Consider the following 69,357-nt stretch of genomic DNA (forward strand, 5'->3'; position numbering starts at 1 on the left):
AATGATCCGGGATATCATTGTACACAACCTGTAATGTACATAGTCAGTCCAATGATCCGGGATATCATTGTACACAACCTGTAATGTACATAGTCAGTCCAATGATCCGGGATATCATTGTACACAACCTGTAATGTACATAGTCAGTCAAATGATTCGGATATTATTGTACACAATCTGTAATGTACATGGTCAGTCCAATGATCCGGGATATCATTGTACACACAACCTGTAATGTACATAGTCAGTCCAATGATCCGGGATATCATTGTACACAACCTGTAATGTACATAGTTGGTCCAATGATCCGGGATATCATTGTACACAACCTGTAATGTACATAGTCAGTCCAATGATCCGGGATATCATTGTACACAACCTGTAATGTACATAGTCAGTCCAATGATCCGGGATATCATTGTACACAACCTGTAATGTACATAGTCAGTCCAATGATCCGGGATATCATTGTACACAACCTGTAATGTGTACATATCCGGTCAGTACCAATGATCCGGGATATCATTGTACACAACCTGTAATGTACATAGTCAGTCCAATGATCCGGGATATCATTGTACACAACCTGTAATGTACATAGTCAGTCCAATGATCCGGGATATCATTGTACACAACCTGTAATGTACATAGTCAGTCCAATGATCCGGGATATCATTGTACACAACCTGTAATGTACATAGTCAGTCCAATGATCCGGGATATCATTGTACACAATAATGTCCAATGATCCGGGATATCATTGTAACAACCTGTAATGTACATAGTCAGTCCAATGATCCGGGATATCATTGTACACACAACCTGTAATGTACATAGTCAGTCCAATGATCCGGGATATTCATTGTACACAATGTACATAGTCAGTCCGGGATATCATTGTACACAACCTGTAATGTACATAGTCAGTCCAATGATCCGGGATATCATTGTACACAACCTGTAATGTACATAGTCAGTCCAATGATCCGGGATTGTACACAACCTGTAATGTACACAACCTGTAATGTACATGTAGTCAGTCCAATGATCCGGGATATCATTGTACACAACCTGTAATGTACATAGTCAGTCCAATGATCCGGGATATCATTGTACACAACCTGTAATGTACATAGTCAGTCCAATGATCTGGGATATCATTGTACACAACCTGTAATGTACATAGTCAGTCCAATGATCCGGGATATCATTGTACACAACCTGTAATGTACATAGTCAGTCCAATGATCGGGATATCATTGTACACAACCTGTAATGTACATAGTCAGTCCAATCAAGGTGTACAACTTAGATTTATAGTTTGTCTGGTGTTCTAACCTTTTACGTCAACTTGTGTCATGTGTCAGGTGTCTTAGTTGTATGTTTCAACTTTAGCATCGTGTGTCTGGTGCCTAACTTGTACGTACAACTTAGTATCGTGTTGTGTCAGGTGTCTAAACTTGTATTGTACAACTTAGTATCGTGTGTCTGGTGTTCTAACTTTGTACGTATACAACTTAGTATCGTGTGTCAGGTGTCTTAACTTTGTACGTACAACCTTAGTATCGTGTGTCAGGTGTCTCACTGTACGTATTATTTATCGTTGTGTTCAGGTGTCTACTTGTACGTACATTAGTTTCGTGTGTCAGGTGCCTAACTTGTACGTACAACTTAGTACTCGTGTGTCAGGTGCCTTACTTGTACGTACAACTTAGTATCGTGTGTCAGGTGTCTCTAACTTGTACGTACAGTACTTAGTATCGTGTGTACTTCAGGTGTCTAACTTGTACGTACAACTTAGTATCGTGTGTCAGGTGCCTAACTTGTACGTACAACTTTGTAGTATTCGTGTGTCAGGTGTCCTAACTTGTTACAGTACAACTTAGTATTGTGTGTGTGTCATGTGTACATATTAACTTGTACGTACAACTTAGTATTGTGTGTCAGGTGCCTAACTTGTACGTACAACTTAGTATCGTGTGTCAGGTGTCTAACTTGTACGTACAACTTAGTATCGTGTGTCAGGTGCCTAACTTGTACGTACAACTTAGTATTGTGTGTCAGGTGTCTAACTTGTACGTACAACTTAGTATTGTGTGTCAGGTGCCTAACTTGTCCGTATAACTTAGTATCGTGTGTCAGGTGTCTAACTTGTATGTACAACTTAGTATCGTGTGTGTGTAAGGTGTACAATTAGTAACTTTGTTACTGGTACAACTTAGTATTGTGTGTCAGGTGTCTAATACTTCTATTAACTTGTACGTACAACTTAGTATCGTGTGTCAGGTGCCTAACTTGTACGTACAACTTAGTATTGTTTGTCAGGTGCCTAACTTGTCCGTACAACTTAGTATCGTGTGTCAGGTGTCTATAACTTGTACGTACAACTTAGTATTGTGTTGTTCATGGTGTCTAATTGTCCTAAACTTAGTATAGTGTGTCAGGTGTCGTTAAACTTGTCCGTTATAACATAGTATGTGTGTCAGGTGTCATAACTTGTACGTACAACTTAGTTTCGTGTGTCAGGTGCCCTAACTTGTACGTACAACTTAGTATCGTGTGTCAGGTGTCTAACTTGTACGTACAACTTAGTATCGTGTGTCAGGTGCCTAACTTGTACGTATAACTTAGTATCGTGTGTCAGGTGTCTAACTTGTACGTACAAACTTAGTATCGTGTGTCAGGTGTCTAAACTTGTACGTACAACTTAGTATCGTGTGTCAGGTGTCTAACTTGTACGTATAACTTAGTATGTTGTGTGTACCAGGTGCCTAACTTGTACGTACAACTTAGTATCGTGTGTCAGGTGTCTAACTTGTACGTACAACTTAGTATCGTGTGTCAGGTGTCTAACTTGTACGTACAACTTAGTATCGTGTGTCAGGTGCCTAACTTGTACGTACAACTTAGTATCGTGTGTCAGGTGTCTAACTTGTACGTACAACTTAGTATCGTCGTGTGTGTCAGGTGTCTAACTTGTACGTACAACTTGTTTAGTATCGTTCGTATGTGTGTCAGGTGCCTTACTTGTACGTTACAACTTAGTATCGTGTGTGTCAGGTGCCTCTAACTTGTACGTACAACTTAGTATCGTGTGTCAGGTGCCCTAAAACTTGTACGTACAACTTAGTATCGTGTGTCACGGTGTCTAACTTGTACGTATAACTTAGTTTAGTGTGTCAGGTGCACTAACTTGTACGTACAAATTAGTATGTGTGGTCAGGTGTCTAAACTTGTACCGTACAACTTTAGTATCGGTGTGTACAGGTGCCTAACTTGTTCGTACAACTTAGTATCGTGTGTCAGGTGATCTAACTTGTACGTACAACTTAGTATCGTGTGTGTCAGGGGTGCCTAACTTGTTCGTACAACTTAGTATCGTGTTTTCTCGGTGTCTAAACTTGTAACGTACAAGCTTAGGTATCGTGTGTAAAAGGTGCCGCACTTGTACGTACAACTTAGTATCGTGTGTCAGGTGTCTTAACTTGTACGTACAACTTAGTATTGTGTGTCAGGTGATCTAACTTGTACGTACAATTAGTATAGTGTGTGAGGTCTCGGTGCCCTAACTTGTACGTACAACTTAGTATTGTGTGTCAGGTGCCTACTTGTTACGTACAACTTTAGTATTGTGTGTTCAGGTGTCTAACTTGTACGATTACAACTTAGTATTGTGTGTCAGGTGTCTAACTTGTATCGTATAACTTAGTACTCGTGTGTCAGGTGTCTTAACTTGTACGTATACAACTTAGTATCGTGTGTCAGGTGCCTAACTTGTGTACGTACAACTTAGTATTGGTGTGTCAGGTGTCTAACTTGTCCGTACAACTTAGTATCGTGTGTCAGGTGTCTAACTTGTACGTACAACTTAGTATCGTGTGTCAGGTGTCTAACTTGTACGTACAACTTAGTATCGTGTGTCAGGTGCCTAACTTGTACGTACAATCTTAGTATTGTGTGTCAGTGCCTATCTTGTACGTAACAAACTTAGTGTTGTGTGGTGTTCAGGGGGTCTACACTTGTACGTACAAACTTAGTATTTGTGTGTCAGGTGTATAAACTTGTACGTACATCTTAGTATAGTGTGTCAGGTGCCTAACTTGTACGTACAAACTTAGTATTGTGTGTCAGGTGCCTAACTTGTACGTACAACTTAGTATTGTGTGTCAGGTGCCTAACTTGTACGTACAACTTAGTATTGTGTGTCAGGTGCCTAACTTGTACGTACAACTTAGTATCGTGTGTCAGGTGTCTAACTTGTATGTACAACTTAGTATCGTGTGTCAGGTGTCTAACTTGTCCGTTACAAACTGAGTGTCGTGTGTCAGGTGCCTAACGTGTACGTACTACTTATTATCGTGTGTCAGGTGTTTCTAATTTGTATGTACAACTTTAGATATTGTGTGTCAGGTGCCTAACTTGTCACGTTTAACTTAGTGTCGTGTGTCAGGTGTCTAACTTGTAACGTACATACTTAGTATCGTGGTGGTCAGGTTGCCTAAACTTGTACGTACAACTTAGTATCGTGTGTTCAGGTGTCTAACTTGTACGTACAACTTAGTTATTGTGTGTCAGTGTCTTTATTTGTTATGTACTATTAGTATCGTGGGTCAAGGTGATTCTAAACTTGTACGTACCATACTTAGTATCGTGTGTCAGTGTGCCTAACTTGTGCCGTTATAAACTTAGTTTCGTGTGTCAGGTGCCTAACTTGTAAGTACAACTTAGTAATTCGTATGTCAGTGGTGTCTAACTAACCTTAGTACTGTGTACGTAAACTTCTTAGTATCGTGGTTTGTCAGTGTGTCAAGGTGCCTAACTTGTACGTACAACTTAGTATTGTGTGTCAGGTGTCTAACTTGTACGTACAACTTAGTATTGTGTGTCACTAACTTGTAGTACAACTTAGTATTGTGTGTCAGGGTGTCCTAACTTGTACGTACAACTTAGTACGTGTGTCAGGTGTCTAAATTGTACGTACTTAGTATGTGTGTGTCTAAGGTGTACTAACTTACTTGTACGTACAAACTTAGTATCGTGTGTCAGGTGTCTAACTTGTACGTACAACTTAGTAATCGTGTGTCAGGTGCCTAACTTGTACGTACAACTTAGTATCGTCGTGTCAGGTGTCTAAACTTGTACGTACAACTTAGTATCGTGTGTCAGGTGTCTAACTTGTACGTACAACTTAGTATCGTGTGTCAGGTGTCTAACTTGTACGTACAACTTAGTATCGGTGTGTCAGGTGTCTAACTTTGTACGTATAACTTAGTATCGTGTGTCAGGTGCCTAACTTGTACGTACAACTTAGTATCGTGTGTCAGGTGCCTAACTTGTACGTACAACTTAGTATCGTGTGTCAGGTGTCTAATTTGTAACGTACAACTAGTATTGTGTGTTAGGTGCCTAACTTGTAGATACAACTTAGTATCGTGTGTTCAGGTGTCTAACTTGTACGTACAACTTAGTATCGTGTGTCAGGTGTCTAACTTGTACGTACAACTTTAGTATTGTGTGTCAGGTGCCTAACTTGTACGTACAACTTAGTATTGTGTGTCAGGTGTCTATAACTTGTACGTACAACTTAGTATCGTGTGTCAGGTGTCTAACTTGTACGTACAACTTAGTATTGTGTGTCAGGTGCCTAACTTGTACGTACAACTTAGTATTGTGTGTCAGGTGTCTAACTTGTACGTACAACTTAGTATCGTGTGTCAGGTGTCTAACTTGTACGTACAACTTAGTATTGTGTGTCAGGTGTCTAACTGTATGTACGTACAACTTAGTATCGTGTGTCAGGGTGTCTAACTTGTACGGTACAACTTAGTATTGTGTGTCAGGTGTCTAACTTGTACGTACAACTTAGTATCGTGTGTCAGGTGTCTAACTTGTACGTACAACTTAGTATTGTGTGTCAGGTGTCTAACTTGTACGTACAACTTAGTATCGTGTGTCAGGTGTCTAACTTGTACGTACAACTTAGTATCGTGTGTCAGGTGCCTAACTTGTACGTACAACTTAGTATTGTGTGTCAGGTGTCTAACTTGTACGTACAACTTAGTATCGTGTGTCAGGTGCCTAACTTGTACGTACAACTTAGTATTGTGTGTCAGGTGTCTAACTTGTACGTACAACTTAGTATTGTGTGTCAGGTGTCTAACTTGTACGTACAACTTAGTATCGTGTGTCAGGTGTCTAACTTGTACGTACAACTTAGTATCGTGTGTCAGGTGCCTAACTTGTACGTACAACTTAGTATCGTGTGTCAGGTGTCTAACTTGTACGTACAACTTAGTATCGTGTGTCAGGTGTCTAACTTGTACGTACAACTTAGTATCGTGTGTCAGGTGTCTAACTTGTACGTACAACTTAGTATTGTGTGTCAGGTGTCTAACTTGTACGTACAACTTAGTATCGTGTGTCAGGTGTCTAACTTGTACGTACAACTTAGTATTGTGTGTCTGGTGCCTAACTTGTACGTACAACTTAGTATCGTGTGTCAGGTGTCTAACTTGTACGTACAACTTAGTATCGTGTGTCAGGTGTCTAACTTGTACGTACAACTTAGTATTGTGTGTCAGGTGTCTAACTTGTACGTACAACTTAGTATCGTGTGTCAGGTGTCTAACTTGTACGTACAACTTAGTATCGTGTGTCAGGTGCCTAACTTGTATGTACAACTTAGTACTCGTGTGTCCAGGTGTCTAACTTGTACGTACATAACTTAGTATTGTGTGTCAGGTGCCTAACTTGTACGTACAACTTAGTATTGTGTGTCAGGTGCCTAACTTGTACGTACAACTTAGTATCGTGTGTCAGGTGTCTAACTTGTACGTACAACTTAGTATCGTGTGTCAGTGTCTAACTTGTACGTACAACTTAGTAATTGTGTACAGGTGCCTACTTTGTACGTACAACTTAGTATCGTGTGTCAGGTGCCTAACTTGTACGTACAACTTAGTATCGTGTGTCAGGTGTCTAACTTGTACGTACAACTTAGTATCGTGTGTCAGGTGCCTAAATTGTACGTACAACTTAGTATCGTGTGTCAGGTGTCTAACTTGTACGTACAACTTAGTATCGTGTGTCAGGTGTCTAACTTGTACGTACAACTTAGTATCGTGTGTCAGGTGCCTAACTTGTACGTACAACTTAGTATCGTGTGTCAGGTGTCTAACTTGTACGTACAACTTAGTATCGTGTGTGTTCAGGTGCCTAACTTGTACGTACAACTTAGTATCGTGTGTCAGGTGTCTAACTTGTAAGTACAACTTAGTATTGTGTGTCAGGTGCCTAACTTGTACGTACAACTTAGTATCGTGTGTCAGGTGTCTAACTTGTACGTACAACTTAGTATCGTGTGTCAGGTGTCTAACTTGTACGTACAACTTAGTATCGTGTGTCAGGTGTCTAACTTGTACGTACAACTTAGTATCGTGTGTCAGGTGCCTAACTTGTACGTACAACTTAGTATCGTGTGTCAGGTGTCTAACTTGTACGTACAACTTAGTATCGTGTGTCAGGTGTCTAACTTGTACGTACAACTTAGTATCGTGTGTCAGGTGTCTAACTTGTACGTACAACTTAGTATCGTGTGTCAGGTGTCTAACTTGTACGTACAACTTAGTATCGTGTGTCAGGTGTCTAACTTGTACGTACAACTTAGTATTGTGTGTCAGGTGTCTAACTTGTACGTACAACTTAGTATTGTGTGTCAGGTGCCTAACTTGTACGTACAACTTAGTATTCGTGTGTCAGGTGCCTAACTTGTACGTACAACTTAGTATCGTGTGTCAGGTGCCTTAACTTGTACGTACAACTTAGTATTGTGTGTCAGGTGTCTAACTTGTACGTACAACTTAGTATTGTGTGTCAGGTGCCTAACTTGTCCGTATAACTTAGTATCGTGTGTCAGGTGCCTAACTTGTACGTACAACTTAGTATCGTGTGTCAGGTGCCTAACTTGTACGTACAACTTAGTATCGTGTGTCAGGTGTCTAACTTGTACGTACAACTTAGTATTGTGTGTCAGGTGTCTAACTTGTACGTACAACTTAGTATCGTGTGTCAGGTGTCTAACTTGTACGTACAACTTAGTATCGTGTGTCAGGTGTCTAACTTGTACGTACAACTTAGTATCGTGTGTCAGGTGCCTAACTTGTACGTACAACTTAGTATCGTGTGTCAGGTGTCTAACTTGTACGTACAACTTAGTATCGTGTGTCAGGTGTCTAACTTGTACGTACAACTTAGTATCGTGTGTCAGGTGTCTAACTTGTACGTACAACTTAGTATTGGTTTGTCAGGTGCCTAACTTGTCCGTACAACTTAGTATCGTGTGTCAGGTGTCTATAACTTGTACGTACAACTTAGTATCGTGTGTCAGGTGTCTAACTTGTACGTACAACTTAGTATTGTGTGTCATGTGATTAACTTGTACGTACAACTTAGTATCGTGTGTGTCAGGTGTCTAACTTGTACGTACAAACTTAGTATCGTGGTGTGTGTAACAGGTGTCTAACTTGTACGTACAACTTAGTATCGTGTGTCAGGTGCCTAACTTGTACGTACAACTTAGTATAGTGTGTCAGGTGCCTAACTTGTACGTACAACTTAGTATCGTGTGTCAGGTGCCTAACTTGTACGTACAACTTAGTATCGTGTGTCAGGTGTCTAACTTGTACGTACAACTTAGTATCGTGTGTCAGGTGTCTAACTTGTACGTACAACTTAGTATTGTGTGTCAGGTGTCTAACTTGTACGTACAACTTAGTATTGTGTGTCAGGTGTCTAACTTGTACGTACAACTTAGTATTGTGTGTCAGGTGTCTAACTTGTACGTACAACTTAGTATCGTGTGTCAGGTGTCTAACTTGTACGTACAACTTAGTATCGTGTGTCAGGTGCCTAACTTGTACGTACAACTTAGTATTGTGTGTCAGGTGTCTAACTTGTACGTACAACTTAGTATCGTGTGTCAGGTGCCTAACTTGTACGTACAACTTAGTATTGTGTGTCAGGTGTCTAACTTGTACGTACAACTTAGTATCGTGTGTCAGGTGCCTAACTTGTACGTACAACTTAGTATCGTGTGTCAGGTGTCTAACTTGTACGTACAACTTAGTATCGTGTGTCAGGTGCCTAACTTGTACGTACAACTTAGTATTGTGTGTCAGGTGTCTAACTTGTACGTAAAACTTAGTATTGTGTGTCAGGTGCCTAACTTGTACGTACAACTTAGTATTGTGTGTCAGGTGCCTAACTTGTACGTACAACTTAGTATTGTGTGTCAGGTGTCTAACTTGTACGTACAACTTAGTATCGTGTGTCAGGTGTCTAACTTGTACGTACAACTTAGTATAGTGTGTCTGGTGTCTAACTTGTACGTAAACTTAGTATTGTGTAACAGGTGCCTAACTTGTACGTACAACTTAGTATCGTGTGTCAGGTGTCTAACTTGTACGTACAACTTAGTATTGTGTGTCAGGTGCCTAACTTGTCCGTACAACTTAGTATCGTGTGTCAGGTGTCTAACTTGTATGTACAACTTAGTATCGTGTGTCAGGTGCCTAACTTGTACGTACAACTTAGTATCGTGTGTCAGGTGCCTAACTTGTACGTACAACTTAGTATCGTGTGTCAGGTGCCTAACTTGTACGTACAACTTAGTATTGTGTGTCAGGTGCCTAAATTGAACGTACAACTTAGTATCGTGTGTCAGGTGCCTAACTTGTACGTACAACTTAGTATCGTGTGTCAGGTGCTTAACTTGTACGTACAACTTAGTATTGTGTGTCAGGTGCCTAACTTGTACGTACAACTTAGTATCGTGTGTCAGGTGTCTAACTTGTACGTACAACTTAGTATCGTGTGTCAGGTGTCTAACTTGTACGTACAACTTAGTATCGTGTGTCAGGTGTCTAACTTGTACATACAACTTAGTATCGTGTGTCAGGTGCCTAACTTGTACGTACAACTTAGTATCGTGTGTCAGGTGTCTAACTTGTACGTACAACTTAGTATTGTGTGTCAGGTGCCTAACTTGTACGTACAACTTAGTATCGTGTGTCAGGTGTCTACTTGTACGTACAACTTAGTATGTGTGTCAGGTGCCTAACTTTAGTATTGTGTGTCAGGTGCCTAACTTGTTACGTACAACTTAGTATTGTGTGTCAGGTGCCTAACTTGTACGTACAACTTAGTATTGTGTGTCAGGTGTCTAACTTGTACGTACAACTTAGTATTGTGTGTCAGGTGCCTAACTTGTACGTACAACTTAGTATCGTGTGTCAGGTGTCTAACTTGTATGTACAACTTAGTATCGTGTGTCAGGTGCCTAACTTGTACGTACAACTTAGTATCGTGTGTCAGGTGTCTAACTTGTACGTACAACTTAGTATCGTGTGTCAGGTGTCTAACTTGTACGTACAACTTAGTATTGTGTGTCAGGTGTCTAACTTGTACGTACAACTTAGTATTGTGTGTCAGGTGCCTAACTTGTACGTACAACTTAGTATCGTGTGTCAGGTGTCTAACTTGTACGTACAACTTAGTATTGTGTGTCAGGTGCCTAACTTGTCCGTATAACTTAGTATCGTGTGTCAGGTGTCTAACTTGTATGTACAACTTAGTATCGTGTGTCAGGTGTCTAACTTGTATGTACAACTTAGTATCGTGTGTCAGGTGTCTAACTTGTACGTACAACTTAGTATCGTGTGTCAGGTGTCTAACTTGTACGTACAACTTAGTATTGTGTGTCAGGTGCCTAACTTGTACGTACAACTTAGTATTGTGTGTCAGGTGTCTAACTTGTACGTACAACTTAGTATCGTGTGTCAGGTGTCTAACTTGTACGTACAACTTACTATCGTGTGTCAGGTGTCTAACTTGTACGTACAACTTAGTATTGTGTGTCAGGTGCCTAACTTGTACGTACAACTTAGTATTGTGTGTCAGGTGTCTAACTTGTACGTACAACTTAGTATCGTGTGTCAGGTGTCTAACTTGTACGTACAACTTAGTATCGTGTGTCAGGTGTCTAACTTGTACGTACAACTTAGTATCGTGTGTCAGGTGCCTAACTTGTACGTACAACTTAGTATCGTGTGTCAGGTGTCTAACTTGTACGTACAACTTAGTATCGTGTGTCAGGTGCCTAACTTGTACGTACAACTTAGTATCGTGTGTCAGGTGCCTAACTTGTACGTACAACTTAGTATTCGTGTGTCAGGTGTCTAACTTGTACGTACAACTTAGTATCGTGTGTCAGGTCTAACTTGTGTCTTAATCGTGTGTCAGGTGTCCTACTTGTACCAACTTAGTATCGTGTGTCAGGTGCCTAACTTGTACGTACAACTTAGTATCGTGTGTCAGGTGCCTAACTTGTACGTACAACTTAGTATTGTGTGTCAGGTGTCTAACTTGTACGTACAACTTAGTATGTGTGTCAGGTGCCTAACTTGTACGTACAACTTAGTATTCGTGTGTCAGGTGTCTAACTTGTACGTACAACTTAGTATGTGTGTCAGGTGCCTAACTTGTACGTACAACTTAGTATCGTGTGTCAGGTGTCTAACTTGTACGTACAACTTAGTATCGTGTGTCAGGTGCCTAACTTGTACGTACAACTTAGTATCGTGTGTCAGGTGTCTAACTTGTACGTACAACTTAGTATCGTGTGTCAGGTGTCTAACTTGTACGTACAACTTAGTATCGTGTGTCAGGTGTCTAACTTGTACGTACAACTTAGTATCGTGTGTCAGGTGTCTAACTTGTACGTACAACTTAGTATTGTGTGTCAGGTGCCTAACTTGTACGTACAACTTAGTATCGTGTGTCAGGTGTCTAACTTGTACGTACAACTTAGTATCGTGTGTCAGGTGTCTAACTTGTACGTACAACTTAGTATCGTGTGTCAGGTGCCTAACTTGTACGTACAACTTAGTATCGTGTGTCAGGTGTCTAACTTGTACGTACAACTTAGTATCGTGTGTCAGGTGCCTAACTTGTACGTACAACTTAGTATTGTGTGTCAGGTGTCTAACTTGTACGTACAACTTAGTATCGTGTGTCAGGTGTCTAACTTGTACGTACAACTTAGTATCGTGTGTCAGGTGCCTAACTTGTACGTACAACTTAGTATCGTGTGTCAGGTGTCTAACTTGTACGTACAACTTAGTATCGTGTGTCAGGTGTCTAACTTGTACGTACAACTTAGTATTGTGTGTCAGGTGTCTAACTTGTACGTACAACTTAGTATCGTGTGTCAGGTGTCTAACTTGTACGTACAACTTAGTATCGTGTGTCAGGTGTCTAACTTGTACGTACAACTTAGTATTGTGTGTCAGGTGCCTAACTTGTACGTACAACTTAGTATCGTGTGTCAGGTGCCTAACTTGTACGTACAACTTAGTATCGTGTGTCAGGTGTCTAACTTGTACGTACAACTTAGTATTGTGTGTCAGGTGCCTAACTTGTACGTACAACTTAGTATCGTGTGTCAGGTGTCTAACTTGTACGTACAACTTAGTATTGTGTGTGTCATGTGCCTAACTTGTCCGTATAACTTAGTATTGTGGTGTCAGGTGCCTAACTTGTACGTACAACTTAGTATTGTGTGTCAGGTGTCTAACTTGTACGTACAACTTAGTATCGTGTGTCAGGTGCCTAACTTGTACGTACAACTTAGTATTGTGTGTCAGGTGCCTAACTTGTACGTACAACTTAGTATCGTGTGTCAGGTGTCTAACTTGTACGTACAACTTAGTATCGTGTGTCAGGTGTCTAACTTGTACGTACAACTTAGTATCGTGTGTCAGGTGCCTAACTTGTACGTACAACTTAGTATCGTGTGTCAGGTGCCTAACTTGTACGTACAACTTAGTATCGTGTGTCAGGTGTCTAACTTGTACGTACAACTTAGTATCGTGTGTCAGGTGCCTAACTTGTACGTACAACTTAGTATCGTGTGTCAGGTGTCTAACTTGTACGTACAACTTAGTATCGTGTGTCAGGTGCCTAACTTGTACGTACAACTTAGTATTGTGTGTCAGGTGTCTAACTTGTACGTACAACTTAGTATTGTGTGTCAGGTGTCTAACTTGTACGTACAACTTAGTATTGTGTGTCAGGTGCCTAACTTGTACGTACAACTTAGTATTACGCCTGTGTCAGGTGTGTCAGGTGGCCTAACTTGTACGTACAACTTAGTATTGTGTGTCAGGTGTCTAACTTGTACGTACAACTTAGTATTGTGTGTCAGGTGTCTATAACTTGTACGTACAACTTAGTATTGTGTGTCAGGTGTCTAACTTGTACGTACAACTTAGTATCGTGTGTCAGGTGCCTAACTTGTACGTACAACTTAGTATCGTGTGTCAGGTGTCTAACTTGTACGTACAACTTAGTATCGTGTGTCAGGTGTCTAACTTGTACGTACAACTTAGTATCGTGTGTCAGGTGTCTAACTTGTACGTACAACTTAGTATCGTGTGTCAGGTGCCTAACTTGTACGTACAACTTAGTATCGTGTGTCAGGTGTCTAAACTTGTACGTACAACTTAGTATCGTGTGTCAGGTGTCTAACTTGTACGTACAACTTAGTATCGTGTGTCAGGTGTCTAACTTGTACGTACAACTTAGTATTGTGTGTCAGGTGACCTAACTTGTACGTACAACTTAGTATCGTGTGTCAGGTGCTAACTTGTAACGTACAACTTAGTATCGTGTGTCAGGTGTCTAACTTGTACGTACAACTTAGTATCGTGTGTCAGGTGTCTAACTTGTACGTACAACTTAGTATTGTGTGTCAGGTGTCTAACTTGTACGTACAACTTAGTATCGTGTGTCAGGTGCCTAACTTGTACGTACAACTTAGTATTGTGTGTCAGGTGCCTAACTTGTACGTACAACTTAGTATTGTGTGTCAGGTGTCTAACTTGTACGTATAACTTAGTATTGTGTGTCAGGTGTCTAACTTGTACGTACAACTTAGTATCGTGTGTCAGGTGTCTAACTTGTACGTACAACTTAGTATCGTGTGTCAGGTGTCTAACTTGTACGTACAACTTAGTATCGTGTGTGTCAGGTGTCTAACTTGTACGTACAACTTAGTATCGTGTGTCAGGTGTCTAACTTGTACGTACAACTTAGTATCGTGTGTCAGGTGTCTAACTTGTACGTACAACTTAGTATCGTGTGTCAGGTGCCTAACTTGTACGTACAACTTAGTATCGTGTGTCAGGTGTCTAACTTGTACGTACAACTTAGTATTGTGTGTCAGGTGCCTAACTTGTACGTACAACTTAGTATCGTGTGTCAGGTGTATAACTTGTACGTACAACTTAGTATCGTGTGTCAGGTGTCTAACTTGTACGTACAACTTAGTATCGTGTGTCAGGTGCCTAACTTGTACGTACAACTTAGTATCGTGTGTCAGGTGCCTAACTTGTACGTACAACTTAGTATTGTGTGTCAGGTGTCTAACTTGTACGTACAACTTAGTATCGTGTGTCAGGTGCCTAACTTGTACGTACAACTTAGTATCGTGTGTCAGGTGTCCTAACTTGTACGTACAACTTGGTATTGTGTGTCAGGTGTCTACTACTTGTACGTACAACTTAGTATCGTGTGTCAGGTGTCTAACTTGTACGTACAACTTAGTATCGTGTGTCAGGTGTCTAACTTGTACGTACAACTTAGTATCGTGTGTGTCAGTGTGCCTAACTTGTACGTACAACTTAGTATGTGTGTCAGGTGTCTAACTTGTACGTAACAACTTAGTATCGTGTGTCAGGTGTCTAACGGTGTACAACTTGTATCGAACTTGTACTGTATAACTTTAGTATCGTGTGTCAGGTGTCTAACTTGTACGTACAACTTAGTATTGTGTGTCAGGTGTCTAACTTGTACGTAACAACTTAGTATTGTGTGTCAGGTGCCTAACTTGTAACGTTGTACATACAACTTAGTATTGTGTGTCAGGTGTCTAACTTGTACGTACAACTTAGTATCGTGTGTCAGGTGTCTAACTTGTACGTACAACTTAGTATTGTGTGTCAGGTGCCTAACTTGTACGTACAACTTAGTATCGTGTGTCAGGTGTCTAACTTGTACGTACAACTTAGTATCGTGTGTCAGGTGTCTATACTTGTACGTACAACTTAGTATTGTGTGTCAGGTGTCTAACTTGTACGTACAACTTAGTATTGTGTGTCAGGTGTCTAACTTGTACGTACAACTTAGTATTGTGTGTCAGGTGTCTAACTTGTACGTACAACTTAGTATTGTGTGTCAGGTGTCTAACTTGTATCGTACAACTTAGTATCGTGTGTCAGGTGTCTAACTTGTATGTACAACTTAGTATCGTGTGTCAGGTGCCTAACTTGTACGTAACAACTTAGTATCGTGTGTCAGGTGTCCTAACTTGTTAACCGTGTACAACTTAGTATCGTGTTGTCAGGTGTCTAACTTTGTACGTACAACTTAGTATAGTGTGTCAGGTGTCTAACTTGTACGTACAACTTAGTATTGTGTGTCAGGTGCCTAACTTGTACGTACAACTTAGTATTGTGTGTCAGGTGTCTAACTTGTATGTACAACTTAGTATCGTGTGTCAGGTGCCTAACTTGTCCGTATAACTTAGTATCGTGTGTCAGGTGCCTAACTTGTACGTACAACTTAGTATCGTGTGTCAGGTGTCTAACTTGTACGTACAACTTAGTATTGTGTGTCAGGTGTCTAACTTGTACGTACAACTTAGTATCGTGTGTCAGGTGTCTAACTTGTACGTACAACTTAGTATTGTGTGTCAGGTGCCTAACTTGTACGTACAACTTAGTATTGTGTGTCAGGTGTCTAACTTGTACGTACAACTTAGTATTGTGTGTCAGGTGTCTAACTTGTACGTACAACTTAGTATTGTGTGTCAGGTGTCTAACTTGTACGTACAACTTAGTATTGTGTGTCAGGTGCCTAACTTGTACGTACAACTTAGTATTGTGTGTCAGGTGTCTAACTTGTACGTACAACTTAGTATCGTGTGTCAGGTGTCTAACTTGTACGTACAACTTAGTATCGTGTGTCAGGTGCCTAACTTGTACGTACAACTTAGTATTGTGTGTCAGGTGTCTAACTTGTACGTACAACTTAGTATTGTGTGTCAGGTGCCTAACTTGTATGTACAACTTAGTATCGTGTGTCAGGTGTCTAACTTGTACGTACAACTTAGTATCGTGTGTCAGGTGTCTAACTTGTACGTACAACTTAGTATCGTGTGTCAGGTGCCTTACTTGTACGTACAACTTAGTATCGTGTGTCAGGTGCCTAACTTGTAATGTACAACTTAGTATCGTGGTGTCACGGTGTCACTTGTACGAACAACTTTAATCGTGTGTGCCAGGTGTCTAACTTGTACGTACAACTTAGTATGGGTGTGTCAGGTGCCTAACTTGTACGTACAACTTAGTATTGTGTGTCAGGTGCCTAACTTGTACGTACAACTTAGTATCGTGTGTCAGGTGTCTAACTTGTACGTACAACTTAGTATCGTGTGTCAGGTGCCTAACTTGTACGTATAACTTAGTATCGTGTGTCAGGTGTCTAACTTGTACGTACAACTTAGTATTGTGTGTCAGGTGCCTAACTTGTACGTACAACTTAGTATCGTGTGTCAGGTGTCTAACTTGTACGTACAACTTAGTATCGTGTGTCAGGTGTCTAACTTGTACGTACAACTTAGTATTGTGTGTCAGGTGTCTAACTTGTACGTACAACTTAGTTAAGGTGCCTTTGTATGTAAGTATCAGGTGCTGTAACTTGTACGTGCAACTTAGTATCGTGTGTCAGGTGCCTAATTGTACGTACTTAGTACTTAGTATACAGGCCGTGTGTCAGGTGTCTAACTTGTACGTACAACTTAGTATTATGTGTGTCAGGTGTCTAACTTGTACTAACTTGTACAGGTGTAACTTTAGTACTTAGTGTTGGTGTGTCAGGTGCCTAAATTGAACGTACAACTTAGTATCGTGTGTCAGGTGTCTAACTTGTACGTACAACTTAGTATCGTGTGTCAGGTGTCTAACTTGTACGTACAACTTAGTATCGTGTGTCAGGTGCCTAACTTGTACGTACAACTTAGTATCGTGTGCCAGGTGCTAACTTGTACGTATTGCATAATAAAATTAGTATCGTGTGTCAGGTGCCTAACTTGTACGTACAACTTAGTATCGTGTCAGGTGTCAGGTGTCTAACTTGTATGTACAACTTAGTATTGTGTGTCAGGTGCCTAACTTGTACGTACAACTTAGTATTGTGTGTCAGGTGTCTAACTTGTACGTACAACTTAGTATTGTGTGTCAGGTGTCTAACTTGTATGTACAACTTAGTATCGTGTGTCAGGTGTCTAACTTGTACGTACAACTTAGTATCGTGTGTCAGGTGTCTAACTTGTACGTACAACTTAGTATCGTGTGTCAGGTGTCTAACTTGTATGTACAACTTAGTATCGTGTGTCAGGTGCCTAACTTGTACGTATAACTTAGTATTGTGTGTCAGGTGTCTAACTTGTACGTACAACTTAGTATTGTGTGTCAGGTGTCTAACTTGTATGTACAACTTAGTATCGTGTGTCAGGTGTCTAACTTGTACGTACAACTTAGTATCGTGTGTCAGGTGTCTAACTTGTACGTACAACTTAGTATTGTGTGTCAGGTGTCTAACTTGTACGTACAACTTAGTATCGTGTGTCAGGTGTCTAACTTGTACGTACAACTTAGTATTGTGTGTCAGGTGCCTAACTTGTACATACAACTTAGTATCGTGTGCCAGGTGCCTAACTTGTACGTACAACTTAGTATCGTGTGTCAGGTGCCTAACTTGTACGTACAACTTAGTATCGTGTGTCAGGTGCCTAACTTGTACGTACAACTTAGTATCGTGTGTCAGGTGTCTAGCGTGTACGTACAACTTAGTATCGTGATTGTCAGGTGTCTAAACTTGTACGTACAACTTAGTATTGTGTGTCAGGTGTCTAACTTGTGGTACAACTTTGTATGTGTGTCAGGTGTCTAACTTGGTATGTAACTTAGTATTGTGTGTCAGGTGTCTAACTTTACGTACAACTTCGTATCGTGTGTGTCAGGTGTCTAACTTGTACGTACAACTTAGTATTTGTGTGTCAGGTGAACCCTAAACTTGTACGTACAACTTAGTATTGTGTTGTCAGGTGTCTAACTTGTACGTACAACTTAGTATTGTGTGTCAGGTGTCTAACTTGTATTGTACAACTTAGTATCGTGTGTCAGGTGCCTAACTTGTACGTACAACTTACTCTTATTACTTAATATCGTGTGTCTGGTGTCTAACTTGTACGTACAACTTTAGTATTGTTGTGTCAGGTGTCTAACTTGTACGTACAACTTAGTATCGTGTGTCAGGTGTCTAACTTGTATTGTGAACGAAACTTACGTACACTTAGTATTGTGTGTCAGGTGTCTAACTTGTGCGTACAACTTAGTATCGTGTGTCAGGTGTCTAACGTGTATGTACAACTTGGTATTGTGTGGTTGTCTAACTTAATATGTATTAAACCTTACGTACGTGTGTCAGGTCTTGTCTAACTTGTACGTACAACTTAGTATTGTGTGTCTGGTGCGCTGTATTATACAACTGTATTAGTGTGTGTACTAACTTGTGCGTACATCATTAGTGTGTTAGGGTGCCTAACTTGTGCGTACAACTTAGTATAGTGTGTCAGGTGTCTAACTTGTACGTATAACTTAGTATTCGTGTGTCAGGTGTCTAACTTGTACGTACAACTTAGTAAATAGTGTGTCAGGTGCCTAACTTGTACGTTCAACTTAGTATTGTGTGTCAGGTGCCGTAACTTGTCCGTATAACTTAGTATCGTGTGTCAGGTGCCTAACTTGTATGTACAACTTAGTATTCGTGTGTCAGGTGCGTAACTTGTCCGTATAACTTAGTATCGTGTGTCAGGTGCCTAACTTGTCCGTATAAGTTAGTATCGTGTGTCAGGTGCCTAACTTGTCCGTACAACTTAGTATCGTGTGTCAGGTGCCTAAATTGAACGTACAAACTTAGTATCGTGTGTATGTGTCATAACTTGTACATACAACTTAGTATCGTGTGTCAGGTTCCTAACTTGTTACGTACATACTTAGTATCGTGTGTCAGGTTGCATTTACATGTACGTATCAACTTAGTATCGTGTGTCAGGGTGTATAGCTCTGTAAGTACAACTTAGTAGTGTGGTCAAGGTGTGTCAGGTGTACAATCTAACTTGTCTAACGTACTACAACTTAGTATCGTGTGTGAGGTGTCTAATTGTTTTACGTTACAACTTACCTATTCGTGTGTCAGGTGTCTAACTTGTACGTACAACTTAGTATTGTGTGTCAGGTGTCTAACTTGTACGTACAACTCTAGTATTGTGTGTCAGGTGCCTAACTTGTACGTACAACTTAGTATTGTATGTCAGGTGCCTAACTTGTACGTACAACTTAGTATTGTGGGTCTCAGGTGTCTACATCTTGTACGTACAACTTAGTATTGTATGTCAGGTGCCAGCAACTTGTATGTACAACCTTAGTATTGTGTGTCAGGTGCTTTAACTTGTATGTACAACCTTAGTATCGTTGTGTCAGGTTGCCTAACTTGTACATAAACGTATGGGGTCAGGTGCACTAACTTTAGTATTAGTTTTGTGTGTCCATGTGATTAACTTGAACGTACAAACTTCAGTATTTGTGTGTCAGGTGCCTAACTTGTACGTACAAACTTAGTTATAGTTTGTCTGGTGTCTAACTTGTACGTAAACTTAGTATTGTGTGACAGGTGCCTAACTTGTAAGTACAACTTTGTGTTGTTGTGTCAGGTTGTGTCTAACTTGTACGTACAACTTAGTATTGTGTGTCAGGTGTAACTTTCCGTATACTAGTATCGTCTTGTAACGTACAAAAAAAAAAAAAAAACTTAGTCATCGTCTGTCAGGTTTTGTGTGTCTGACTAACTTGTACGTACAACTTACTATAAGTGGTGTCAGGTGTCCTAACTTGTACCGGTACAACTGTGTATGGTGTGTCATGGTGACTAACTTGTACGTAACAAACTTAGTGTTGTGTGTCAGGTGTCTAACTTGTACGTACAAACATTAGTATCGTGTGTCCGAGTGCCTATACTTGTACGTATAACTTAGTATAGTGTTGTCATGTGATTAACTTGTACGTAAACTTAGTATCGTGTTGTCAGGTGTCTACTTTGTATGTACAAATAGTTTTGTGTGTAAGGTGCCTAACTTGTCCGTTATAACTTAGTATTCGTTGTGTTCTGGTGTCTCAATTTGTACGTACAAATTAGTAATGTGGGACAGGTGTCTTTACTTGACAACCTGTAATTGTACATAGTCCAGTCCATTGATCCGTGATATCATTGTACACAACCTGTAATGTACATAGTCAGTCCAATGATCCGGATATCATTATTGTACACGAACCTGTAAATGTTTACATAGTCAGCGTCCAATGATCCGGGTATCATTGTACACAACCTGTAATGTACATAGTCCAGTCCAATGGATCCGGGATATCATTGTACACAACTCGTAATGTACATAGTCAGCTCCAATTGATCCCGGATATCATTGTACACAACCTGTAATGTACATAGTCAGTCCAATGATCCGGGATATCATTGTACACAACCTGTAATGTACATAGTCAGTCCAATGATCCGGGATATCATTGTACACAACCTGTAATGTACATAGTCAGTCCAATGATCCGGGATATCATTGTACACAACCTGTAATGTACATAGTCAGTCCAATGATCCGGGATTATCATTGTACACAACCTGTAATGTACATAGTCAGTCCAATGATCCGGGATATCATTGTACACAACCTGTAATGTACATAGTCAAGTCCTTGTCGGGATATGTACACAACCTGTTAATGTACATAGTGTCCAATGATCTTGTGTACAACACACCCTGTAATGTACATATCAGTCCAATGATCCGGGATATCATTGTACACAACCTGTACTGTAATGTACATATGTCAGCGTCCAATGATCCCGGGTATATCATTGTACACATGATCCTGTATTGTACACATAATTCAGGGTCCAATGATCCGGGATATCATTGTACACTACCTGTATATGTACATAGTCATCAATGAATCCGGGATATTATTGTACACAACCCCTAATGTACATCGGGGAGTCCAGGTCCAATGATCCGTGATATCATTGTACACAACCTGTAATGTCGTAAGAAGGTCATCCAATTATCCGGGATTATTATTGTACACAACCTGTAATGGTACATAGTCAGTCCAATGATCCGGGAATATCATTGTACACAACCTGTAATGTACAATAAGTCAGTTCAATGATCCCGGTAATATCATTGTACACAACCTGTAAATGTACCATTATTCAGGCCCATGATCCGGGATATCATTGCTATCACAGAGCCGAAGCAACCTGTAATGAACATATTCAGTCCAATGATCCGTGATTATTATTGTACATCAACCCGTATTGTACATAATCCTGTCCAATGATCCCCTGGATATTCATATGGTAACACAAACCTGTAATAGTGACATAATTCAGGTCCCATGATCCTGTGTACAATCATTGTACACAACCTGTATTGTACCATACGTTCAGCATCGCAGATGATCCGGGGATATTATTATGTATCACGACCTGTAATGTACAATAGTCAGTTCCAATTGATTCCGTGATATCATTGGTATACAACCTGGTAATGTAAATTGTCAATCCAATGATCCGGAAATTAATTGTACACAAAGCCACCTGTAATGTACATAGTCCATGTCCCATGATCCTGGATATCTTGTGACACAACCTGTAATGTAAATAGTCAGTTCAATGATCCAGGATATCATTGTACACAACCCTTAATGTACATTCTGTCATTCCCAATGATCCGGGATATCATTGCACACAACCTGTAAATGTACAAAGTCCAGTCCAATGATCCGTGATATTATTGTACACAACCTGTAATGTACAGTAGTCCAAGTCCAATGATCCGGGATATCATTGTATACAACAAGCTGTAATATACATACGTCAGTCCAATAGAATCCTGAACATCATAGGACACATACCGAGTAATGTACATTGTTCAGTCTAATGAGATCCGGGGTATCATTGTACACAACCTGTAAATGTACATAGTCCATCCAATGGATCCAGGGTATCATTGTACACTAACCTGTAATGTACATTAGTCAGTCCCCAATGATCCGGGATACCATTGGTACACAACCTGTAATCGTACATGTGTCAATCCTAATGATCCAGGACATCATTGTACACACAACCTTGTAATGTACAATAGTCCAGATCCAATGATCACGGGACATCATTTGTACACAACCTGTAATGTACATAGTCCAGTCCAATGATCCAGGATGATAATTTGTACACCACCTAGTAAAGTACATTGTCAGAGCTCCCAAGATCCGGGTAATCATTGCGTAAACAACCTGTAATGTCAACAAGAGTCAGTCCAATGATCCGGGGTATCATCTGTACATCAACATGTAAATGTACATAGGTCCAGGTCAATGATCCGTGATTATCCATTGTACACAAGCAGTAATGTATATTCATAAGTCAGTCAAATGATTCCGGGATATCCAATGTACACAAACTGTAATGAACTATATTCAGATCCAATGATCCTCCCCGGGTATCCATTGTACACGAACCGTGTAATGTAACAAATAGACAGTTCCAATGATCACGGATATTATTGTACACAACCCTGTAACATACAGTACATAGTCAGCTCCCATGATCCCGGGATATTATTGGTACACAACCTGTAAGGTACATAATCGGAGTTCCAATGACCGGGACATCATTTGTACACAACCTGTAATGGTACATATTCAGTCAGGTCGCAATGATCCGGGATATTATAGTACACTAACCTGTAATTGTACATAGGTCAGCTCCAATGAATCCGGGATATCCATTGTACACACAATCCTGTAATTGTACATATTTCAAGATCCCAATGATTCCTGGGTATCAATTGTACACGAACCTGTAATGTACTTTATTCAGACCCAATGATCCCGGGATATCATTGTATAGCACGAACCTGTAATGGTACATAGTCCAGCGTCCCAATGATCCGGGAATATCCATTGTACACAACCTGTAATGTACATAGTCAGTCCAATGATCCCCGTGGATAACTCATTGTACACAAGAACCTGTAATGTTAAAAAGTCAATCCAATGATCCGGGAAATTATTGTACACAACCTGTAATGTACAAAGTCAGTCCAATGAATCCTGGATATCATTGTACACAACCTGTAATGTACATAGTCAGTTCAATGATCCGGGATAGTCATTGTACACAACCGGGTAATGTACATTGTCAGTCCAATGTTCCGGATATCATTGCACACTACCTTGTAATGTACATATTCATCCAATATCCGGTGATTTATGTACACCAACCATGTAATGTATATAGGTCAGTCCAATGATTACCGGGAAATCATTGATACACAACCTGTAATTATACATAGTCAGTCCAATTGATCCGTGACACATCATAGAACACAAACCTGTAATGTACATATTCAGCTCCCAATGAAATCCGGGATATCATTGTTACACAACCTGTAATGTACATAATTCAGTCCAATGATCCAGGAATATCATTGTACACAACCTGTAAAGATACATAGTCAGATCCAATGAATACCGGGTGTTGGGTCTAGTACACAACCTGTAATGTACTGAGTCAATTCCAATGATCCGGGACAGTCATTAGTAACACAAACCTGTAATGTACAATAGTCAGTCCAATGATACCGGGATATCATTGTACACAACCAGTAATGTACAAAGTCAGCTCCCAATGATCCAGGATATCATTGTACACAACCTGTAATGTACATTGTCAGGTCCAATGATCCGGGAAATCATTATAAACAAACCTGTAATGGTACAACAAGTCAGTTCCCAATGAATCCGGGAATATCATTAGTACAACAACCTGTAATGTACATAGTCAGGTTCCAATGGTCCGGTGATATCATTGTAACACAAGCTGTAATGTAACATAGTATTCAGGTTCCAGATGATCCGTAGATATCATTGTACACAACCCTGTAATGTACATTGTCAGTCCAATGATCCGGGATATCATTGTACACAACCTGTATATGTACATAGTGCAGTTCCAATGATCCGGGGTTATTATTGTACACCAACCTGTAACAAACATAGTCAGTTCCAATGAATCCGGGATATCATTGTACAGACTAACCTGTAATGTACATAGTCAAGTTCCAATTGATGCCGGGACATCATTGTACACAACCTGATAATGTACATAGTCAGTCCCAATGATCCGGGATATCATCTGTACACAACCTGTAATGTACTGTGTCAGTCCAATGATCCGGGATATCATTGTACACAACCTGTAATGGTACATAGTCAGGTCCAATGATCCGGGATACTCAATGTACACAACCTGTAAATGTAACATTGTCCAGTCCAATGATGCCGGGATAATCATTGTACACAACCTGTAATGTACATATTCAGTCCAATGAACCGGGATATCATTGTACACAAACCTGTAATGTACAAATTCATTCCAATGATCCGGGCTATCATTGTAACACAAACCTGTAATGTACATAGTCAGTCCAATGAACCGGGGATATCATTGTAACACAACCTGTAAATGTACATAGTCAGACTCCAATGATCCGGGGGTATCATTGGTACACAACCTGTAATGTACAAAAGGTCAGTCCAATGATCCGGATATCATAGCAGCACAACTGTCTAATGTACAAAGTCCAGTCCCAATGAATCCGGGATATCATTGGCACACCAACCTGTAATGTACATATTCAGCTTCCCAATGATCCGGGATATCATTGTAACACAACCTTTAATGTTACATTGGTCAGGTCCAATGATTCCGGGAATGATCATTGTACACAACCTGTAATGTACAAAGTCAGTCCAATTATCCGGAGTAACCTTGTACATCAACCTGTAATGGTACACAGTCCAGTCCCAATGAATCCGGGATATCATTGGTACAAACAACCTGTAAATGCGTTCACAGTCAGTCCAATGATCCGGGATATCAATTGTACACAACCTGTAATGTACATAGTCAGGTCCAATGATGCTCGGGATACTCATTGTAACAGCAACCTGTAATGTAATGTGTCAAGTCCAATGATCCGCTGGGTATCATTGTACACAACCTGTAACGTACAGTAAGGTCAGTCCAATGATCTGGAATATCAATGGTACACAACCTGTAATGTTACAATAGTCTAGTCCAATGATCTGGATAATCATTGTACATAACCTGTAATCGTACATAGTCAGGTCCAATGATCCGGATAAATCATTGTACACAACCTGTAAGTAAACATAGTCAGTCCAATGATCCGATATGCCATGTACCAACCTGTAAGTACATAGTCATGTCCAATGATCCGGGATATCATTGTACACAACCTGTATGTACATAGTCAGTCCCAATGAGTCCTGGTAGCATTGTACACAACCGTAAGTACATCAGATCAGTCCAATGACCGGGATATCATTGCACACAACCTGTAATGTACATAGTCAGTCCAATGATCTGGGATGATCATTGCACACGATCCCACCTGTAATGTACATATTCAGTCCAATGATCCGGGATATCATTGGTAGCACACATAAACCTGTAATGGTTACATTGTCAGTCCAATGATTCCGGGATATCATTGTACACAACCTGTAATGTACATTAGTCAGTCCAATGATCCGGGATATCATTGTACACGATAGAACCATGTAACGCTCACACAGTCAGTCCAATGATCCGGGATATCATTGTACACAACCTGTAATGTACATCGTACAGTCCAATGATAAACGGGATACATTGTACACAACCTGAAATGTACATTGTCAGTCCAATACCATACAGATGTAATGATACAACCTGTAAAACATATTCAGTCCAATAATCCTAGTTATCATTGTACAAACCTTAAAACATATACCACGTACATGATCGGAGATACATTGTACACAACCTGTAATGTACATCCAAAACCGGAGTATCACGTACAGATGTAGGATGATACAACACATACATCAAATCCTAGGGGCCTGAAATAAAACCTGTAATGTACACGTCACAGATGTAGGAGATACAACACATACATAATTAATCCTAGACCTGATACCTGTAAATAAAACCGGAGTACCACGTACAATGATCCGGGATATACAACACAGTACATAATGTTAATCAGAAATAAAATCCGGGATATCATTGTACACAACCTGTAATGTACATTGTCAGTCCATGATCCGGGTATCATTGTACACAACCTGTAATGTACATAATCCAGTCCTGAAATAAATCCGGGAGTATCAATTACGTACACAAGATGTAATGTACAACAGTCATACAAATCCTATCCTGTAAAAATGTAATGTACAGATGTCAGGAGATATCCGGGATATCATACATAACCTGTAATGTACAAGTATGTCCAATGATCCGGGATGTATTGTACACACATACATGTAATAACCATGTCAAAATGAACCGGGTACCATTGTACACAATGTAAGGAGATACAACTTACATGACAGGACACAACTTAATCCAGGGTTAATTATCATTTGTAATGTACATATGACCTCGTACAACAATTTTATATTAGGAGATACATACTACAGTCCAATGAATCCGTATATAATTCACTTGAAATCACAAACTTAATGTACATAGTCACGTACAGATGTAGGAGATACAATCATTTAACCTAGGCCAAGTGAAAATAAAACCGGATTACCAGTACACATGTCCGGGATATTGTACACATACGGGTAATTACATATTACTTAATAAAACCGGGAGTACCATTTACAGATGTAATGGACATACAACACATATCCATATTATCATAGATTTGACAATATAACCATAGTACCAGTACAATGATCCGGAATAATTGTACATATGTTTATAGACTAAAATATGTACCAGAGTATCCACGTACATAGTACATACGTAAATTACAAAATCCTAGGCCTGAAATAAATCCGGAGATATTTTGTACAGACAGGGTACATAATAGGTACATAACACATACAAAATCCTAGGCCTAAATACAAAAACCTGTAATTCGACTACAGTACAATGATAGGAGATACATTACACATACTGGATAATCATTTTTAAAAAAACAACCATTGTTATTTACAGTTGATTAATTTCGGAATACAACACATACATAATTACGCCTGAAACAATTTACCAAGTGAATTTACTATGCCTATTAGTAAAAATTAAACTACATAATAACCTGAAATAAAACCGTTAATTTACACGTAAAATGTAGGGAAACAACACAAATTGAATGGTACATTAGTCAATGATGTTACAAATTTACGTACAACGACATAGACTTACAAACTGTTTATATCATCCTTACATGATTTGGTGAATTTTACATGTTACTTTATTATATACGTCACATGTTCAATCGAATATTTATAATTGTAAATTTATAATGAAACCATTTTTACAACGTCCACATGATTTAATCGGAGATATTACGTCAATAACATTCACCATTTAATATCGATCCAATGAGTTTACAAAATTTTGATCCTATTACGTCAAAATTACTGTAATTATGGAATATAATTTATCACATGATTTACATCCGACTTATTTTACATGGTATTAACGTTAATGATTTAGGGTCTTATATGACTAATTTTACATGGGGTTAATTACGTCACATGATTAGTTACATCGACTAATTTTACATGGTATTATTAAGGAGATTACTTATTTATTATCACATGATTTACTATTTTACATGGTTAATTACGTCACATGATTTACATCGACTATTTTACATGGTTAATTACGTCACATGATTTACATCGACTATTTTACATGGTTAATTACGTCACATGATTTATATTGACTATTTTACATGGTTAATTACGTCACATGATTTACATCGACTATTTTACATGGTTAATTACGTCACATGATTTACATCGACTATTTTACATGGGTAATTACGTCACATGATTTACATCGACTATTTTACCCGGGTCATGACGTTACATGATTTACATTGACTATTTTACATGGTTAATTACGTCACATGATTTACATTGACTATTTTACATGGTTAATTACGTCACATGATTTACATCGACTATTTTACATGGTTAATTACGTCACATGATTTACATCGACTATTTTACATGGTTAATTACGTCACATGATTTACATCGACTATTTTACATGGTTAATTACGTCACATGATTTACATCGACTATTTTACATGGTTAATTACGTCACATGATTTACATCGACTATTTTACATGGTTAATTACGTCACATGATTTACATCGACTATTTTACATGGTTAATTACGTCACATGATTTACATCGACTATTTTACATGGTTAATTACGTCACATGATTTACATCGACTATTTTACATGGTTAATTACGTCACATGATTTACATCGACTATTTTACATGGTTAATTACGTCACATGATTTACATCGACTATTTTACATGGTTAATTACGTCACATGATTTACATCGACTATTTTACATGGTTAATTACGTCACATGATTTACATCGACTATTTTACATGGTTAATTACGTCACATGATTTACATCGACTATTTTACATGGTTTAATTACGTCACATGATTTACATCGACTATTTTACATGGTTAATTACGTCACATGATTTACATCGACTATTTTACATGGTTTAATTACGTCACATGATTTACATCGACTATTTTACATGGTTAATTACGTCACATGATTTACATCGACTATTTTACATGGTTAATTACGTCACATGATTTACACCGACTATTTTACATGGTTAATTACGTCACATGATTTACATCGACTATTTTACATGGTTAATTACGTCACATGATTTACACGACTATTTTACATGGTTAATTACGTCACATGATTTACACCGACTATTTTACATGGTTAATTACGTCACATGATTTACATCGACTATTTTACATGGTTAATTACGTCACATGATTTACATCGACTATTTTACATGGTTAATTACGTCACATGATTTACATCGACTATTTTACATGGTTTAATTACGTCACATGATTTACACCGACTATTTTACATGGTTAATTACGTCACATGATTTACATCGACTATTTTACATGGTTAATTACGTCACATGATTTACATCGACTATTTTACATGGTTAATTACGTCACATGATTTACATCGACTATTTTACATGGTTTATTACGTCACATGATTTACATCGACTATTTTACATGGTTAATTACGTCACATGATTTACATCGACTATTTTACATGGTTAATTACGTCACATGATTTACATCGACTATTTTACATGGTTAATTACGTCACATGATTTACACCGACTATTTTACATGGTTAATTACGTCACATGATTTACATCGACTATTTTACATGGTTAATTACGTTCACATGATTTACACCGACTATTTTACATGGTTAATTACGTCACATGATTTACACCGACTATTTTACATGGTTAATTACGTCACATGATTTACATCGACTATTTTACATGGTTAATTACGTCACATGATTTACATCGACTATTTTACATGGTTTATTACGTCACATGATTTACATCGACTATTTTACATGGTTTAATTACGTCACATGATTTACATCGACTATTTTACATGGTTTAATTACGTCACATGATTTACATTATTTTTATTACGTCACATGATTTACATCGACTATTTTACATGGTTTATTACGTCACATGATTTACATGACTATTTTACATGGTTTATTACGTCACATGATTTACATCGACTATTTTACATGGTTAATTACGTCACATGATTTACATCGACTATTTACTTATGTCATTATTTACATCGACTATTTTACATGTTTAATACGTCACATGATTTACATCGACTATTTTACATGGGTAATTACGTTACATGATTTACATTGACTATTTTACATGGTTAATGACGTTACAGGATTTACATCGACTCATTTTACATGGTTAATTACGTCACATGATTTACATCGACTATTTTACATGGGTAATTACGTCACATGATTTTACATCGACTATTTTACCCGGGTCATGACGTTACATGATTTACATTGACTATTTTACATGGTTAATTACGTGACATGATTTACATCGACTATTTTACATGGTTAATTACGTCACATGATTTACATCGACTATTTTACATGGTTAATTACGTCACATGATTTACATCGACTATTTTACATGGTTAATTACGTCACATGATTTACATCGACTATTTTACATGGTTAATTACGTCACATGATTTACATCGACTATTTTACATGGTTAATTACGTCACATGATTTACATCGACTATTTTACATGGTTAATTACGTCACATGATTTACACCGACTATTTTACATGGTTAATTACGTCACATGATTTACATCGACATATTTTACATGGTTAATTACGTCACATGATTTACAGATATGTATTTTACATGGTTAAATTACCACATGATTTACAACCATGTGACTATTTTACATGGAATTACCGGTCACATGATTTACATTCTCGACTTCAATTTTACACATGGTTCTGTATCAAACGTCACTAAATCAGAGGCTGATTTACATCGATGGATCGGAATTTGGCCAGGAACATGAAGAGTTCAATTACAACACTCACTTGGGATGACGATCACTATAAAAATGACCCAGATAAATTCTAGACAAATTTGATGCGTACATTAGGCCCAAGAAAAATAAAAGAATTGCGCGTTTCAAGCTACATCAGAGAAAACAGACAGATACAGAAACATTTGATAATTTCGTCAAAGATCTGAAACTTCTAGCCATGGATTGTGAATACACAAATACAAATGATGTATTGATAGACCTAATAATTGCCGGGGTCAGGCAAAAGAAAGTTCAAGAAAGGTTGCTAGACCAGGGTCAGGACATTACTATCAATAAAGCAATACAGATTGGTCAGCAATTCGAGCTTCACAGGCACAGGTCAAAATGATGAGAGGTGAGGAAGTTCTGAAAGTAAATTCTTCAAAACAAAATAGGAGAAATTACACAACAACAAAACCAAAACAAACATCCAAATCGTCTACATCACATGTACAGCATGACCATAACAAGAACTACACGGCAAAGTCGACAAGTAACACTTGTGGGAAATGTGGGTTTACTCATGACTATGGCAAATGTCCTGCCAAGGGAACCACCTGTAATTATTGCAAAGGTCAGGATCACTGGAAAAAGATGTGTAGAAAAAAAGAAAAACAAAGTACACAGCATACAACCTAGATATAGCTCATGTGAAAATGTTTCAGAAGATGAACTATTGACAATTAACAGTACAACTGTTACAGATGTAAAGGCTGTTGATGATAAATGGGTCACTCATTTGAACATAAATGGGAAAGATGTGAAGTTTCGCATAGACACTGGAGCAAGGGTTAGTATATTAACAAGGACAGAAGTTGAAGAACTGCCTGGAGAAGTATACATAGCCGAATCTCATAGAATGCTGAAGTCATTCAGTAACCACAAAATTAAACCTATTGGAGCAGACTAAATGTGTCACATGGGAGTCATACAAGGGAAACAGACTTTGAGATTGTTGACATTGAGCAGGAGAACATAATCAGTGGTGATTCAGCCATAGCACTCAACTTGCTCTCTGCACCTGAAAACCCCTTGAATATATTCATGTCCAACACCTGCTGAGGATGAACTTATTAGAGACTTTCCTGATTTAGTCAAAACTACTGGGACATTACCAGGTACATACAGTCTATCTATTGACAAAACAGCGACAGGAATCATACACCCAGCACGTAAACTTCCAGCTGCCATTAAGCCCAAAGCTATTGAAAAGCTAAGGGAAATGGAGGAAAATGGTTACATTACCCGAGTCGACAAGCCGACTGAATGGGTCAGTTCAATGGTAGTCAATGTGAGAGGAGACAAGATCCGCATATGTATAGACCCACGGGATCTTAATAGGGCCATACTGCGAGAGCACCACCCTATGAAAACTATTGACGAGGTCATTACAGACATCCCTGATGCCAAGATATTCTCAGTTCTGGATGCAAAATCAGGCTTCCTTCAAATACAACTGGATGAGGCGTCATCTTATCTCACAACTTTCAACACACCTATAGGGCGTTATCGTTGGTTACGTCTACCATTCGGAATCAAGTCCGCTCCAGAGATTTACCAGAAGATCATTGTCACGCAAGCATGTATACTCTGGAGTTTGTAATGTATGTTTTGAAATTATTTTGTCTTACCGAGGTAAGTATCTTTAACGGTCAGGTATTGCTGGGCGGAAAAAAACGCGTATAACAGGTAAGTGTGCACGGACTGAGCTGTGAACGGCGGTAGACATGTTTCTTTGTTGTCGTGTACCCAGTATGGATTTACCGACATATTACGCCGTGTGATTCAGGCACAGATTACAGACTGTGGTAAGTAACCTTTCTGCTTTATTTCTAGATTATTTGCGTGGGTATTTTGATGTTGTACCCGTTATTATCGAGTCAAATCAATCCAGATTGGCGCATGCGTGGCTTCCAGGTAACACTCACTTGCTGTTGTCCTCATTCTCTGCCCGTATTTCCAAATTCAAATTGCACCTTACCCATCACAAACTGTTCCCCTATCTCTCTCATAGCCCCCCTTACCCAGTCCGATACTTATTTCGTCCCTCCCGCTACTCCTATTGTCCTATTGCAATATTTTTTCTGCCCTACCCGATCTATTCCCATCTCGCCATCTTACCAAACCAACTTCCGGTTTCCCCTTCGTACCATCTTCAGCTGATCCTGTCCCAGCCTCTTATACTAAATCCCCACACAATCCAGACAAACACCGCACACAATACACATTATGAAACTCACTTCTTTGATGTTTTCATTAGCCCTTCTAGCCTTCTGGCTCACAAACAACACACCAAGCAGTATCACAAGACAACTCGCCCCCAATCGTCCGCAAACAAACATACATCGACATTGCTTAGCAATATGCCCCACACTTCTCACACGCCTAAAATACAAAACAATAAAACCCAGTAGTAATTATCTTTTCATCCTTCTTCTCTCCATTGCTTCTGATACTGAACTAAACCCCGGTCCGAGGACTCCCAGATACCCCTGTGGCACATGCTCGAAGGCAGTGACATGGAAATCAAATGCAGTGTGTTGCGACACCTGCAACGTTTGGTACCATGTTGACTGCCAAGGGATAAATAAATCCCAACTCAAGCACTTAGATCACAGTGGTGTAACCTGGGATTGCCTAAACTGTGGTCTTCCAAATTTCTCCTCCACACTCTTTGATACATCCCCAACTGATATCTCAAAACAAATTTTCACACCTACATGACACAAGCACCCTCTCCAGTAGTGATGACCCTAAAAGTCCCGGTCCTCCCAAAGCATCCTACTCACCAAAAAAACAAACCACCTCGCCCAACACAAACAACAGATTCATCAAACCCACTAGGATAGCTACCATTAATTTCCAATCCATCTCCAATAAAAAACCCGAACTGGAACACCTGCTTCACACACTCAAACCGGACATAGTAATAGGTATGGAAACATGGCTCAACAATAACATCCCATCCCACGAATATTTTCCCATCACACTCCTACACAACATACAGGAAAGACAGAACTCCAAACAAAAAAGGACAAAGCCACGGTGGAGTTCTGATAGCAGTAACAAATGCATACCACTCAGAACATGCAAAAGAACTAGACACAGACAACGAATCTATATATATTAACATCAACATGACAAATTCACATAACCTAACAGTAGGCGCATACTACAGACCACCCTCAGACAAAGGAAAATCAATCGAACACCTCGAAGACTCCATAAATAGAATAGGCCAAAACAATAACATAATAACATACATCAGTGGAGACTTCAACCTACCCCATATAGACTGGCACACCAACACCACCACCCCAAGCACACCACAACCTAAGCTACACCAACACCTACTTAACATCATCAATGACAAGTCTCTCACTCAAACGACAGCTTCCCCCACTCGTGGCGAACACATATTAGACCTTACACTAACCAATAGGCCATCCATCATCAACAAACAAGAAATATTACCACCACTAGGAAAATCAGACCACGACATTGTTTACACCGAAATTGACGTCCGACTAAAAAAGATCAGAAGACCACCTAGAGACATCCTCATCTACAATAAAGCCAACTGGGACAACATAAAGACTGACCTTGAACAATTAAATACACAACTGGACGAACGATCTAACGACAACATAGAGGGGATCTGGCACTCCTTCAAAACAACACTAAACAAATCCATAGACAAAAACATACCCACCAAGCACATCACACACAAATCCAAACTCCCTTGGATAACCCGCCCCATTCGCCAACTCATAAACAAATCCAAACGCTTACACAAACAGCATAAATCCAAACCAGAAATCAAACATAAATATAAAGCAACAAAATCAGAACTACAAAAACAAACCAGAAACGCATACCTCAACTACCTAGAAAAAATGATAACAGACATACCAATAGACGAACCTCGATCCTCACACCCTAACAAAAAACACAATCCCAAAAAACTTTTCTCGTACATAAAAACAACTAAGAAAGAGAACTCTGACATCACAGCCCTACGGAAAGACGGACATCTATTGACGGACACAACTGACAAAGCCAACATCTTAAACCAACAATTCCAGTCTGCTTTTACACAAGAACAGAATACAACCATACCTGACAAAGGACCTTCACCACACCCAATTATGCCAGACATCCACATAACACAACAGGGCATACACAAACTACTGAACAATATAAACCCGCATAAAGCAACTGGCCCCGACAACATCCATGGCAGAATATTGAAAGAACTCAAAGACATCACAGCTCCAATCCTTACAAAAATATTTACATGCTCACTCACCACAGGAACACTTCCCCACGACTGGAAACACGCAAATGTCAATCCCATTTACAAAAAAAGGCGACAAATACAATCCCGCAAACTACAGACCAATATCACTCACATGCATCACATGCAAATTAATGGAACATATAATCACCAGCGCCACCATGTCACATCTGGAAAACAACAACATACTTTACGACAAACAACACGGCTTTAGACCTTCCAGATCGTGCGAAACCCAACTGGCCACGTTCATACACGACCTCACACAAAACCACAACAACAACACGCAGACAGACATCATAATCATGGACTTTGCAAAAGCCTTTGACAAAGTACCACACAAACGCCTTCAGTACAAACTCAAATACTACGGTATCACAGGTAACACACATGCATGGATAACAGATTTTCTTTCACATCGCACCCAGACAGTAATACTTGAGGGCAAACACTCACACAAAATACCAGTAACATCCGGAGTCCCTCAAGGAACCTGTCTGGGCCCCATACTTTTCTTAATATATATCAACGACCTACATGAATACATGAAACACAGCACCCTTAGACTTTTTGCAGACGATAGTATCATTTACAAGACCATACACAAACAAGAAGACACACAGAAACTACAACACGACCTTGACAATGCAGGACAATGGGAACACGACTGGCTAATGCGATTTCACCCCGACAAGTGCAACGTCATCTCCACTACCACCAAACGCAACAAAATCCACCACAACTACACTCTCCATAACCACTCACTTGAACACGTCAAACACAGTAAATACTTAGGCCTCACACTGCAAAACAACCTCCAATGGGACAAACACATAAACAACATCACCGCAAATGCAAACAGAACACTAGGTTTCCTAAAACGAAACCTCACAATCAATTCACCACACATTAAAGAACACGCATATAAAACACTTGTTAGACCCAAACTTGAGTACTGCTCCTCTATCTGGGACCCACACAATACTGGCCAAATACAACAAATAGAAAAAACTCAACGCAGAGCAGCAAGATATGTACAAAACAGGTATCATAACACTTCTTCAGTCTCAGACATGTTATACACACTCCAATGGCCAACACTACAAACACGCCGCCGTCTACAATCACGACTCATCCTCCTATATAAAATCACACACACCATCTCGTTGCCATCAACCCAGAACAATACCTAACACCTGTAGACACCCGCACTAGACACACACATCCCTATGCATACAGACACATCGCCGCCACAAAGGATACATTTAAGTACTCCTTTTTCCCACACACCATCACATACTGGAATCTCCTCCCTGTGGCAACAGTACAAAACACTACACTGGAGGGCTTCAAGGCAAACATAAACAACGTAGCCCTTGAAGCCCCCACTCACAAATAAACACCTCATTTTTTGTCAGGATTTTTAACCTATCTACTTTTTATCTATTCCAGCACCAGAAAAAAAAAAAAAAAAAAAAAAAGCACTGTATATAACCCCTTCCCCGTCCGTCCGTCCGTCCGTCCGTCCGTCCGCTCTTACAGAGCATACATTGTGGGGTATTTCTTCTGTGGTAATGTGCATTGTGGGGTATTTTTCACATGTGGGGTCGACCCCACAAGCAAAAGTTGTATTTCGGTCTAATTTGACGCTGTGGGGTTGCTGGTTAAATAAAAAAAAAAACAACCCCAGAATGTTTTGTCCATTATAACGGACAATGTCCATCGCCGACAAGGTGGTTGGTGACGGACAACACCGTGAATTGAGCATAATTTTCCGAATAAAATATCTTTGATGATTCCCGAGGCCTTCCGAATACAACGAGACTTTACGTTATTTCGTCATCTCTCGACATTGATTCGGTCCGCCATTTTGGATGGTTCACCCCTTCAGTCAAAGAAGGTAAGTTTTCTTATTTGTATTGACAGCGTGTGACAAATAGATGGAATAGTGTTATTAGAATTTTCGTAAACATCCTTAGTTTTAACATATTGGAGGGAAAATGTTGTATTTCGTGTATTTATCTGGAGCAAACTCTTTGTCCTTGTATGTGGGGTAGATTGATAGCCCAGTCTGGTTGCCATTTTGTACACTCAGTAAACAACAACGTAGGCTAACAGGTCATTAATTTAATGATATTAAATGAAATTGAACAGATGTACAAAACAACAAAATTCCTTATTTAGATGTTATTGATAAGGTTTGGAGTGCGAGATCACTTGTTACGAGATTATTTGTAAGCCTACTTTCGTTTTGAAGGATACGGGGAAACTGACACGTGATCGGCGTAAATAAAAGCAATATCATTTTGATAATTGAATTGATAGTTTGAATATTATTTCATTGAAAGAATTGAATTGATAGTGTGAATATTATTTTATTGAAAGTGGAAATTGGATTTGCTATATCTTTTCATTTAATTGGCGCTTTTACAAGTGCGGGAAGCTATCATCGAAAAGGAACAAAATGGCGGACGTGTTTTCCGTGCTCATATTGACTGCTCTTCTTATTATCGCGTGTGTCCTCGTCGTTATTATGCTGACACTGTGTGCTTTATATAGAAATTGGTCCTACCTATTTCACAGATGGAATGCAGATCTTTCTTGATTGAAATTCTGGAACTGAAAACGAAAAATTAGTCTTGTTGTAAGAGTGCAAATGTTAATGTAATTGTTGTCGGCATGCCATCGATATATAGTCAAAATTTGCAGATTTTGTCACAATTTGATACTTAATATTTAATTTGTTTCTTTGAAGAATACATCTCCATGTACCGTTTTGCTAATTTTAGGAACTAACTAAAATATGGCCAGTAGAAAGGGAACATATGCATGGGCCCAGTTACCCGGGATGCCACCATCCTTCATGTGGCCAGTTAGGGTAGAGGTTACTGTTATTGCAGAGGGTAGAGGGTACTGCAAAACGGAGGTATACTGCAGGGCAGACGATGCTGTGTAAGTATACATTTATCATATATGCATCATTACCCTCATTTCAACTCTTACACTTATGCACATGTTAAATATGAAATGAAAGAAAATAAACTGATATGCAAAATATTTATCAGTCACATATAATTGTAGTGTTGTTCCGATTTATCAACTTATTCAATGTCTAGTCGTTTCTATCCAGATTATTCAATCTAAGTTTATCATGATCGATTACAGTTTGACTAACATTTACAATATATAATGATACAAATTGTGTGGGTCACGACAGGTCAAGACAGGTGTTTCTTGCCAAGGAAGCTTAAAGCTAGCGTTTTATTGGGGAAACAATTTAAATGAAACAGAGCACTTAGACAATAACTAATACATCTTCATTTTCCGATGAAAATGTGTGAAAGATGATCCCGCTACAATATCAGGAAATAAAAGTGATTTACCGGTAAACAAAAGAGAAAGTAGATTGGTAATTTCGAATTCATAGATAAGTAAATAAAATGAAATCTATACTCTGAGTAATGTAAACTTCAGCTCATGATCGATCATTAGTTGATCATTAGTTGATCATCAGTCACTTGCTTGGAAGTGATGATAGATCATGAAAATGCAACCTATTCCCAACACTATGTAATTGTAGTCTATGGATTACAAATTTTAAAAACATCAAGTTGAAGAGAAACATACATAAACACAATTTTATAAGATTCTTTTGATGATGCACTGGCCAGGTCAAAATTTTGGCATGGTCACTAATTAACCTCCAACTGCATGTTTATATTTTATTTACAATAGATATTTATTCCTTTTTGGTTTTGGATAATTTTGGGTATAAACGTTCCTTAAATATTTAAGATAATGATATGAAGATTTTACATAACATTTATTTAACAATTTTTTTGGATTTCGATATGGCTTCTGCTATGTGCTGTAATATGTGTGTTTAATTTTTTTCTTGGTTACTTTTTTTGCCTCATCAGATTTCTTGCTAAGAAGCTGGAAACCTTTCGGCCTAGAGCCGACATTTGGAAGGCCAAAGGAGAAAGTAATACTTGTTGATTTTTGTTTTCTTGCATGAACAGTTGTTGGTTTTTTTTTAAATAAGGGTGTAAAATATGTAAACGCAAGCCCAGTGGATATTAAAAAAAAAGAACCACATATTTGATTGTGTTATATGGATGTACCCCTTTGTATACATCAAAGTTAATTATTGAACAGAAAACTTCCTATCCAATCCATTGATCAAACTTTTGATTTGCAAAATATGATAATAATGCATATTAGTAAAGATTAAAAATCCCATTTTATCAACTACAAAAATCTCCTGAGTTTCCTGATTACCATGACTCAGCTATACAGGATTGTTTTGTTATAAATACTAAATTTTACACCCTTTGTTGTTTTATTGTATCAATTTTGCTCAGTTTTACAACAGGTACCTGGAATTAATCAATGCTGATGAAAGCAGATTTAGTTTTCTGCCATGCCCAATATACACCTAATTATTATGTTTTATTAATATGTTAAATATCACTTGCTAGCATGAATATTCAGTTATTATGTTGAGACAAATGGAATATTAATGTTGTATTCTTCATTGGTTTATCTTGAGTAAGGTAATTTGAGGTCAAATTATATGTGGAAAATGTCAACAGTTTAATATGTGCAAAAATTCCAGAGTGAGGCAAGTCTGCTTTTTTATTCGTGAGCCTCTTGTTTATTAGAACTGTTCAGTTTTTATCGTTTTAAGAGAAATACAGAGGATTTTACTCAACTGTTAACAAAATGTTTACTGTTTAATTTCTCTTTCAAGTTTCGAAAAACCTCTTAAGGTTTATGATTTACGTTTTTTATTTCAACATTCAGTGATTTTTAGTGCGAGTGTACTCGTACTATTATTTTCCTTGTCGGGTGTAAGAGTCTGTGTACATCCGCTATGCGCAGATTTCAACTGCGCACACGATGCCGCAAGTCAGTGTCTTATAGTGTTTAATAGATTTCGCCATGATTAAGTGACACCAAACTTTCAAAAACATATATTAAGATATACTTGTCAGCGATAATCTACTATAAATTAACAACAATGACATTACACAGTGCTAAACGCATTTGTTTTGTGTAAACTTCAAGCGGCGTATCATACAAACTCTTGCATCGGTCACAATATTCTAAGCATCTGATCAAGTTTGGAAACTTCCGGAACAATACAATGCAGGTTTATATAAGTCAATAAAAGAAAGTGACGAAATGGATACCTTTTAGAACAGGCCACATATTTAATTTATTTCACATCATCCTAGGTGTAAATTGCACTATCGCTTACTAAACCCTGTGACCATAGACTGCATTTGCTGCAGTCATTAATTTAAATAATAGTTACATCATTGCTTATGATTTTTTTTTCAGACTTTATATATACATATAGCTACTTGATAACTTAAAATACATTTAATCATACGGTTATTCCCAACAATTCTGCTTGGATTCACACAAAATGTATTTTCTTCAGTAGTACATGTGTATTTTCATGTAATTTCAGAGGCCCTCCGAAAGAAGCCAGAGACATTCAGAATTTGGCATGATGATTTACTTTGGGTGGAAGAAAATGGTAATTAAGTAGATGTTACTTCTTAATGAAATTTATAAAATAGAACCATAAATATGAGTAGTGGCATTTACCGAAATATATGGACTCTATCAGATATCACATCTTAAAAATTATGGATGACATCTTTTAGAGTATGAATTGTGTTTTGTTTGAATACAACTATAACCATATGTTCAAAGATTTATCATTATCAGTGTATAACTCTATAGCTATAGAATAGCTTTGTATATCGTTGAGTTTATGAAGGGGCTAATGTTAATGGATCAACTGAAAATTATGTAACCATGCATGGGATGGTATATATATATATATATATAGATATGGCCAAGCCTGGTTACGTGATAATGTAGGTATAATGATAATGGAGTCTGTGTAAAATTCAACATAACACAGCTTCTCTGGGGTTACCTAAGTTACAGGTGCACCATCATTATTATACCCTCATAACGGTAGTAAAATACAATGAAATTATGAATTGTAGGTGCTGGTGTCTTCCGAGCGTATGATGCAATACTTGAGCTGACTCGTGATCCACGGGCAGGCTTGTCATCACCAGACCTGATAAGAACGTCTAATATGAGAAAATATATGGCCACAATGGTACAGGTATGCATGATGGGGTGTTGTTTGATATTAAATGAAAACTTTTTACTTTTGAATAGATATAATTCAAGGAGTCTTAAATTTTCTTGTTAATATGATAACTGTATTTTACTTTAATAAAGCATCATTCTCCCATTATTACTGAAATGCATAAAATGCAGCAGTTTTACTAAATAGAGACTTTTAACCAAAAATTTTAGCATTCAAAATTTTTTATTTCCTAATATATTTTCTTTTCATCTTCTTAAATGCCTTCATTATTAAAAACTGTGGTTATTAACAGTTTTTTGAGTTTGGCATTTATCTTTCTAGGCCATGAGTACTGACGAATCACAGAAACAGTGGATAATAGACCACTTAGGTCACACCATGGATGTACACACTGTACATTACAGACAAACATCAGATGTGCTTGAGAGAATTGAAGTGGCTAAAATTTTGCTCATTCAAGATCTTGGACTGGTGGGACAATTCCGTGGGAAACGCTTAGAAGAAATACAGTTAGATGGTAAGAATTTCCAGAAAAAACTGGAAAAATGATGAAACTGTTAATTTGTGAAAGAGATGTTGGGCAAATTTGGGTCCTAGTTATGGTTGTTTGTCAATTTGGAGTAGGGTTATTGTGTAATTAATAATGATAATTTATCTTTAATTTCTTAACAGAAATTATGGAAGTCCAGGCGGATGTGGATGTAACTCCCCCATCAACATTAGAACATTAGACCAGCCTTTGAACAGGAAACGACCACCGGTACAAACTCCAGAATTGGATGAAGATTTCATACCGGATATCACCGAAATAGATGAGGAAGAGGAGGAATATGAGCCTATACCCAAAAAGAGAAGGATGCAAGCACATCAACCGTCAGTGAGGCAGAAGTGGACTAGTGAGGAAGAGCAGGAACTAAAAAGTTTGTTCAAGCAAAATTTTAAAGATGATAAACTGCCAGGACAAAAGCTTATCGAGTCCATGATGAGAAAAAGCAAATTGCAAAAAGGCCAAATTCATTTGCGCAAAAGGGACAATATCAAAAAGAAACTAAGCAACATGATGATCAAACTCAGGGGATCAAATCTTTGACTGTTATGACTTCTCAATAACCAAACATGGAGACTTTATGTCTGTTGGGTCGAATGGCTACCAAGTTTAGTTGAATGTATTTTTTACAATGTGTTATGAAAGTTTCTGGCATTATGAATGTGTCTGAATGACATTAAATACTGATTATTGGAAGGTATCCAATGCATATCATGTCATTATAAGTTCATTTAAGTTGTGAAACTACCTCTACTGTTATATAGGATTTTTACTTATACATGTAAATTCATTTTGAAAGTGTGTAAAGTAAAATAACCCCAAATAAAAGGGCTTTAGTATTTTACTACTTATCTCGTCTTCGACGGTAATTAACATCCAATTGAACTGAAACTTTGCCAGAAACTCTTGCGTCACTCACATTGTACGTACAAATACTGGATATTTTCGGGTTAAAGTCCACTTTAACTGTCAATTTGTCAAAAAAAACTTCCAACATTTAATTTACCTAAGCAAGAGTGGCAAAGCATGATTACGTGTAATACTTGTTTTTCAGTCATCTGTTTTGTCCACCATGTGTTAACTTTTCACATTTTGAACTTCTTCTCCAGTTCTAACCGTGGAATCTAGCTGAAAGTTGCATAAATGATCCTGATATGGTCCCGACCAAGTGTTGTTATTTTTCGGGTCTATCTGATATCCAAGATGGTCGCCACAGTCGCCATCTTAAAAACACATTTTGAACTTCTTTTCAAGTACTATAGATGCGATTTGGCTGAAACTAAAATGATCCTGATAGGATCTTGAAAAAGTGTTGTTACATCTTTTGTTGATCCTAAATCGAGATGGCTACCATTATACCACCTAAATTGGTTTCCTATAAGACTATTTCCATAGTAGTCAGTTGACCTTTAAGGTCCCTAGAACTTTTGTTATACCAGATATCTTGATTAAATTCATCAGCATTCTAACAATGTATTGTAAGATAAGTTTTCAAAACAACTTTTGTCAATCTAAACATATTGGATAGAATTAAAATGTTAACCATCTGAGTTTATGTTGTTATGTATTGGAAATTAAGCCCATCAACTGTATGACAGTTTTCTTGTTGGGCAATGACAAATGGGTTTTACTCATTCCACTAAACTGGAATATCTTGGTGTTACGAATTTTGGCTTTTTCTGTTATGATGAATTCTGATCTCTTTTATGATTGAAACACAGAAGATTTGTTTTTGGATCTTGCTTTTTGACCAACCCATTTTCTCAAAATGCTCAAAATATTGTCGCCTCCCTATTTGATTTTTAATGAAAAAATGAAAACAAAACAAAAACACAGATACAAAAAATTTGTTATTATCACGGAAATTAAAATCGTACGAGACAGAAAGGTGAGCAGCCATAATATCTGGCGTTAGTAAAGTAATACAGATGCGGCCATGAATTGATTGATTAAAATTTTTTCAGTCAAGTTTTGTACCAAATAACCAAAATATATACCAGTTTGAGGTTATATTTACATTGAAGCTGCAGTTACCTGCTTTTACAAAGCACTGAAGTGGAGAAGCATACATCAAAGGAATGGGGAAATAACTAAGCATACCTTTGAATCGGTTTGGTATATGTGTAATATGAAACTTAGTAAGGACTAAGCAGGGTAATTGTCCAAAGCATTGTGGGGGGTTTAAGGAACCTACCAAAATTTGACATTGTGGGGTCTGGTTATACATAAACTTGTGAATTGTCTTATCCATTGGATTGTGAGGTTGTTGTCCAAGGCATTGTGGGGTATTTTAAGGAACCTACCAAAATTTGACATTGTGGGGTCTGGTTATACATAAACTTGTGAGTTGTCTTATCCATTGCATTGTGAGGTTGTTGTCCAAGGCATTGTGGGGTATTTTAAGGAAACTACCAAAGTTTGACATTGTGGGGTCTGTTTATATACATAAACTTGTGGGTTGTCTTGTCCATAACATTGTGAGGTTGTTGTCCAAGGCATTGTGGGGTATTTTGAGGAAGTTACCAAAGTTTGACATTGTGGGGTCTGTTTGTGAGCTGTCTTGTCCATAACGTTGTGAGGTTGTTGTCCAAGGCATTGTGGGGTATTTTAAGGAACCTACCAAAATTTGACATTGTGGGGTCTGGTTATACATAAACTTGTGAGTTGTCTTATCCATTGCATTGTGAGGTTGTTGTCCAAGGCATTGTGGGGTATTTTAAGGAAACTACCAAAGTTTGACATTGTGGGGTCTGTTTATATACATAAACTTGTGGGTTGTCTTGTCCATAACATTGTGAGGTTGTTGTCCAAGGCATTGTGGGGTATTTTGAGGAAGTTACCAAAGTTTGACATTGTGGGGTCTGTTTATATACATAAACTTGTGGGTTGTCTTGTCCATAACATTGTGAGGTTGTTGTCCAAGGCATTGTGGGGTATTTTGAGGAAGTTACCAAAGTTTGACATTGTGGGGTCTGTTTGTGAGCTGTCTTATCCATTGCATTGTGAGGTTGTTGTCCAAGGCATTGTGGGGTATTTTAAGGAACCTACCAAAATTTGACATTGTGGGGTCTGGTTATACATAAACTTGTGAGTTGTCTTATCCATTGCATTGTGAGGTTGTTGTCCAAGGCATTGTGGGGTATTTTAAGGAAACTACCAAAGTTTGACATTGTGGGGTCTGTTTATATACATAAACTTGTGGGTTGTCTTGTCCATAACATTGTGAGGTTGTTGTCCAAGGCATTGTGGGGTATTTTGAGGAAGTTACCAAAGTTTGACATTGTGGGGTCTGTTTATATACATAAACTTGTGGGTTGTCTTGTCCATAACATTGTGAGGTTGTTGTCCAAGGCATTGTGGGGTATTTTGAGGAAGTTACCAAAGTTTGACATTGTGGGGTCTGTTTGTGAGCTGTTTCCTCATTGTGAGTTGTCCATAAGGCATTGTGGGTTGTTGTCAATTGAATTGTCATTGTGTTGGGCATTTGAGGTGGGAAGTTACCAAAGTTTGACATTGTGGGGTCTGTTTATATACATAAACATGTGGGTTGTCTTGTCCATAACGTTGTGAGGTTGTTGTCCAAGGCATTGTGGGGTATTTTGAGGAAGTTACCAAAGTTTGACATTGTGGGGTCTGTTTATATACATAAACCTGTGGGTTGTCTTGTCCATAACGTTGTGAGGTTGTTGTCCAAGGCATTGTGGGGTATTTTGTGCTAAGGACTACATAGTGGGGTGGTATGTCCATTTCACTGTGGGGTAGCATTTCTTTATAATATTGTGGGGTTGTTGTCCGTAGCCTTGTGGGGTATTTTATGCTAAGGGCTACATAGTGGGGTGGTATGTCCATTTCACTGTGGGGCAGCATTCTTTATAACATTGTGGGGTTGTTGTCCGTAGCATTGTGGGGTATTTTATGCTAAGGACTACAAGTGGGGTGGTATGTCCATTTAGTGGGGTGGGGTTATGTCGGCCATTTTTGCAGGACATAGTGGGGTTGTCATTTTGGGGTAGCATTCTTTATAACATTGCGGGGTTGTCCGTAGCATTGTGGGGTATTTTATGCTAAGGACTACATAGTGGGGTGGTTTGTTCATTTCATTGTGGGGTAGCATTCTTTATAACATTGTGGGGTTTTTGGCTACCCCAAAATGTAGCTCTTGTCTGAATTCCTAATGCTTCCCCACAGTGTCGATTTTAGCAGAATTGAAATCCCATAATGAATGTCCGAACTGACCACCCCATTATGTAACCCTCGTCTGTACGTCCGTCCGTCCTTCCGTCCGTCCGTCCGTCCGTCCGTCCGTTAACAATTCTTGTTACCGCTATTTCTCTAAAAGTACTGAAGGGATCTTTCTCAAATTTCATATGTAGGTTCCCCTAGGACCCTAGTTGTGCATATTGTATTTTGGGACTGATCGGTCAACAAGATGGCCGCCAGGCAGCCATCTTGGATTTTGATAGTTAAAGTTTGTTACCGCTATTTCTCAGAAAGTACTGAAGGGATCTTTCTCAAATTTCATATGTAGGTTCCCCTAGGACCCTAGTTGTGCATATTGCATTTTGGGACTGATCGGTCAACAAGATGGCCGACCAGCCGCCATCTTGGATTTTGATAGTTAAAGTTTGTTACCGCTATTTCTCAGAAAGCACTGAAGGGATCTTTCTCAAAATTTCATATGTAGGTTCCCCTAGGACCCTAGTTGTGTGCATATTATATTTTGGGACTGATCGGTCAACAAGATGGCCACCAGGCAGCCATCTTGGATTTTGATAGTTAAAGTTTGTTACCGCTATTTCTCATAAAGTATTGAAGGGATCTTTCTCAAATTTCATATGTAGGTTCCCGTAGGACCCTTGTTGTGCATATTGCATTTTGGGACTGATCGGTCAACAAGATGGCTTACCAGCCGCCATCTTGGATTTTGATAGTTAAAGTTTGTTACCGCTAATTTCTCAGAAAGTACTGAAGGGATCTTTCTCAAATTTCATATGTAGGTTCCCCTAGGACCCCAGTTGTGCATATTGCATTTTGGGACTGATCGGTCAACAAGATGGCCGACCGGTGGCCATCTTGGATTTTGATAGTTAAAGTTTGTTACCGCTATTTCTCAGAAAGTGTTGAAGGGATTGTTCTCAAATTTCATATGTAGGTTCCTCTTGGACCCTAGTTCTGCATATTACATTTTGGGACTGATCGGTCAACAAGATGGCCGACAAGCAGCCATCTTGGATTTTGATAGTAAAAGTTTGTTACGGCTATTTCTCAGAAAGTATTGAAGGGATTGGTCTCAAATTTCATATGTAGGTTCCCCTAGGACCCTAGTTGTGCATATTGCATTTTGGGACTGATCAGTCAACAAGATGGCCGCCAGGTAGCCATCTTGGATTTTGATAGTTAAAGTTTGTTACCGCTATTTCTCAAAAAGCACTGAAGGGATCTTTCTCAAATTTCATATGTAGGTTCCCCTAGGACCCCAGTTGTGCATATTGCATTTTGGGACTGATCGGTCAACAAGATGGCCGCCAGGTAGCCATCTTGGATTTTGATAGTTAAAGTTTGTTACCGCTATTTCTCAGAAAGCACTGAAGGGATCTTTCTCAAATTTCATATGTAGGTTCCCCTAGGACCCCAGTTGTGCATATTGCATTTTGGGACTGATCGGTCAACAAGATGGCCGACCGGTGGCCATCTTGGATTTTGATAGTTAAAGTTTGTTACCGCTATTTCTCAGAAAGTATTGAAGGGATTGTTCTCAAATATCATATGTAGGTTCCTCTAGGACCCTAGTTCTGCCTATTGCATTTTGCGACCACCATCTTGGATTTTGATAGTTTAAAGTTTGAAAAGCAGAAAAAAGAATTGTAAGTTTGAAAAGCAGAGAAAAGATCCCTCTTTCATTTGTCAGACATAGATCAATCTTTGGTGGGCGCCAAGATCCCTCTGGGATCTCTTGTTTTGATAATAATCTGTCTCGTTATATAGATGGTCATTTTTAAAGGTGTTGATCTGCTGTAATTCAGATATCAGAGGATGATATGTTGTATGTAAAGATTGTCATTTAGTTAATTTCAAGTTTTATTATATATTCCAATTGTAAGAACCTTGTTTTTTATCGTCGCACTATCTTTGTTTGCTAGCTAGCAAGACAATCTGGTCCAAGCAACTTACAAGATTGTTTTCTCATAAGTGTAATATTGTATGTGGTATACAAGTTATTTCATTACATTACATTATTTCAACTTTGGGCTACTCTGAAGGTTATTTAGTCTTGGCTGGCCTTATAATTCAACATATTTGAATTTTATCCCCCAATTCGGACATACATATTTTTATAATTAACACCGCATCTAAGGAAATTCCCCTGGTGCTTTGGGGTATTCAGATATATTTTAATTACTAAAGTAATTTTTATATCCTAAATAACTTACAGAGCAGCCCCTAAGAAATGCCAAAATTTATAATGTCAAAGTAATAAACTCAGTTTAATTTGTCTTGTGTGTTTGTGTTAATGTATAAATGTACAATCGCATTTGGAGATACTCCCTCTACCCATTATACCAGTTGAATTTCAGATTTTCTTTAAGAGTCAAAAGGGGTCTAAAGATTTTTATATAGGGATTGGATTGCGCTTTTATGTTAACCATGCTTGTATGGAGCAATTCCTCTAAGAATATATTCTATGGGGCGCGTTAGCGCCCCATATTGAATATATTCTTAGAGGAATTGCTCCATACAAGCATGGTTAACATAAAAAACGAAATCCAATCCCTATATTTACACTCACACGAACTTTTTATTTATATTTTATGCAATAAAATCGTCATTTGAAAGTGACGTAATTATTCAATAAAAGTCGGTCAAAAGTGGGAGGAGCTTACTCAATTGAACAGCGAATGATGACGCTTCACGTAAGGTAGAATTATTCATCCGCGACGACAAAAAAGTTCAATATTTTAGTGTAAAATAAACATGACAAACAAAGTAAATTTCAGAGATAATTTTATTTAATCAGATCAGAACTTTAATATATTCAATTTTGCTGAAAGTTAATATATAGAATATATAACATAAAGAATTTGTACACGGACACATGTGTGAACTCGGTGACCGTTATTGTGCAGCGAGGCGAAGCTGACGCACGCTTACACACTTTAGTTTGCCCAAGTTGTCAAAACACCGATTGTTCAAGTAGCTCAATAGTGTTTGAGATGTCGTCTGACTTGACGATACAGTGGTTGACACTAACTATTTTGAAGTGGTAGCCCATAGGGCTACCAGTATTTTTTTCTGGTAGCCCCTGTTGAATAATTGGTAGCCCTAAAATTCGCAAAACACCTCTAAGCAATGGATCGAGATTAACTAGAATTGTGTTCTGAGGACATGCATATGGGTAATTGTTGACCATAATAAAACAGAACAATAATTGGAGGGTTTCACTTTGGTTCTAATTTCATTTCAACAAAATCATATCTAAAACACCATCTGTAAGCTCGATTGCTGCATAGCAATCAAATCTTTTCTGGAAAGTTCAGCTTCTAACATCCTCATCATCGTCATCCGATGCATCATAATTTTCTGTTTCACCTCAACCAAGGCATCAAGGTCTTCATCTGGAACAACATTGTCATCCTCAATACTGTCATCCATCATCATGCCATCATCTGGAATAACTGCTTCACCACGAATCTCTGCAGAGACTTCAACCATGGACTCATGATCACTTGTATCTGTTTCCCTTGGGCAGGTAGCATTTCTGGAAATTGGTATGCATAACATTCAGTAGTTAGGTTCTCAGTAATGAAGCAATATCCAAACTTGAAAAAAAGTTTAGTTTTCAAAATAGTACTTTTAAATCATTTAATATCATACCTTCAACTCATCTTTGTAAAAGGGGCGCCTTGCTCTCTGACCTGATCCATACCACAGCTCCACACAAGGAAGTGGATCAAACTTGCCTACCTCTGGAAGTTCCAGGGTGACCATCATGAGATCACTGAGGTTCTGCTCCCCCAAACGAGACCTCCAATCGCTCTTGACCATTTTCATGCTAAACGAAACCAAAGGAAAATTTATAAATCATAAATCAAAAGTGTTTATCTATATAATAAGCAATAAGAAATGTCAAATGATGATATTTTACATTACATCCTTTCTAAAATACTTACCAAGAGAATCCTCTCTCTGCTTCAACAGATGATCCAGGTTGTGTCAACAGGAATTAAGCAATAGAAAGAGATTTGGGAAGGATTCTCCGAATGTTTCCTTCCAGTGAAGTCAGGTTGTTACAGTGTGTTTCCTAAAACAAAATAAATATTTAATGTCAAGAAGTAATAGGAATAATAATAGTAACAGGTTAGATGTATGACAATGTTTGGTTTTCAACATTTTGCCAATATAAACAGTTAATTACCTTGTTGTCAAAGTAGTTTTCAATCTTGTCCACTCAGTCTCTATAGCCTCAACATCCATATTTGGACAGGATTCTCTTAAGGCTGGACCAGAAATGTTGACTGCTGCACAGACATGTTCACCCCATACTCTTGAAGGGAAGAAAATGAAATAGAATATTAAAAAAAATCACTAATCTCTCCAGTCTGGACCTGTCTTGTCTAATTTTTACTTTTTTTTTTTTTACAGTCAGAAATACAATTGTAACCAGTTGAAAAAGTCAATTATTGTCTATCCTCCAAAAGTGATCAGGATCTAATTTGTCAGCAAAACAATACTGAATGATCATAAAACACCAATACACTTTTTCACATTTCAAAAAGATTACTATTTGATTCTGTATTTACACATGCACATCGAAGTATTGGTGAAATACCAATATGACAACTACAATGAAGGTTAGTTTTGTTAGCATTTTTTTACCTATATCTGTACTGAAATCTTTGGGCCATTTTATCCACACAAAGAATTGAGATGCTCTGAATAGGGCAGAGTCGCCTCCAAATCTCACAGTTAATTTGGTCGATGATGGAGTCCAAAAGTCTAATCCTTGTGCTACCAAGACTTGAAAACTCGTCTTCAGTAGACTCTGTTAGTGTTCTTAGAAATGGGCCATCACTGCCAATGTTAGCATGATGCAGGTGTAAGATATATACAAGCAAAGCAAACAGACAGCAATTCTATTACATGTCGTTTTTATAAGAAAGCCAACACCATATTAGGAAAGCAAACAAAGCACAAAGAAATGCTTAAGTAAGCAAGGACTAATCTACAGTGACATTATGTGCATATGAGTAAGGTAAAAAGGGAATTTACTTAATTACATTTACATGCGTGCACTTTTGGTTCAAGATAGAGTAACTTCTAGTATTCTAATTTAGTAAAGTACCTTGTCTTATAACTTCTGTAAAATCTGTTTGACGCTTTCCAAGCTCTGAGTAGATGTTCTGCCAAGGTGCAAGTGTTATTCTGAATTGTTACAGACACATGACTCAATGCCTTGACTACATCTAACATAAAGATGCAGCCAAAACCTTGAGGACTTATCTTTGAGAACTTTCAAGAAATTCCGCGCCTTCGCACTCGCTTCTTTCCTGGGTTCTTGTTGAATCTGTATAAAAGAAATTCTTTAATCATGATAGGGCAAATCACTGACATAAATAATGCTTTTAATGAAAAACATATATATAACCTGTCTCTGTATGAAAGCTGGGAAATCTTGATGAAAAAAATGGATGTAGCTGACAAGATTTTAGAAGGCATGGGAATTACCTGCTCAAGGTGAAGTATGATTACATCTGCAACCATCAAGAACAGTCTTGATTGCTCGCTGTGTGTGTGGCAGCCATCGAGTCCCCCCAGGCTCTGGATGGCACTTTCACCGACTTTTTCAAACTCTCCGCCGCAATGTTTAGGTTAGACCTGTTCAGAGGACTGTACCTGAGAATATTAGTTTACAAAAGTAAACATTACATTTAAGCTTGTTTGCATTGCAATCAGAATGAGAAACTCATGTCAACCTCTCTGGTATTTTTTAAATGGATGTTGGTCTAATTTTTAAAATGTTTAAATATGCTTATTAAATCTGGACTTATATAAATATTTTGTATTTTTCTGCCATCTTCACACCTGCCCAGACTTACTTGTAGAACAAGTACAGATTTGTCAACAGCAATTCACATTTTTGATGTATAGATATCCCCTTCACTGCGTCTTTGTATGCCAGTTCTAGTCTGAAAAAAAGTTTAAAAAGTTTAACAAATTTAAAATAAATAGTCATATTAAATTTACCTGGTGTTGTTACCATACCAAACGTATACCAAACATTACAGATGAAGTAATAAAAAGACGTCACAACTAAACCTTTGCATTGAATAAAGTGATAAAAGGTACTTTTAGTTAATTAACCAAATCAAAAACTAACCTGTGAGCTGAGCAGTGAATGCCTTTGAGAAATGGTCTGTTGGTGAGCTCTGCCATTCGCTTTACTACACCCGACTATTGTTGCCAAGCATTACCAGAGGCACCATCTGTTGCCCCATAGCCACAATTTTTTTGGTGCCATATATCACCAAAACTTTCAATCCAGGAGTTGAAGAGATTGCCCTTGTAATACCTGGCTCCCATCCCTTTCCCCAAAATGTTTTCACACCAACAAAAAAAGTTTATCACCTGATAGAAAAAGAAAGAACAATAGGTTATGAATTTGAAGGGAAACTACTTCCATAAAGATTATAAATGCTTATGAAGCATATTTAATAAATCACAATTAAACTTATTAGTATTAAACTGAAATATGTCGAGCTGTAATTCATAACTTACTGAAAGTGCAAAAAAAATAGAAATCAATTCAATCCCTCAGAATAACTAAGTCATCCTTTATAACCCTCTCAAGAATTTCAAGGAGACACAATACAAAAATTGTAAACTATATATATATTCCAATTAGATATGACCGGTATGTATACATGTAACTTTACCTCGCATTTTAGAGAAGATCTAAGGTAAACAATCTCGGTTTCTTTTGACGAACAGTCTGTTGAACCATCAGAAATAATCGAGATGAATGGAACTTCTTCAAACTCTGCTCTTTTGATTGTCTCTCTCACTATCAGCGATTGATGTTAAGAATTTCTGACAGTATTTGTCTGTTAGATATGTCTTTTCCAATATCAGTTCCCTTAGCTACATCCAACTGGCACAACTGAACGAAATCTGTGAATGGTCTCCTCATCTTAGCAACAAAGTGAGCATTTCGGAAAAGCAACACACAGATTTGTTCACTGCTGCTATTGTTCAGCATTGTTAATGTTTTTGCCGCGGTTGTAGGTTCCAGGGACAGAAACACGGGCATTTTCCTTTAAACGATTACGTATTATGTTGCTCAGAAGTCCACGTGCTTTCTGATGGGATCGATTCGAAATTTGTAAGACCCCCGCAACGAAGCTGCTTTCAAATCGTCATGTGGTGAGAACCTTTTTGCAAACCCTGCAAAACATCTTTCTAGCTCGGATTTCAGAAAATAAAGCCATGGAAACTCGCGTTCCATGACGTGTTAGTACTTTCTTCTCGCTTTGCTTCGTACTGACGCTTGATGTCCTTTTTTTCTTTCCTGAAGTTTTGGGCCTTTTTGGCTGCCGGTGGAGTGAAGTCCCAAGTAAACCACCGGAGAGAGCGACATTTTTAGCAAACCCAATCTATGCCAAATACGCGCTCTGCGGAAGTCAGTATCAATGCAGTTCCCGATACAAACGCGTTTCTGATACCGAGATCAGATTTCAAGACGCTTACGACCAAAAGCCATCTGTTACAAACGCTTTCTAGATCCAATACCAGATGTCATACAGACGCTTGATAATTACGAATCTCGACAAAAAGAAACACGGAAGACCACACATTAATTTTTTATCAATATTTTTTTATTGAAGATCATTTCTTTCGCGAAAATATGACGATTCCTTTAAATTAAGTTTTTTTAAATATTTGGTAGCCAGGCGGGCTCGCTTATAAAGTTACTGGTAGCCCTTCCCTTATTGTGGTAGCCCCAGGGCTCGGGGGCTACCGTTAGTGTCGATCACTGCGATATTACATCCTTGGGAGCCATGTGATTACATAATCTACGCTCATATCCCCATCGATAGACAAATTCACTTGTATTCGATGGATACAATGTATTTGTGGTGACGCGTAACTGTCAACACGTGGATTATTAGCGGTGCATGTTTTATAATACACATGATTAAATTCTCAAAGAACAAAGACAAGAGGATATGTTTATAACTGACCTCTATCAGAGGATCTCACGCCCGTCCACCTCAAAGACTCGATCGTAGGACGAACATAGGCACAGAGGTAATGTTTTCATTTGACACTCATCATTTTTAAACAAAAATGAAAGCACGTCGCCCCGGTCGGGATATTTTTCCGTTTCTTTATAAAATTGTTAATTTAAAATTGTTTGAATCATATATAAATATAAAACATGTATTATTTTGTTTACATTCTTCCAAAATCCTATGAAAAAACAACAATATATACGTAATGTTGCGTCAAAATGTAAACAAAGCCATGTGTTTCTTTTTTAAAAAAAGTAGTCCTTTTACGTTGCACAGAACATTTTCATATGCAAGTTCAAAGTTCAATGTTACCATGCAGTTATGGTAAACAAAATCGGCTAGTACTTACGTATAGTGACCAAGCCTAGCAAGTGTAAATATAACTGTTTGATTACTCCTGCTGTTACACCCACAGGTGCTCGTTTCTAATATAAGTATAAGTATAATACTGGGTCAAGGTCTATAACTCGGCCGGCCATATAACACTACCCAATTTCAGAAAAAGTATGATTATTATCCAACCGTATAGAATATGATAATAGGAATACTCTCAATCGACAGCCAGATAATTTATCTTTAATTTGGTATATGATACAATATAAATCACGCCGTATAAATGTCACTAGGTATCCAGAAACATCGGAAAACAGCCAGATTTCAACTGGTCGGACACTGTGGTGTCCTCCGATAAACACGCCAGGGCTCTAATGGGTAGCTCAAAAACCACTGCATGTCAACATTTCAGCTTCATAGGAATTAAAGTTTGGTAAAAAACAAACTTACCGGTATGTTAGTGTTTATCTATATACCATCCATTTGCTCAATACAGCCTTTTGAAATTTCCGATTGAAAAAATGTGTCTCTAGCCGTCATGTTGATATGTGTGTAGTACATTTGTTTTCTCGGCGTTGATTGGTCAATTAATTTTCGAGAGCCAATCAACGCCGACAAAACAAATCTACTGCACACATACTTACATGGCGGCTAGAGACATAAATTTTTCAATCGGAAATTTCAAAGGGCTACGTTAGGCAAATGGATGGTATTTATCCATGGATTTACTAACCGGTAAGTTTGTTTTCTACCAAACTTTCATTCTTATGACGCTGAAGTGTTGACATGCAGTGGTTTTTGAGCTACGCATTAGAGTCCTGGCGTGTTTATCGGAGGACACCACAGTGTCCGACCAGTTGAAATCTGACTGTTTTCCGATGTTTCTGGATACCTAGTGACATTTATACGGCATGATATATATTGTATCATATACCAAATTAAAGATAAATTATCTGGCTGTCGATTGAGAGTATTCCTATTATCATATCCTATACGGTTGGTTAATAATCATACTTTTTCTGAAATTGGGTAGTGTTATATGGACGGCCGAGTTATAGACCTTGACCCAGTATTATACTTATGTTTATATTAGAAACGAACACCTGTGGTTACACCAACAGGTACATGGAAGTGGAACCTTGAATTTGACTATGATAAAAAGAAAAGGACTTTTTGAGAGTTTTGATTATTTTCTTGAAATCCTGTTTATCCACTTCTTAATGAATAAAGACACTCTACTCTTTGGAGTAATTTCACCACATGCTAATGTGGCTGTTAATGAAATCTTATTATTAAGCATTATATTTATAAAACAAAATGTCTCTATAAAACACTTAACATCAATGCACTTGTAAATGTTATAAAAGATCACTACAGTATCCAGAAATATATATTTTTTAATAAAAGCGATTCCTTTCAAATGAAATTTGAAAATGATTGGAAAAAATGGTTGCCATTGTTAGGAATATGACATTTAAGTTTGTTTTTTTTTTCATCTTTTTTTTTTTTTTTTTTTTTTTTTTTTTTATAATTGTTCATATGTCCTTCATGTCCATATTATTATATCATACAAGGTTTTTTTTATATGTCCGTCCATACTCTGGCAAAGCACCAAATATTTTGGAAGGTCCCTGATCACATGTTATTTATTAATTTATGTTTTCCCATTACTTGTGAGATTTCTTTTTTCTTAAAATTGTATAGCTTTGCTATGGCTAATCGTTGTGAAATGAAGTGTTTATATATCACAGTATGTAGTCTCCCCCCTTTCTTTTGTCAGTCCATGTTTTGTCATTATGTCCATCCATGTTACTAGTTGTCATTCTGATACTACACGTACAATGTAAGTCTGTCAATCCTGTTTTAATGTCTGCCTGTTTGTTCGTCCATGTTTTCTGTTTTGTTTACTCTTCCTGTTCATCTCATTGTGATAGTGTCAATACATGTTGTATACTTTTGTTTTGTTTATCTGTCTCTGACTCTCTGGTCTTCAAATTTTTGTATTTGTTTTTATTTGTATCGTTACCTACCATTAATCTGTAATAATAAGATGTATGAATGTGCAGGCTGAGTGTGTGTATGTGTGTTCACTTTGCATGTTATTTTTTGTATGTAATTCTATATCTGTACAATCTTAATATATATGTAAAAAAAAAACTTTTGAAAAATAAAAAAATTATAAAAAAAATATTATAATGTTTAATAAGTACCTGATCTAAATTAATTTTGATCATGATATATACATATACATATACATGTATTATTGGTAAATGTTTAATAAGTACCTTATCTAAATTAATTTTGATCATAATATATGCATGGTTGTGCCAAACATGCTTGATTTACGCATAGTACAGCTCCCGTCAGCTCCACTTCACGGCTGTCTGTCATTACAATAATTTACATGTAGGAGCATCACTTACTATGCTTTACCAGCTAGTTTTTACCTCACCCTAATCTATCCCCAGGATACGATGTACATGTCTACCGAGGCTCTCCAACATGCATGTAAATGTACGTGGTATCTTATAAAAATGGTATTTATGTATTTCAAATTCATAACGAAAAAAATGTCTGTTTAGGGTTACATTGGCAAAAAAAGTGGGTCGGTCGGTCGGTCGGGAGAGAACTTTTTCTTCTATTTGTTTTAGTGTCTTTCACTCTAAAATGATGGATGGAACCGGAGTCTGAGATCGAAATCCTGACTTTTTTTTGTAGAAAAGTGGAAAAAAAATTAGGGTCGAGGGTAAAAAATTAGGTTCGGTCAGGTAACCCTAAACAAACATTTTTTTGGCCTTATGTATATGATTTTTAAACGGTAAAGTATCTTTGTTTGTCTTAACAAACTTCCATTGAAAACATGTACAAAGATACTGGCCCCATTCAGATAAAGCCGTACAAACACAGAAGGCAACGATTCTGCCCTCTGGCCATTTATCGATGGTCACCTTGAGGTCCCTGAATATAGCTGGATACTGTGGCTTACCTATATGTTTGACAAATAGTGATTATTGGACTACAGTGGCTAGGAAGATGAAACGTAATGGGGGGGGGGGGGGGGCAAAGGTCCTCAATATTTCGTAACAACCCCCCCCCTCTCTCGCGCGCCCCACACCCACAGGAGATATACTTTTTCATATATCATTACATATAATCCTTGTACACATCTATAGACAGTGGCTTCGCTAACTGGAAATTAATGAATACGCAAATTAGCGTGCGAGTTTGGGGGGGGGTCTGGGGTATCCCCTGGAAAAACATTACGATTTAGAATGACTGAGATGAGTTTTACAATGAATTTTGATGTTTTTTTGAGCGCCGAAGGCGCTAGATTTTGGTGTATCGCGGGTCCGGGGGTCTCCCCTGGGAAAATTTTTTACAATTTAGAATGGCTGAGATGAGTTTTACATTGCATTTTGTTGAATTTGCGAGCGCCATAGGTGCGAGATTTTTTTTTTGGGGGGTACGGGGGGTCTCCCCATTCATCCATTTATGGGATGAAACATCATTGGGGAAGGACAATCATATTTTATATACCTGGTAAATGAGTCTGGTCCGACCCCTAGGGGCTGAGGGATGGGGCCCAAAAAAGGGCAAATTTTTCTTAATTTTAGCTTTAAAATCCTACACCTCCTTCATCCTTAAATGGATTTCATCTATATTTAGTGTAAAATATCATTGGGGAAGGACAATCATATTTTATATAAATGAGCCTGGTCCGACCCCTATGGGCTGAGGGGTGGGGCCCCAAATGGGCAAATTTTCCTAATTTTAGCTTTAAAATACTACTTCTCCTTCATCCTTGAATAGATTTCATCTATATTTAGTGTAAAATATCATTGGGAAGGACAATCATATTTTATATAAATGAGATAGGTCTGACCCCTAGGGGCAGAGGGACGGGGCCCAAAAAGGGGAAATTTTCTTAATTTAAGCTTTTAAATCCTACTCCTCCTTCATCCTTAGATGAATTTTATCCATTTTTGGTGTGAAATATCATTGGGGAAGGACAATCGTATTTTATATAAATGAGTCTTGTCTGACCCCAAAAGGGCAAATTTTCTTAATTTTAGTTGGCCCACTTCCTGTTTTCAGATTTCGGGTCTCCGATCTCAATGAAAATTGGTCTATAGGGGTTTAAATTGATTCCGAACAACATGCAAACATTTTCATAAAGATTTTGGTATTCCAAGATGGCCGCTAGCCTACTTCCTGTTTTCAGGTTTCAGTCTCTGATCTCAAGGAAAATTGGTCTATAGGGGTTTTAATTGATTCAGAAGGGGGAACTTTAGGTGAGGACAATCATATTTTACTAGTGGGCGACACCTGAAGGAATGTCGCAGATGAAATGAAGAGAATTGCGAACGGGATTTAACTCTAGCTTAGAGAGCGATTTCAAGTAGCTCAGGAAATAATATCCCACAGTTTAAAGTCATTTTACGATTTAAGTCTATTTGACCCTTGTGACTGTGACCTTGAATGAAAGTCAAGGTCCTTCATTTGATCAAACTTGGTAGTCCGTCATCTCAGACTACAAACGTAATACCATAACTACAGATCTTTCCAATGTTAGTCTACATACAAAGTTTCATTAAGATCGGTTAATATTTACTGAAGTTATCGCATTCACAAAGTCCAATAATAATTATTAGTGCAAAGGGCGATAACTCCGTAAATTACAGTCAAATCATGCTGATTTTCGAACTCGTCTGAGATCTTTCTAATGTTAGTCTACATACAAAGTTTCATTAAGCTCCGTTCATATTTACTCAAGTTACCGCGTTCACAATGTCCAATAATAATTATTAGAGCAAAGGGCAATAACTCCGTAAATTACAATCGAATCACGCTGCTGTCGAACTTGTCCGAGATCTTTCCAATGTTAGACTACATACAATGTTTCATTAAGATCGGTTTATATTTACTCAAGTTACTGTGTTCACAAGGTCCAATAATAATTATTAGTGCGAAGGGCAATTACTCAGTAAATAACAGTCGCACGACGGAGGACGCACGACGACGGACAAAAGACTATGGCAATAGGTCACCATAACCTACAGATGACCTAATAAAAATGTAGAGTAGAGTAATTAAGCTTCTCCAATGAAATAAAGCAAAATAACAATGATTACATAGTATTTAACCCTGACATATGATTTTAATTCATAATCACAGACACTTGAAAGTGACAATTCTGAATATGCATTAAATGTTAATTTATATTGGAATAAACCAGTTCTTCTGAAAGGTGAAGTTGTAATTGGTATCACTGTGATCTGCCTACAGGCATGTACTGTGGAGTGTTCCGTGTTTGTAGTGTAAAGAAATAAAGAATATAGGCTGGACATTAATTAATCAAACAAACAAGCTCGCCAGCCGAACTTGAACCCAACCACATCAGTGGAGAAATGTTCAGAACTACTCAAATCACTTTTACCTTTTAAGATGCATTATTTTGTCTTAAAAGTAGCTTTCCCAAATAAAAGTAGCACCAAAATGGCTATCAAATGATTTTATGTATCCCTTGTGAAAAATCTGCCTTGGTATGCAAAATTATTTTTTCATTATTTCTATTCATTTATGGCCCCTGGGGACAATCCGACATGCATTGTTTATTATACCGAAAATCCGCTAATCTATTTAATTAATAATATTACTTAAATCTGTGGTGATCGAGTAAATATTTCCGTGTTAAGTATATAAGCTTTGTCTGTCATCGTTGTGCAATTGGAAGGGGAGATAACTCTGTGTGAAAGATGAACGGTAACTATTGGGACATGCACCTCATGTCTTATTTCTTAGCCATGTGATATATTTCAACTAATCACAGACACTGATATTTAGCATTATACTTGGAGACACTCTTCTATAGCTCAAAAATGACTAAAATAGAAAATTACCTCCCTGTATTCAGTCCCACTGAAGTTTCTGTAATAATAAATATGGAACAGCTTACCAGGTAATACTTTAATAAAGGTACAATTCAGCCTTAGAGTACATTAAAATTTGCACATATATCAGAAACAAACCAGTTCTAATATAAAGATATTAGATTTGTTGGTTTTACTGTGATATGCCAGAAAAGCCCAATGTAGTGAAATGTATGTGAAATGTTCAAACTTGCTTACTGTCCGCCATTACACATATAGTGGTCCGATGTCTTGTATGCCGAGCACTGGCCCGGCCTTGCCAGTGCAGTAAAATATTTTTGGTCCAGAACTACCCAAATCGCTCGATTTTCAGTAGTGTATTTACTTTATTAGATGCATGTTCTTGTTTAAAAATATTTTCATCAACACATAACGTGCATGACTTTGGCATGGGTATGGGTACAGCGTACATGTTGTACCTGCTTAATCGTATTGATCAACAATTTGGAATTGCAATCAAAATACTTAACAATGTCGTGGAATTTGTCGATATTCTTGTTATATGTTTAATAAGGAATGTAGAACAACACATTTATGTCATAGTGGTTATGTAACAAAATTAGCCTCACTGAATTGTTCATTTCAGAATTTGGTAATTGAAAGCACACCCTTTCAAAGTCAGTTTTCAGTAGTAATAGAGAAATTCATTGTTTTTAATTTCATAATTGAATCAATCTACTTATACCATCTTTTCCTATTAGGGCCAACTTTAGATTGCTTTTACAATACTGATCCATGAAGAATGTTTTTTTTGCAGTGTTACAGCACTGTAAGTATAAGGCCAAAGTGGCCGACATATTACAACAAGCCCTCCACCTCTGGGATGCGAGTTTAAATCCCATGTGAGGGCAGTTGCAAGGTACTGACCACTGGTTGGTGGCTTTTCTCAGAGTACTCCGGCTTTCCTCCACCAACAAACCTGACATTTCCTTACATGGCCCTGCATGGCTGTTAATATGACATTAAACTCATAAAACTAAAACCATAAATACTCAATGACATCACCAATATCAGCACAAATCCTACTGACACTGTTGTTCTGCAATAGATAAAATGATTCTCAATCTAATAATAATCACATGATATGAAAGATTTGGAAATGTCATGTATATGACATCACAAATTTTGTATAATTACTGGAAATATGTATTTTTATGAATAATTATGTAAAAGTTGCCGCTAACCCCATTTTATCAAATAGAGTTTTTCTTCAAAAAAAAAAAAGAAAAAAGAAATTGGTAACAGTCGACAATATCATCCTGGCCCAACACTCAATCTCTTACAAATACATACATTTTAGTAAACAAGAAAAGTTAAATAATGTTTTTACAAGAATATCAAAATAACACTATAGTATTCAAACAAAAACAATAATTTTAGCTGAATCATTTAACATTAACCTTGATTACATACCATGAAAATGTGAAAATAAGCCAATTACCTCCCCTTACCCATCCCTGGTTAAAATCTTGGTTTTGACCAACCTGAACAACATCGGGCATTACACATAAAACCTGAACGACATCGGGCATTACACATACAATGTAATACATGTGATTTATCTCCCATCGGTTGCTCCGGTTGGGTTCGGACAAGATTTGGTCAATTTATAGAATATCAAAGGCACATGTCAGACTTAGAAATCTAAACATATTCATTCAACTGTTAAACATAGCTGTACAAAAGTATATATAATTTATCTGCACAACATATGCAATTGCATTATGATATTCAGATAGTATCCCTCCATTTCCTGTGCTCTGCCAAATATCATGACTTTTGACCCAAAATTGCAGAAAATTGTACATAATACATTTCAAAGAATCCTTCAAAAATATTCAGTCTGTGAAGGAATATGTATCTGTTTGTATTTTCTATGGAATTTGTCAGCATGGGGAGATAACTCCATATTGCAGGAAATTTTGAGCACCAGCCATCCCATAAACTTACAAACCTGGTGTTATGTGTTTTGTTATGTAAGTTGTTGTGCATTAAATACATACTGTTTCTTTAAATTAGATAAAAAAACACAATGAACAGAAAAGGATGGATGTATAGAGCATCGGGTAATGGGTATGTCCACACCATTGGTCTTTTAATGAAGCAACCCGCCCCCACCACCCTCGGATAAAAAATATGAATGCGGTTTTATTATAATTTAAAAGTCATACATCTAAGATCAGTATTACATGAATATTAATAACATTATTAATTTATTATGTTATCATACCATTTAGTGAGGCGCTATAAACATGGTATAACAAGAGAAGAGACATGTTGATTTTAATTATGAAAAATACAGCCCCCCCCCCTACCTTACACACACTATTTATGATAGGGTGCACATTTATGTATATTGTATGTACATATACATGTGTGCCAGTATATATATGTACATGATGCATGTGTACACATGGACTTGCTCATTCCCTAATCCCATTTTATCAAAAATAAACTGTTTCCTTAGATAATATCTCTTAATTATTTAGCATTATGGTGCTAAGTAATTTTGAAAATTAACAAAACAGCAAATTACCTCCCTTTACCAAATCCAAGTGAAAACTTTTCAATGACATGTAGTTCAATAATTAATGGTATGAAGCTATAGTACAGCTAAATAAAGAATAACAAAGCGGTGAATTTGTGCATGCCCTTTCAAAGCCAGTTTTCAACATTTTAAATGGCAAATCATGATCAATTTTTGAAAATAAGGTTTTGACTTATATTTGAACCATGCAGTGTCATTTAGGGATTTGTCAGACATAATGATGGAGGAAGCCTAAATGAAAAAGGTGTAAAAAAAAACATATCTCTATGTAATTAACAAACTCAAAGAAAATTAAATTTCCTTCGGTATAGTTAATTGTGTTTATTGATCATTTGATCATAAATAAATTGAATTTGTGTTTTTAGTGTTGGGTTTTTTCCATGTGTTTGGGGGGGTGGGGGGGGGGGGGGGGTACTGTGTCTGTATACATCACTTATAGCTTGAAAATTTTTGTTTAACTTAGTATTATAACTGTTTGCCATGTATTAAAATTCAAACATATAACATGTGTACATTGTACATGTACCGAAATACATGTGTATATATATATATATATATGTAGATGTAAATGTAGATCTACAATAATATCTTATCTTTGTTGAGGTTTTATTCTAAGTTTACAAAATGTCAAGTACTGTAAACCAACTTTTTTCTCCCCAGTACTGTACATGTATGTTTTCCATTTTAAAAAATACGACGCATACCGGTACATTTTGTATGTGCCAGGTTCAGATCGCGGAGAAAACCCGGAGTACCAGGAAAAAAACCACAAAAAAAAAAAAAAAAAAATTAGTACCTAGTAACTGCCCCCACATGGGATTCAAACTCACTATCCGACCCAGAGATATATACTTTTTTCACATTTACTTTTTTTAATACATCATTACATATAATCCTTGTACACATCTGTAGACAGTGGCGTCGCAAACAGGAAATTAAGGAGTACGCGCCGAAGGCGAGTATTTCTGAATATTTTGAAGGTTCGGGGGTTTCCCCAGGGAAAAATATATAGAATGGCCGAGATGAGTTTTACAATGTATTTTAATGATTTTGTGAGCGCTGAAGGCACAATATTTTGGTGTTTGGGGGGTCTTCCTGGAAAAAAAAATTACGATTTAGAATGGCTGAGATGAGTTTTACGATATATTTTGATGATTTTAAAGCGATACAGGCCCTCTGGGCCTCTTGTTCTATTTAAAGTTACCTGCATCTAGAAATGATAATTGTGAATGTTGTCATATCATCATGCAACCCTGCTCGATCTGAACATACTGGCTTCACACCATGCATCGGTTCATTGTTGTGTAACTCAAAATAATAATGAATTAATTGTCTTGTCTTACATAGATAATTTATCTCTGCTAAGACGTATAAACAAATTAATCTTTTAAAAGACATTTTTTTAAATAGAAGAATTCATTGATGGACATTTTGAGTCTAGTTCATGTGTATTGAATTTTTATTATTAAAGGTTTGAAGATTACATGCTTTAACGTTTTAGGAAATGCAAAGCACAGCAGAAAATTTTCCTAAAATGTAAAATGAAGAACAAAAAATTTGCAGGACGACCCCTTTTTTCTTTCAAATGTGCATTTTTAGAACATTTCAGTCGGCGAAAATGGGCGGGCAAAAAGACAGGTTTGCCCCCCCACCTGGGGAACGGGGCAAGGAAGGGGGTTGGCAGACCTGTTCTATGTTTCTATGCTCTATTAACACACATACATACGTTACGGCCTAATTGTCAAAGCCATGTCTGCTGTTTTCCACATCAGTTACATAATTGTTTTATGTCAATATTTACAAAAATGTTGTCAAGGAAATCAAATGTCCTAACACTGTCAATAACATTAATTCATTTTAATTCAATTCTATTAGATTTATGAATGCAGTCTTCAAATTATAAATCTCAGCACTAACCCAACTCAAATCCTTAAGAGAATAGTCAGGGCCTAAGCCCTGGGTAAAAATTTGGATTACTCTTAATTTTGTTTATATGTAAGAATGGCGAAATCAGGCATGGATTCAACGTGTCAACCGAGATAATCATACAACCTCACACAGACGTCATTATTATCTGCGATGTACAAAACATATAACATGGCTGAAGAGGTTGACGATCAGTGTGATATTTACATGAATGCAAATTTTCATAACGCTGGTCAAGCTGATGATTCCTGCCGGCATCCTAATTATATATATATAATTACTGCGCAGTTGTTGACTATACACAACACAGCAAAATTGTAAAATTAATCTTCATTGTTAACATTATTGACCCCCCTCCCCCCACCAGTCTGTACAATAACTTAAGCAATTATTATGTGTCATGTAAAACTGCGGTGCATACAAATGCTTCTGATAATGTTGATGTTGATCATATATCCATTGTCAAACTAACTGGTACATTTTTTCAAGATTTGTCTGGCTTGTTTTCTTTAGTTGTAAAATATTCGGTTTACTGTTTAGTGCTATCCCTTGCCACTGTCACATTGTGTCACTTTCCTTCTGATCTAATCATGGTTTAGGCCTAAACACCATGCTTGGTGCTATTTTCAGACAGCAGACGTAAACTGGTAATGACCAAACAGGTGTCATCGTATCATGATATATATAGCATCCATGTGCAGAGGTTTCGGCACCGAGTAGTTTCGCTACTTCAAAATAAAGTCGGTACCTTCTGAAAGTCGTTTCGGCATTTGCACTTTAGGGTACCGAAACGACTTCAGCAAGTACCGAAACGACTTTGTAGCGAAACGACATGTAAACAACGTTACGGTACGTTACATTGTACAAAGTACCGAAACGAATTAATTTATGGTTTAACTACTAGCAATTTAATCATATTTATCAAACAATACAGATATATTACGAGATACATATATTCAAACGGCATCTGACTCAAAGGCAGCATAATTGTCAGTTTATGTGTTGTTAATCCATGATTTAGAACGCATGCATGGTTCTGTTGTCAGTGCACTCGCGATGATGATGATAATGATTTAGGCCTACGAAAAAATAAATAAAAATATCGGATAATAGTAGTTTATCTAAGACTAAAAGAAAATTTGTGACAATAACTTAAGCAATTATTCTATCCTGTCATGTAAAATGCATATTTCAGTAAAACGCGGTGCATACAAAGTTGATTATTGGGTACATGTTTGATCATATACCATTTTCAAACTAACTGGTACATTTTTTTATTTGTCTGGCTTTTTTCTTTAGTTGTAAAATATTCGGTTTTACTGTTTAGTGCTATCCCTTGCCCACTGTTCACATGGTGTCACTTTTCTGTTCTGAATATAATCGAATGGTTTAGGCCTAAAACACATTGCTTCGGTGCTAGTCTTTTTCAGTCAGCAGACGTAAACTAACTGGTAATGATGACAAAACAGGTGTCATAATCGTATCTATACCTTATATTAGCATCAATGTGAATGAGGTTTACGGCACCGAGTAGTTTCGTACTTCAAAATAAAGTCGAAGGTACCTTCTGAAAGTCGTTTCGGCATTTGCACTTTAGGGTACCGAAACGACTTCAAGCAAGTACCGAAACGACTTTGTAGCGAAACGACATGTAAACAACGTTACGGTACGTACCATTGTACAAAGTTACCGAAACGATTTAATTTAATGGTTTTAACTACTAGCAATTTATCACATATTTATCAAACAATACAGATATATTACGAGATACATATTATTCAAACGCCATCTGACTCAAAGGCAGCATAATTGTCAGTTTATGTGTTGTTAATCCATGATTTAGAACGCATGCATGGTTCTGTTGACAGGCACTCGCGATGATGATTAATGAAAAGCCAGACTAAGTAGATTTAGGCCTACGAAAACAAATAAATAAAAATATCGGATAATATAATTATCCACCGATAATGATTATTGTGTGTCTATAACAAGTAATACGCATCTACTTACCTGATATTGCCGGTTATAACTTGAACACCAAGGCGGCTTCAACGTTTTTACTCAACCGGATACAAACATTACACATTCCTCATAGGGGGCGCACTATAAAGGGTGCGGTATGATTTTGTGTGATCGAGACACTGCAGCCAGATCCATTTCACTGTTGCACATTTTGGACGCATTTTGTAAAAAAAATGTGATGATCAGTGCATAAATTATTTACGCATTTTATGATTTTTAGTTAGTTCTACAGAACATTTCATAAATATCACTCATTTTTAAATGGTACATTTGCCGGTCCAATCGTTCAGAATAGCTCCGAAGGAAGGCGAATGGGACCCCGAAATATTGCGTCTGTTGTGGAAATTTACCGAGAAGCTGCGAAATACCACCATTATTCAAGGCTGTATTGTGGTCGTTGTATGTAACATTTCCAAAAATCAGGAATACCGTTTTGTTCAGAATTACAAGGACTATTTCTATGTAGAGTCTCAGATTGTTAAGTTTATTAATTATTTCACTAGGACGAATTAAACAGAAACCAGTGGTCAAAATGCCGATTTTTGCCTGTTTGACCTAAAAATATCACCTTTAATGAATTTTCGTAGCTGACACGATTAATTCAATAGATATATCACGCTGAGATTAAATTACATTCAAAATTTCAGCAAAATATATCGGTTAGTTTCCTTATTACCCAAATCGCGAAAATAAGCGGGTTGATAGGTTTATTTAGCCGTGTTAACATTTCGTTCTAGAACGAAAACTCTGTTATAACAGAGTTTTCGTTCTATCTCTTCATTTCATATATATCATATTGTAATCTATATTATGTGTGTATAGTTTACATGTGCATAAATCTCAGTCATTTCAAGGCTTTAATATGATCGATTAGATTACACCAATAATTCTTATCATGTAATTATGCATATCAAATTATGCGTATCTTATACATTTCACATCAAGTCTGTATCATCCATATATATATAAGACTGGATTATTTAGGGTTATGTTTATTACATAAAGGCTTAGGCCTGTAGTTGCTAGTTTTCTCTTATTTCCAGTTAAAGCCAATGGAATTGATCGAAGAGCAAGAACAAAAGCTTATATTACATAGGTAACTGTTTCATATTTATATTTTCAGTGTCAAAGGTCCACATTTCACTTGTGGTGACAGAAATTTGCCGCCGTCATAGAAACTAAGCGTGAAGGAACGAGGAAGAAGCTGGCACAGTGTGGAGTACGCTGGAGCATTATTACAGTGCACAGGCAAAGTAACTCTGTCACAGGATGCTTAGTACTTTTCCTGGCAATTCCTCTGCGACAAGTAATGCGATGGCCACCCAACTATTAATTGTGTAAGCCTCTGGATATATACACATACACACACAGTATATAAATAAACACTTGCTGAAAGAATAAATGCTAAAAGATCACTGCATCTGTATCAGGGTATTTGTCATATTCACCAATGCATCTCAAAGAATGAAAAGCATTTGCAAGTTTACAGTGACAGATTCATGTGCCATGAGTACAGAAAGAATAAATGTATGGATGACCTTTTGCGAGATTAATTTCGTCCACAACTTACATTTTGGTTTCCTTTTAAACCTAGCGTCCCATTTGTTACATTTTTAGCCCACCATCATCATTCAAATTGCCTTTCGTCCGGGGATCCGTGGTCCGTCGTCCTTTCGTCCGTCCGTTAACAATTCTTGTTACTGCTATTTCTCAGAAAGGACTGAAGGGATCTGTCTCAAATTTCATATGTATGTTTCTCTAGGGCCCTCGTTGTGCATAATGCATTTTGGAAATGATCGGTCAACATGATGGCTGCCAGGCAACCATCTTGGATTTTGATTGTGAAAGTTTGTTACCGCTATTTCTCAGAAAGTACTGAAGGGATATGTCTCTAAATTTACATGTAGGTTCCCCTATGACCCTAGATGTGCATATTACATTTTGGGAACGATCAGTTACCAAGATGGCCAACTGGCCGCCATCTTGGATTTTGGTGTAGTTAAAGTTTTGTTACTGCTATTTCTCAGAAAGTACTGAAGGAATCTGTCTCAAATTTCATATGTTGGTTCTCCAAGGGCCATAGTTGCATTGTGAATATTGCATTTTTGGACCTATATGTGAACAAGATGTCCGACAGACCGCCATCTTGAATTTCGGTAGTTGAAGTTTGCTACCACTATTTCTCAGAAAGCACTGAAGGGATCTAACTGTCTAAAATTTCATGTGCAGGTTCCCCTATAGGCCCTAGTTGTGTGCATATTGCATTTTGGGACTGATCAATGAACAAGATGGCCGATAGGCCGTCATCTTGAATTTTGATAATTGAAGTATGTGACCGCTATTTCTTAAAAGCACTGAAGGGATCTGTCTCAAATTTCACATGCAGGTTCCCCTAGGGCCCTCGCTGTGCATATTTGTATTGTTACCAATATGAAAGTGGTTAATTAATAAACCTATAGATATACATTTTGGAATATTCACAGTATTAATTAAAA

General features: G+C 37.6%; 2 protein-coding genes and 1 pseudogene across 2 annotated transcripts; 2 read left to right on the top strand and 1 right to left on the bottom strand.

The window, feature by feature from the left end:
* Nucleotides 1-33,967: 33,967 nt before the first annotated feature.
* LOC138312008 (uncharacterized) lies at nucleotides 33,968-35,341 on the top strand. Its single transcript, XM_069253106.1, has one exon. The coding sequence runs from the start codon at nucleotides 33,968-33,970 to the stop codon at nucleotides 35,339-35,341; it is 1,374 nt and encodes a 457-aa protein (XP_069109207.1).
* Nucleotides 35,342-36,845: 1,504 nt separating this feature from the next.
* LOC138312010 (uncharacterized) lies at nucleotides 36,846-43,363 on the top strand. Its single transcript, XM_069253107.1, has 7 exons — nucleotides 36,846-37,027; nucleotides 37,917-38,079; nucleotides 39,048-39,112; nucleotides 40,607-40,675; nucleotides 41,157-41,281; nucleotides 41,591-41,786; nucleotides 41,942-43,363. The coding sequence occupies exons 2-7, from the start codon at nucleotides 37,931-37,933 to the stop codon at nucleotides 41,998-42,000; spliced, it is 663 nt and encodes a 220-aa protein (XP_069109208.1). The 5' UTR covers nucleotides 36,846-37,027; nucleotides 37,917-37,930; the 3' UTR covers nucleotides 42,001-43,363.
* A 6,173-nt stretch (nucleotides 43,364-49,536) lies between these two features.
* On the bottom strand, nucleotides 49,537-50,342 carry LOC138312009 (zinc finger protein 862-like; annotated as a pseudogene).
* Between the last annotated feature and the right edge of the window lie 19,015 nt (nucleotides 50,343-69,357).

Source organism: Argopecten irradians, unplaced genomic scaffold (genome assembly GCF_041381155.1).
Source record: "Argopecten irradians isolate NY unplaced genomic scaffold, Ai_NY scaffold_0185, whole genome shotgun sequence".
Taxonomy (NCBI): Eukaryota; Metazoa; Mollusca; class Bivalvia; order Pectinida; family Pectinidae; genus Argopecten; species Argopecten irradians.

Bases quoted from the DNA above. Each gene is read 5' to 3' on its own strand.
- LOC138312008 (XM_069253106.1), top strand. From the start codon at position 33,968: ATGACAAATTCACATAACCTAACAGTAGGCGCATACTACAGACCACCC.
- LOC138312010 (XM_069253107.1), top strand. From the start codon at position 37,931: ATGGCCAGTAGAAAGGGAACATATGCATGGGCCCAGTTACCCGGGATG. The intron at 40,676-41,156 runs GTAATTAAGTAG...TATGAATTGTAG, and splicing joins ACTTTGGGTGGAAGAAAATG to GTGCTGGTGTCTTCCGAGCG. The intron at 41,282-41,590 runs GTATGCATGATG...TTATCTTTCTAG, and splicing joins ATATGGCCACAATGGTACAG to GCCATGAGTACTGACGAATC.